At 36.4% G+C, this 72,089-nt stretch overlaps 4 protein-coding genes across 14 annotated transcripts; 1 reads left to right on the plus strand and 3 right to left on the minus strand.

Moving 5' to 3' along the window:
- Positions 1-12,183: 12,183 nt before the first annotated feature.
- LOC110919016 (protein FAR1-RELATED SEQUENCE 5-like) lies at positions 12,184-13,095 on the minus strand. Its single transcript, XM_022163297.1, has 2 exons — positions 12,308-13,095; positions 12,184-12,214 (listed from the first exon to the last, which is right to left on the minus strand). The coding sequence occupies exons 1-2, from the start codon at positions 13,093-13,095 to the stop codon at positions 12,184-12,186; spliced, it is 819 nt and encodes a 272-aa protein (XP_022018989.1).
- Positions 13,096-16,417: 3,322 nt separating this feature from the next.
- On the plus strand, positions 16,418-25,506 carry LOC110917698 (bidirectional sugar transporter SWEET5). The gene is made up of 6 exons (XM_022162157.2): positions 16,418-16,457; positions 16,597-16,633; positions 24,559-24,775; positions 24,857-25,018; positions 25,107-25,226; positions 25,300-25,506. Exons 1-6 carry the CDS (start codon positions 16,418-16,420, stop codon positions 25,429-25,431), a joined length of 708 nt encoding a protein of 235 aa, XP_022017849.1. The 3' UTR covers positions 25,432-25,506.
- A 525-nt stretch (positions 25,507-26,031) lies between these two features.
- LOC110918530 (serine/threonine-protein kinase STY13) lies at positions 26,032-29,502 on the minus strand. Its single transcript, XM_022162834.2, has 6 exons — positions 29,071-29,502; positions 28,031-28,152; positions 27,614-27,810; positions 27,231-27,405; positions 26,659-26,793; positions 26,032-26,587 (listed from the first exon to the last, which is right to left on the minus strand). The coding sequence occupies exons 1-6, from the start codon at positions 29,390-29,392 to the stop codon at positions 26,381-26,383; spliced, it is 1,158 nt and encodes a 385-aa protein (XP_022018526.1). The 5' UTR covers positions 29,393-29,502; the 3' UTR covers positions 26,032-26,380.
- A 12,790-nt stretch (positions 29,503-42,292) lies between these two features.
- LOC110918122 lies at positions 42,293-52,743 on the minus strand. 11 transcript variants are annotated; one of them, XR_004884947.1, is made up of 17 exons: positions 52,441-52,734; positions 52,204-52,364; positions 51,794-51,918; positions 51,499-51,586; positions 50,624-50,702; positions 50,448-50,501; positions 49,987-50,333; positions 49,675-49,806; positions 49,218-49,452; positions 44,940-48,603; positions 44,755-44,847; positions 44,596-44,678; positions 44,270-44,492; positions 43,854-44,028; positions 43,435-43,518; positions 43,270-43,359; positions 42,293-42,463 (listed from the first exon to the last, which is right to left on the minus strand). XR_004884947.1 is itself a non-coding variant. In XM_035986084.1 (9 exons), the coding sequence occupies exons 1-7, from the start codon at positions 52,465-52,467 to the stop codon at positions 50,478-50,480; spliced, it is 414 nt and encodes a 137-aa protein (XP_035841977.1). In that variant the 5' UTR covers positions 52,468-52,743; the 3' UTR covers positions 49,674-49,806; positions 49,987-50,333; positions 50,436-50,477. The 11 variants fall into 11 exon arrangements, 1 of the variants encoding a protein (XP_035841977.1); XR_004884941.1 differs by lacking the exon at positions 50,624-50,702 and having other exon boundaries at positions 44,940-47,093; positions 47,700-48,603; positions 50,436-50,501; positions 52,441-52,730; XR_004884946.1 differs by lacking the exon at positions 50,624-50,702 and having other exon boundaries at positions 50,436-50,501; positions 51,794-51,899; positions 52,441-52,733.
- Between the last annotated feature and the right edge of the window lie 19,346 nt (positions 52,744-72,089).

Genomic DNA, 72,089 nt, shown 5'->3' on the forward strand with positions numbered 1-72,089 from the left:
CAATATTATAAAATAAAATAATAATAAATGAAGAGTAGATAAAACAAAGAAAAAACTGATAGCTTAATAACAAAGAAATTGATTAGACAAAAAGCCTTAAAAAGCCTTTTGGATTCCTGATAAAATACTGTATGATTGAACAATCAATTAAAATAAAAAAATAAAATATAATCATTTTTGTTATTAACACACTTGATTCAAATTCCTCTACCAATCCATTATATAAGAACAAAAACCCTAAACTATTTTCACATTCCTCATCATACACCAAATACACCAATACCCACACAACAAAACACAAACACAAACCCTAAAATGGCTAATCAACAACTATCAGTTTGGTGGGTTAAAAGAGAGAATTTCGTTCTTCAATTTGTGACAACCCTCATAAATCCAGGTATCCGTACAAATTAATTAATATTTAATTAGTGCTCAATTACTGTGCTTGATTACAATTATGATAGAACTGCTTTCTGTTTTCTGATACATACATACTCATGCATCACACTTTATTACTGTCACTCCATTCATTACACACAAACAATAGTGACAAACTTGATGCACAAAGCGCAGTTAGTACAGTGAGCGGATAACCATAAAGACATGCTGACAATGCCAGCACTAAACAGACATTGTTTTGAGGCCAGTATGAGCCAGGAATAGAATACTACACTAGTAGGGAGTGTAGGGAGGTGAGGACCATAAAACTGCGTCACTAGGTGATAGTTATAGTGCCCGGAAGTGCCTAAAACATACTTAATGTGCAGAATTCTACACTAAACACCAAAAATTCAGCATTTAACAATGCTAGTAAAGTGCAAAAAATTGGCAAGATAGTCCTAGACACTTTCCAAAGTGTTGGGAATTTAATGTGTTACTAAAAACAATTAAAAGACACTTTAAAGCTTTATTTAGCACTTTAACGGATCAACATCCAACCGAACAACCGGACTTTACCCGGAACATAAAAATATTACCAAACACATTGTTCTTACTTTTCTGAGCTAGTTAGGGTCCCCGAACACCCTAATACACTTTATATTATATAACACACTTATACACTAACTATATCCTTTAAACTCTATCTAGTTCCTAACTAAACATGTAACCAAAGATTACAACCCAACCCCCCCCCCCTTACCCCCCCCCCACTCGACGGTCATGGTGTGGGGACACCCCCCACCATTCTTTTGATTATTTAATTGATATTGTTGGTCATTTAGAGACATAGTACATGGTGGATCATGAGAATACTTGGTTTATAAATAAACCCACAAGAACTTGATCATTTCATTTCAAAACTCAACAAACAACAACCACTCTCCTTCCTCCTTCCCCCATTCAAGGCCGCCAACACCACCCATCACTACCACCACCTTCAAGCCATTTCCAAACCATCTACATACATACAAAGGTGCAAGGAGTCCTACAACTTAGTTTGGTGCACTCGGCAGCTCAAGGACCACTCAAGTTTTCTTTTATCCACCACTTATATGCTTTGTTTCTTCCCTAGCCTTGTGCTAGTAGTAAGTGCTCTAAAACTTCATCTTGTTTTTGTTTTTAGTGGTTAATAGATGATTGAATGGTGAAATGTTAAGAAACACTAAAGAACATAAACTAATCTTGAAACACAAAGGGATAAAGAGTGGATAAAGAATAGATGTATGGTTAAATCATGTTGATCTTGTGTGGTTATGATTTTTGGATGTTGTTTGTTAGTAGAAGTAAGGTGGTTCATCATCTAGGCCTGCTAGATCATGTTTAAGAACATGAACTAGTAAGATGTAAATGTTAGAGATATGAAGGATGATGAAACCATCCATACATGAACTTTGAACTTGAATAAATATAATTTTTCTTGAAAAATAAGGTTATAAAACTTGTAGATCTAAAGATCTACAAGTGGTTTTTCGAAAGAACCAAGTGAAAGATACTAGTCTTGTTAAAACCCGAATCTTGTATGAACTAAATACATTTTTAGTAACTAAACAAGTGTATAAACACTTGTGTAACAAGAAAATTCCACAAAGAAATATTTTTGGAAATCATGACGAGAAGTTGTGAAAATGCATATTCTCTAAAAATAAAGTTTTTAAGAAACTAATCTTATTTTTAAAGATAACAAGACCTACTAAGCGTGTTAGTAACTTACTGCATATTTTTACAAACTTTCAAGTTCATGAGTTTATGATTTAGGCTTATTTTTGTCAAGATTGGTGATTAAAGATTATTTATTGTCGATTGTTAAATTGTTTGATTGTTTTTACAAAAAAAAATGATATGCTACAAGCATGGACACCTCCATTTACAGAGGAAACTCTGGCGAAATTTTTCTAGAATTACCACACTTAGAAATATTTTTATAACAAATGGTTACAAATATATTTTTAACATTATTTTTCTAAAATAAACTTCGCCATGATTTATTACAAAAATACCAAGTACCGGAGGTGGATTTTCGCAAATAAAATTTGTTAAATATATATTTAGAATATATATTATATACTAAAACGCTTGTGTGATTGTTTGTTTATTGTGTGCACTAGATATATTATTTTAGGGTAAAAAATAATATAACTTGAAAATACTGTGAAATTACGACTCCAAAATAATACCAACGCTCTCACAAAATAAATATTTAAGTTACACAAGTATTGTTACAACGCGAAAACGCAAAAGCGCAACTTAGGTAGTATTTCTGAAAAATACTCTTATACGTATATTTTGGTAGAATATTATTTTGGAGAAACTTATGAAGTAAAATATAATATTTTTGGGAAAAATATATATATTTTGGAATTTAAAACATTTTAGACAAGTGATTAAATTATATTTTTCAAGTGAGACTTAAAAATATATTTTCGGAATTATAAAGCATACATGTATTATTACCCCCATCCTTGGGAAGGAAATATACTTATAAAATAATTAAGAAGTATAAATACGAAATAGTTGTCTAACTATTTCCCAAGAACGTTAAACCCTAAGCAAGCCACGACCATCCGTCTAATAGGCATTAGTACGTGTAGGTCGTCACGCAGCAGATTGAGTTGGAGTTTGGCGTTTCTGGATACGCACTTCTGTGAGTTCATGTCCCCCTTTTCTCTTTACTGTTTTCAGTTTTATACTTCGGGGGTGAAATACATGCGATAATTATTAAAACATATACTTATATGGTATGGTTAGCGTAGGGAGGGTTTATACTACTAGATCATGTGAGGGGTGGGTACAACACTTGAGGACATTAATCCTCGTTGTAGGACCGAGGGACACAAGAGTGATAGATCTATTTGGGTGTAGCGAGCCCACACCCGTGAGGCCGGGGAGGCCCATAGAGGTGACTGTGTCTTACAGCCGAAGCCCGGTAACAAATTTGCTAGGTTTGAGTTTCCCTGCACTTTCTCACACATACCAATGGCTTTGCAACCCTTTGGTGATCTCTTTTTCCTTATTGCTACATACCAGGGACTTTTATACATACTTTAAAGGTTTATTCATACTCACTTTTACATGAACTCGCTCAACTTTTTGTTGATTTTTCAAGTTACATGTATTTCAGGGAATTAGTGGATCTGGCACGGTATGCATCACGTCAAGCTGCGTAGGATTAATGATGTCATCCGAGTTTAGGAAGTGTGACCATTGCCTGGACGGGTTACAAGTCTTAAACTGTGTTTTTTAATTCATGTCTTTCGTTATGTCATTGAACATGTTTTCTTTATGTCATGGTTGTATTCAGTTTTAGGTGTCGACTTTTAAAAACAATGTTGTTGTGTTTTACTTTTGAAAACTTGATGAATGGATGAACATCATGGTTTTATTTTCATATAGCATTGTTATGATAATTGCTATGGTATTAAGAAGTCACACCAAATAAACCCACGCTTCCGCAAAAGCCAGGGTGTGACAGCTTGGTATCAGAGCAACGATCATAGCGAACTAGGATTCTTTCTCGAGTCTAGACTATGATCACTAGGGCTCTCATGAAAACATTTTTACATTGCATACACTAAAACGTCTAGATCCCGGACACAAAACATTTTTGTGAACAAAAAGTACGAGCACTTTTTCAAAATTTATGGTTCAGTCTTAGAGACTGAGGGAGTTCAGCCCTAGAGGCTGGGAAGGCTCAGCCTTAGAGGCTGGGAAGGTTCAGTCATAAAGACTGAGGGGCCAATCTTAGAGATTGGGGAGGTTTAGTCTTAGAGACTGGGAGGTTGGTCTTAGAGGCCAGGGAGTTAGTCTGAGAGGCTAGGAGGTTCAGTCTGAGAAGCTGGGAGGGTAGTCTAGAGAGACTAGGAGAATTATTCGTTTTCTTTATGGTGACTTATATGTTTATTTGATTTTATGTTGATATTTGTGCATATGTGTGGTTGTGTTACAGACATCATGCTATCATCCTCAGACACAGGAGTATCAGACACACAAGACCCCATGGCGATCGTGTCAGATGACGAGATTCCGTCAGAGTGAGAGGTCTACACATCAGACACCACCAGCACTGACGACGATGATTTCCAGCCGTTCGCGCTGCCTGACGTCGGAGTTGAGCCTGCTGATGGCCTTCCCGCCAGGCATTTACCACTTGCGGTGATCCCTGCTCCCATACCGCTTGCTGCTTTTCCAGTAGTAGATATGCCCCTCGATGTCGTTTCTGACGACATCGATTTGTTCAAGGAGGATCCGCCTGAGGCTGACCATGAGGGCGGGGCCCCTATTGATGCTGATGCTATTCTTCCAATTGCTGAGGCCCCTGTAGAGGAGCTTCCTGTTGGTTCACCTGTCCCAGATTCATTTGAGTCTGTGGCGTCTGCATCTTTGCACGACCTGGGAGTGCAGCATCACTCTCCTGACGCCGACCCTGACATGGCGTTATCAGCTGCACCTGCTCCCGCACACGAGTTCGAGTTTGACCACGAGGTCGATGATGATTTGGATCCAGTCTTTCCCCCTGATTTCGATCCTGACCAGGAGATCGAGTTTATTCACTTGGATCAGCCCTTAGAGGCGCCCGTAGCTCCTATTGACCCTTTGTTCGGCATCCCAGCTGATTTTGATATGGATCTTGTTGACCTGGAGCCTGCCATGGCCCCAGAGCCTGTAGTTGCTCCTGATCCTGCACTAGAGCATGACCCTGTTCATGATGATGCACCAGCTTTTGTACCACCCATGTTGTCATCACCTTTTCCATTCACATCTCAGTTTCCTCATGTTGCACCACCTACTGCACCATCTTTCATGCCATCGAGTGAGCCATTTTTATGGACTACGCCCCCTATCATGCCATTGTCGGATCTGTATCACCCGTACCATGTTGGGTACTCTACGGTGGACATATTTACATCCTTGATGATACAGCAGGAGGCATTGACACGTCGTATACAGGAGTTGGAGAGAGCTCCACGACCACCTTGCCATTGTCAGACCCCCTTTGCAGCACCGCACACTCCTCGTCCACTTTCCCCTGATTCAGACGTCCGTTTCTTGACATCCGAGCAGCAGATAGCATATTTGTTGCGCGTCTGTCGTGCTTTAGAGGAGGACTGGTTACATATGCGTCGCTTGCTTTTCTCTCGTTTTCCTCCTCCTCCTCCGCCATCAGCAGAGGCATTTTGGTTCGACGCAGGTAGACTTTTGGTGAGAAGACCGGGATTGTGCCGACTATACAGCTTTTTGAAGACCGCATTTTGATGTCATGACTTTTGATGTTTAGTTTTGGTTGTTGTAGATGACTAGATAGTTCAGATAAGGGCGATGTGGCCCTTAGTCACTTTTGATGTACGATACAGTTATAAAACTTGTAAACATTGTATTGAGGTCTTGATTTTATGATAGCGCAATCACAGTATTCTCATTATATGTGATGTTGGATTGATTGTTTATATTCTATAACATGTGATGTTATGTGCTTGATGAATGTTATTACATACGCATACTATTTACCTACTATGACCTGACCAACGTGAAACATCTTTTAGAAGATGCCTCCAAGACGTGACCCACGCATGCCCACTAATGAGGCAGAACTCCAAGGGATCATTGCTGCAGCTATCGCGCAATACGCTGCTTCTCATGCGGAAACGAGTGGAAATATCTCGCACAATCACGGCAATAACAATCCACCCAATGGGTGCACTTACAAGCAATTTCTTGATTGCAAGCCCGTGAATTTCGACGGCACAGGAGGTGCTGTTGCGTTTGTTAGATGGGCTGAGAAGACTGAATCTGTCCTTAGAATGAGCAAGTGTGCTCCCGAGCAACAAGTGACCTACATCTCAGGGCTGTTTTTGGATGGAGCCCTATCTTGGTGGAATTTGCAAGTGCAAACTCTGGGTGAAGCTGCTGCTTATGCGTTATCATGGAATGAGCTGAAGGAGCTCATGAGAAGGAAGTACTGCTCACGTGCTGAAATTCAGAAGCTAGAGACTGAGTTCTGGCACCTAAAAATGGAAGGTCCCAAGATTTCGGAGTATGTTCAGAGATTTCACAATTTGTCCCATGTAGTGCCGTACATGGTCATACCAGAGTTCAAACGTATTGAGCGCTTTATCTGGGGATTGGCACCTCAGATCATGAGTATGGTTACCACGTCCAAGCCTGCGACAATCACAGAAGCCATTGATCTCAGTGTGGCTCTTACCGAGGAAGCTATTCGATTGAACAAGATTTCAGTTACTGAGCAGAAGAAGAAAGAGACTCATATGGAGTCGTCTGGTGAAAATAAAAGGAAATTTTCGAACTTCAAGCAAGGTACAAGAAATGTGAACAAGAAGGGTGAATCAAGCACACCGGCCAGAGCTGCAACCGGTGTTGAGAACAAAGGAAAGGGTTACATGGGTACTCTGCCCAAGTGTAATACGTGCCAGCGCCATCATACTGGCCAATGCAGATTGAGGAAGTGTGAATCATGTGGAAGGAACGGCCACACGAAGGATACGTGTTGGGCCGGAACTGGTGCTAGGCGTACTGATAATCGAGGTTATGGGAATGGTAATGGAAACCGCCACCAAGGAGGAAACGACGGAAATGGAAACCGTGGAAACGTTGCGAATCAAGCTGGGAATGGTAATCTCAACCAAAACAACACTCAAGCTGGAAACGGAAATGGAAATGGTCGAGGACCCGGATGTTTTAATTGTGGAGAAGTTGGGCACTTTAAGAAAGAATGCCCAAAGCTGCATCAAGCCCGTGGAAGAGTGTTTAACATTGGAGCAAGGGAAGCGCGCCAGGATCCCAACGTTGTCACTGGTACGTTCCCTATAAATCAACGCTTTGCATCTGTTCTGTTTGATACTGGTGCCGACTATAGCTTTGTATCGTTAGAATTTAAGAATATGCTTGGGTTAACTGCTAGTAAGTTAGATGTTTCGTACTCAATTGAACTGGCTAATGGAAAGCTAGTTGAAGCGAATGAAGTCGTTAGAGGATGTGTAATTGAGCTGGGAGAACGCGAGTTCACTTTGGATCTACTACCAGTCGAGCTGGGAAGCTTCGACGTGGTAGTAGGAATGGATTGGTTGTCAAGCAACAAAGCTGAGATTGTTTGTCACGAAAAGACCTTCGCATCCCAATAGAAGACGGAGAAACGATCGTGGTTCACGGAGAGAAGCGCGATACGCCTCTAAGAATCATCAGCTGTCTGAAAGCTCGAAAGTGTTTACAGAAGGGATGTGTTGCAATCTTAGCACACATCGTGGATAAAGAAGCTGCTGAGCCGAAGATCGAAGATATCCCATGGGTAAAGGAATATCCTGAGGTCTTTCCAGAAGACTTGCCAGGATTACCGCCGTAGAGACAAGTCGAGTTCCACATTGACTTAGTTCCAGGCGTCGCGCCTGTGGCTAAGGCACCCTACCGACTTGCGCCTTCGGAGATGCAGGAGTTGTCGACGCAACTTCAAGAGTTGTTAGACAAGGGATTCATCAGACCAAGCTTCTCACCTTGGGGAGCTCCAGTTTTGTTTGTTAAGAAGAAAGATGGTAGTTTTCGTATGTGTATCGACTACCGAGAACTGAACAAGTTGACAATCAAGAATAGATATCCTCTGCCGAGAATTGATGACCTATTTGATCAACTTCAAGGTTCAAGTTACTACTCAAAGATCGATTTGCGATCAGGTTATCATCAGTTGAGAATTCAAGAGGAAAGTATTCCCAAGACTGCTTTTAGAACTCGATATGGACATTACGAGTTTCTGGTGATGCCGTTTGGGTTGACAAACGCGCCAGCTGTTTTTATGGATTTGACGAACAGGGTTTGTAAACCGTACCTCGACATGTTCGTGATTGTGTTCATCGACGATATCTTGATCTACTCAAAGATGAAGGACGAGCACGAACAGCATTTAAGAGCCATTTTGGAGCTACTTAAAAGGGAAAAGTTGTATGCCAAGTTCTCGAAGTGCGAGTTTTGGTTACGTGAAGTCCAATTCCTTGGACATGTGGTTAATGGAGATGGAATCCACGTGGATCCAACAAAGATCAAAGCGATAAAGAATTGGGAGACTCCAAAGACGCCAACCGAGATTCGACAATTCTTAGGTTTGGCTGGTTATTATCGAAGGTTCATTGAGGATTTCTCAAAAATCGCTCAACCTTTGACTTCCCTTACCCAGAAAGACAAGAAGTTTGATTGGGGAATCAAACAAGAAGAAGCGTTCCAGTTATTGAAGGACAAGCTTTGTAATGCACCGATCTTGTCGCTACCCGAAGGAACGGATGATTTCGTGGTATATTGTGATGCCTCGCGTCAAGGTTTGGGTTGCGTGTTGATGCAGCGACAGAAAGTTATAGCTTACGCGTTACGCCAGTTGAAGGTTCATGAGAAGAACTATACCACGCACGACTTGGAATTAGGCGCGGTGGTATTTGCGTTGAAAATTTGGCGACATTATTTGTATGGTACGCGATGTACAATCTTCACTGATCATAAGAGTCCGCAACACATATTCGACCAAAAGGAGCTCAACATGAGACAAAGGCGCTGGGTGGAAATGTTGAACGACTACGACTGTGAGATCAAGTATCACCCAGGGAAGGCGAATGTGGTCGCCGATGCTCAATGTCGGAAGGAAAGGATCAAGCCCATAAGGGTTAGGGCTTTGGAAATGATTGTCCAGACATATCTCTCATTGCGCATTCGTGCCGCGCAGAAAGAAGCTCTCAAGGAAAGGAATATTGAGGACGAATATCTCCATGGGATGGAGAAGCAGTTGGTACCAAACGAGGAAGGAACTTTATGCTTCATGAAAAGGATTTGGGTTCCTCTGTTTGGTGGTTTGAGAAAGGTCATTTTCGATGAAGCTCACAAATCGCGGTACTTAATTCATTCTGGAACGGATAAGATGTACCAAGACCTTAAGGATTTCTACTGGTGGCCAAGGATGAAAGGCGATGTTGCAGTTTACGTTAGCAAGTGTTTAACTTGCGTCAAAGTGAAAGCCGAATACCAGAAGCCTTCAGGTCTACTGCAGCAACTTGAAATACCCAAATGGAAATGGGAACAGATTTCAATGGATTTCATAACGAAACTGACAAGAACGCCCAAAGGTCACGATACTATTTGGGTAATAGTAGACCGGTTGATGAAATCTGCGCATTTCTTGCCAATCAGAGAAAAAGATAACACGAGCAAATTAGCTGAGATATACATGAGAGAGATCGTTGCACGTCATGGAGTGTCTCTCTCGATCATCTCTGATAGAGACGGAAGGTTTGTTTCAAGGATTTGGCAATCCTTTCAGGAAGCATTTGAATCTCAGTTGAATCTGAGTACAGCTTTTCACCCGCAAACGGATGGACAGAGCGAACGAACAATTCAGACCTTAGAAGATATGCTGAGAGCTTGCGTAATGGATTTAGGTGGAAGTTGGGATACTCACCTACCATTGGTCGAATTTTCATACAACAACAGTTATCACGCAAGTATTCAAGCCGCATCGTTCGAAGCTCTTTATGGACGCAAATGTCGATCACCGATCTGTTGGGCTGACGCAGGTGATAGATAATTAGTTGGTCCGGAAGTGGTCCAGAAAACCACAGACAAGATTGCACAGATCCGAGAACGCATCAAGGCGGCTCGCGATCGACAAAAGTGTTATGCGGATCGAAGAAGGAAACCTCTAGAATTTGAGGTAGGAGATATGGTATTATTGAAGGTTTCACCCTGGAAGGGTGTGAAACGCTTTGGAAAGCGTGGAAAGTTAAATCCCAGATACATTGGCCATTCAGAATCCTACTAAGCGTGTTAGTAACTTACTACATATTTTTACAAACTTTCAAGTTCATGAGTTTATGATTTAGGCTTATTTTTGTCAAGATTGGTGATTAAAGATTATTTATTGTTGATTGTTAAATTGTTTGATTGTTTTTGCAAAAGAAAATGATATGCTACAAGCATGGACACCTCCATTTACAGAGGAAACTCTAGCGAAATTTTTCTAGAATTACCACACTTAGAAATATTTTTATAACAAATGATTACAAATATATTTTTAACATTATTTTTCTAAAATAAACTTCGCCATGATTTATTACAAAAATACCAAGTACCGGAGGTGGATTTTCGTAAATAAAATTTGTTAAATATATATTTAGAATATATATTTTATACTAAAACGCTTGTGTGATTGTTTGTTTATTGTGTGCACTAGATATATTATTTTAGGGTAAAAAATAATATAACTTGAAAATACTGTGAAATTACGACTCCAAAATAATACCAACGCTCTCACAAAATAAATATTTAAGTTACACAAGTATTGTTACAACGCGAAAACGCTAAATCGCAACTTAGGTAGTATTTCTGAAAAATACTCTTATACGTATATTTTGGTAGAATATTATTTTGGAGAAACTTATGAAGTAAAATTTAATATTTTTGGGAAAAATATATATATTTTGGAATTTAAAACATTTTAGACAAGTGATTAAAATATATTTTTCAAGTGAGACTTAAAAATATATTTTCGGAATTATAAAGCATATATGTATTATTACCCCCATCCTTGGGAAGGAAATATACTTATAAAATAATTAAGAAGTGTAAATACGAAATAGTTGTCTAACTATTTCCCAAGAACGTTAAACCCTAAGACAAGGCACGGCCATCCGTCTAATAGGCATTAGTACGTGTAGGTCGTCACGCAGCAGATTGAGTTGGAGTTTGGCGTTTCTGGATACGCACTTCTGTGAGTTCATGTCCCCCTTTTCTCTTCACTGTTTTCAGTTTTATACTTCGGGGGTGAAATACATGCGACAATTATTACAAACATATACTTACATGGTATGGTTAGCGTAGGGAGGGTTTATACTACTAGATCATGTGAGGGGTGGGTACAACACTTGAGGCCATTAATCGTTGTAGGACCGAGGGACACAAGAGTGATAGATCTATTTGGGTGTAGCGAGCCCACACCCATGAGGCCGGGGAGGCCCATAGAGGTGACTGTGTCTTACAGCCGAAGCCCGGTAACAAATTTGCTAGGTTTGAGTTTCCCTGCACTTTCTCACACATACCAGTGGCTTTGCAACCCATTGGTGATCACTTTTTCCTTATTGCTACATACCAGGGACTTTTATACATACTTTAAAGGTTTATTCATACTCACTTTTACATGAACTCGCTCAACTTTTTGTTGATTTTTCAAATTACATGTATTTCAGGGAATTAGTGGATCTGGCACGGTATGCATCACGTCAAGCTGCGTAGGATTAATGATGTCATCCGAGTTTAGGAAGTGTGACCTTTGCCTGGACGGGTCACAAGTCTTAAACTGTGTTTTTAATTCATGTCTTTCATTATGTCGTTGAACATGTTTTCTTTATGTCATGGTTGTATTCGGTTTTAGGTGTCGACTTTTAAAAACAATGTTGTTGTGTTTTACTTTTGAAAACTTGATGAATGGATGAACATCATGGTTTTATTTTCATATAGCATTATTATGATAATTGCTATGGTATTAAGAAGTCACACCAAATAAACCCACGCTTCCGCAAAAGCCAGGGTGTGACACAATTCCTTGATGGAAAAAAAAATAAGATACCATTTCCTTGCTTCTGTTCTTCAAAACTGCAATGATAATGTGTTGAGACGGATGAATGAAATAGGTATACCACCTGCTTGTTACACAAATCAGACATCCGCACTGTTCAGAATTCTACACAAAAGATTTGGAAATCCGAATCAAACTGCAATTGAAGATGCCAAATCATATCTACATAAAAACAAATTAATAAAGCATTAGGAAAAATAGAACAGGATGTATAACGCAATAGAATATATAATGCAATAAATGAAAAAAACTTACTTGTTTGATTTATAAGTAGCATCAAAACCAACTATGTCACCAAACACTGTATAATTTGTTTTTGATTGCTCATCAGCCCAGAAAAGTCCTTTCAATCTTCTATCTTCACCAATAACATAATCACATGTGAAACCAGGACAACATTCTTTCTTCCTAATAAGACGCCTAACTACCATTTCTGCAGCATACTCTCCTATGTAAAGATTCAAATCCCTTCTATAGTTCTTACAATCAACTTTACTAGTACCAATTTCACCAAAACCACCATACATTGTTTTCATAATATTGAATGCTTTAACAGGTCCAATATTGATTGCAGACAATCCAGATATAAAACTCTCTTTAACATAATCAATACTTCTGGCAGCCGGCAAGAAATGAATATCTTCATCTTCAACAAAGATATGATTATATTGTTCTTCAAAGTAGTAGATTTTAAACATATTATTGTTCTCTAATATTAATTTCACATGAGCATTGCATCCAACTCTTTTTAAACCTCTATTACGTCTAACAATCTTTTTACTATTCTCATCAACTGAACCAGAATCTATTTCTTTGCTAACATGAAATCCTTCTTTTGAGCAGACAATATATTTTATTTTGACTAAACCACCAACATTTTTCCAAGAGGTATTTTTTCTTGCAGAAAAACCTGCAGCAAGTGCATATCTCTGATAAAACGCAAAAGCATCATCAAATGATTTAAAATACATTCCAACAGCAGGTGTAATGGATCCACTGACTTTAGTTTGAAAAACTTTCTTCCACTGTTTAAGCATACACATTCCTCCCACTTGGAAATGTGATCTGAAACAATTAACAAATAACTATAAAACGCAATACCTCTTATATAATAATGTTTTTAGTATTAAATCTAAAAATATGTTAATAAAAATTTAAAAATACAAACCTTTAAAGTTTGTATATGAACTAATATTTATAAAACGCAATACGTTCAGTAAAACGCATCCAAATGATGAACAAACAAAACAATGTATGAAACGAACAAAACTCTAAAATTGAAACAACAATGACAGTTATTGCTTTATATTACATCAATTTTAAATTTAAAAGTTTGTATGGATAAAACGCAACTCTTCACTAAAACGCAATAAAATGATGAAGAAACAAAACGAACAAATTATGTTAAATTATACAACAATAACAATTAAACTTATGAAAAATCAAATATTAATAACAGAAAGACGAATTATAAAACGTAAAACAATGAATTTCGGAAAAAATAACAAAAATTTACTCAAAATTAAAGCTAAACTTACCAACAGAGTCTGAAGAAGACATTGAGGTTATCGAAGAAGACGTTGAGGTTATCGAATTGACGAACGAAACAAGATTATTGCTTGAAAAAAGGTGAATTGGCGATCGATTGCGATTTAGGGTTATAGAATCTTCAATTCTGTTATGAAAGTGATGAACTAAGAAGAGAGGTAACAGAATCTATAATCGAATTAGAACGAAGATATGATAATGTAAAAAGACGAAAAAGCCCACGCGTCCAAAATTTTAAAAAAGAAGATGAACGGCTAAGATTGCTTCCTATACTTCCTAGCCAAAATAAACTTCTTATTTGATCTTTTCCCTAATTAACAAACCGTCAACATGTACAAGAGTTGAAAGTTATTCTTTACATTAACGACTAAAGCTGGTTTATTAAAAAAAAGTGTATGTTGATAATACATGATTAAATTTTACATACCGGATCAGGATCTACTAGGAAGATTTTTTTCTGTAGGAATGTTAGGAAGGAGTCATATCCATTAATAAATGGCTAACATTAAATTGGTAGAATTGAACAAAAAAAAAAAGATGCGTGTGAGTTTGTTTAAGGGTATTCTAGTATTTCTCTCTCCCTCAATTTCTCTATGTTTTTAAAATGTTAATAACTTATACATACGACATTATTTTTTTATAAAAATTGCACCATAAATTTCATCTTTAAAATGACTATAATATTGCTATACTTTTGAAAAAGAAAATTCGAAAACCCAGATGCGTAAAACGCAATGGAGACAAAACACAACAAAATGACTTTTCTCTAAAATGCAATGGGCAAAAACACAAAAGAAAGTATTTTTTTATAAAGCGTAATAAACTAAAAACACAAAAGAAAGTGTTATTTCTAAAACGTAATGGCCCAAAAACACAAAAGAAAGTGTTCTTTGTAAAACTCAATGGACAAAAAACACAAAATAAAGTGTTCTTTCTAAAACGCAATGGAATAAAAACATAAAAAATGTGTTTTTCATTGCGTTATAAAACACAGTGGAAATAAAACACAATAAAATGTTCAGCCTATTGTGTTTTTAACATGCCCAATTTATTGTGTTACAAATTGACATAAACATGCAAACTCTGTTTGATAAAGTTGATGATGCTAGCTGCTCCAAACATTTGATGATGCCCAATTTATTTGAAGTGAAAACACAATTGCATTTTAGAAATTTACTAGCAAACCTGCAAACTTTGTTTGATAAAGTTGTGTATAAGATCAATTAAATCCAAGCTAGATGCTCCAAACAGTTGATGATAGACATATATTTAATTGTATAATACATGTGATCAGTTATCACTCGTCACCTTTTAAAATGATTAAGGGGCTATTTGACAACATTTAATTTTTTTTTTTTGAAAGGTAAATTTCATTAGAACCTTTAAATGGTTAAGTGCTAAATTAGTAAGAGGTCTGAACCATTAGATCATATGTAATGGGGCTTTATAAGGGCATGAAAGATTTTGATAATGCCCTTACACCATTACTCATGGGCATTATAGGGGCATGAAGAGTGAGGGGCATTTCTATAATAATGCCCAAAGAGAAGAAAAATAATGGAAAGTAATAAATGAAATGGGCATTAACCATTACACCTTTTTTAAAAGGGCATTATGATGATGATGTGGTGAAAAATACCCCTTAGTGGGCATTAACCATTACCTATGGTCTTAAGGAGCTGCTTGGTAGCCTCTTAATGATCTTAATGACCATTCAGATGTTGCCTTTTAATGGTTTAAAACCTCTGAATGAATAAGAGGTAACCTCAAGTCTGAATGGTTAAGAGGTAACCTTTGAATGGTAAATCATCACAAGTCACATTCTTATACCTTCTCATTGGTAAAATTTTTAATGGTTCCATTAAGAGGTAGCCTCTTAATGACTATTCAGAGGCTACCAAACAACCCCTAAATGCTGAACCAGTAAAAGGTCTGAATCATTAAGAGCCTGTATAATGCTTAGCCGTTCAGAGGCAAATGTCTGACCAATTCAGATTAGAGGTGTTAACCATTCAGACTCTGTATAGATCTTAACCATTCAGAGGCAAATTTCTGAACCATTCAGACATCTGCTCGTAAAACAAACAGTCTTATCTGAACCATTAAGCGCTGAACTAATAAGAGGTCTGAACCATTAAGAGCCTCATTAAGAGGTAAACAAACAACCCCTAAATCTTAGTGGGAAATAGTAATATACCTTGATTAACAAACAATACTAGTGTATTTTCATCATCAAATCTTGATAATACAAATCGGTCCAACATCAGTTGTGTTTTATAACTTCAAATGATACTTAGATAAGTTAACTTGGTGTTTAAATATCATCAATTTTAATTTTAATTTATAGAAAAAATATTTTTGAAAAAGGGTAACTAATTAACGTGTGCCTCAAGTTTGAGAATATATCTATAGAGATTTAAACTACCAAAAAAATATACATAAACACAAAAAATGGACCCTATAATACTTGTGTCAGCAAGTACAAATTTGGTGTTGACCAAAACTAAAAAGAGTTAAAAATGTGAATGGCAATGCATGAATCATTGCAAATATTAATCTGTGAATAATATTCACACATAGAGTGAAAAACTGGACTGTACGGAAAACATGACAGATCAAAAATTAGTATAAATGTACAATCTTAACTCACCCTTGATTCTTCCTTCTCTATTCAACTTGATTTCCCACTAAATTTCATTCCATATATATTATCCACTAAATCATTTCTTGTTTCCACTTTGATCATTTGAAGATGTTTTAGAATTTAGATCTAGTTATTTGTGTTTTCTATCTTGATTGTTGCTTGAAAGACGAAAAATGGATATCGATACTCTGAGAACCCTCGTTGGAATACTCGGTTTGTTCGGACGATTATTTTTGTTTTTTGAAACATTTGATTTTGTTGGTGCATAGTTTTTTACAAGTATGTGGTAAAAAAAATAAACAGATGAATTCATGTAGCTTTTGTCTAACTTGTTCGTGTTTTGTGTATGCAGGAAACATCATTTCGCTTATTCTCTTTCTCTCCCCCTGGTAATTTCTTAATCTCTTTTATTAAAGCTTTACTTTTTTTAACGACTAACTCATACACTCACTAATCCTACTCTTAAATCTACATATTTGTCTACCATGAGATTAGAACTCTCAACAGCTAAACATTTCTTATACACCTTGATACCGCTAGGCTATAAGTGGTTTACTACTAAAGCTTTACTTGTTTTCTATGTTTTATTTTTGTTGTTTTCAAATAAAAACATTGTATTGTTTTCTTTTTAAAACGTCTCTGTAGCTCATGCACTGATAAACTCAAGAACTAGTCAGATAAAAATAGGTCAAATTAAAATATGTCAGGTAAAAACAATTATATTAATCATGGCGTTAGTGAAACATTTTCCAACGCCTACTAATATGCAAAATACAAAATTATAAGGGTGAAGGGAGTGGTGCGGGAAACCATTCGGCAAAGGTGTTTGCCGCGCGGCAACACCGCCGCCGGCCACCTTTGCCGCTTGGCAAACCAAACAACTCGGTATACCTTTGCCGAGTGACCAAAGAAGAGAGAGAGGGGGGCAATAATGATTGGAGCATGTTTTTCCGTGCTACGGCGACTGGTGGCGGTGGTTTCCGGTGGCGGTGGTGGTGTTGCTACGGCGGTGGTGAACAGGAGGTGGTGGAACCGGTGGTGATGAACAGGAGGTGGTGGTGGTGAACAGGAGGTGGGGAACCGGTGGTGGTGAACAGGGGGTGGTGGTGGCGAGTGGTGATGGAGGTGGAACCGGTGGTTGTGGAGGTGATAAGGGTGGGTTGATTTTGAGGGTGGTGGTGGTGGTGGAACCGGTGGTGGTGGTGGTGGTGGTGGTGGTGAAGGGGTGTTTAAAGATAAAACAATAAAAAAAAGAATAAAAAAAGTTTGCCACTTTCAAGTGTCTACACCACTGCCAACACTTTTCACCAAATTTTAAACTCTTCACACTTGCTGACATGGCACAGTCTGATTGGTCCATTTTAAAGTTTGCCACTTTCACCTGTTTAACCACTCGCTTCACCCTAAAAGCTTACTCTTGAAATTATATAAGTTAATGATGTATTATTGTTTAGGAGTATTTAAATAATAAAATAATTGTCGGATGTATTATAAGTAAATATGATACATTAGTCGTATTTTTCGTATTATGAATTTACATCGAGATAGTTGTTAAACGGGCTACAAACTTTTTGTTTTCTTAACGCCTTGCTAAAAACTAGGTCTCCACTAAGAAATTATCAAGTTCTGAATAATGTTTTTTATTTAAAGTAGAGTAAACTGCCATTTTGGTCCCTAGCCAGTTTTGCCACTTTAGTCCAAATCTCAAACTTATTACATCTGGGTCTCTGTGGTTTGCATTTTGTTGCCATTTTAGTCCAAAATCCAAAAACCCTCCATTTTGACTGTTGAAAACTGGTTATTTTGTCCTTTAGTGCAGGGGCATTTTGGTCCATATTAATTTATTATAACATTTCAATAATTAATAACATCATCTTCAAAACATTATCAAACATCATCATCAAAACCAAGAAAATCCAGAAAATCAAGAACATCTTCAAGAAAATAAAGAACCCAGAAAATCATCATCTTCAAGAACATCATCAAAACCCAGACATGGTTCATCTTCAAACATCATTATCAAAACCCAGAAAAATTACAAAAATCAACAAATGATTTCTGAACAATTTGCTTGTTGAATCCATTGCTAATCGAGTCATCATCAAAACCCAGCAAATTTATTACTTTCTCACACATATGAACACTATTAAACAAAACCCAGAAAAATTACAAAAATCAACAAACGATTACAAATCCGATTTCTGAACATCCATTGTATTTGTGAACATCATCAAAACCCAGAGATTCAGATTCAAGTAACCACTAGATTCAAGTAACAAAAACCAATCCAAAAACACAAGATAAATTACCTAATGTAACTTGAATCTGATTCGATTTCTGAACAATAACACTCTTTATCTTCAAACCCAGTACCCTCATCACCATCTCGCCAAGCACCACCACCTGCCACCACCACCACCCCCCTCTCGCCGCCAAGCACCACCACCACCGCCGCCGTTCTTGGCGTTGTCGGAGACGGCACCTTCGTCTGACGCCGCTGTCGTGCCCATCTCTCTCCTCCGATTACTCTCTCTCTCTCCTCTCTCTCCTCCCTGATTTCGTTACCGCCCCCATCTACCACCACCGTCCCCAGAAACCATCATCATCAACCATCAAACACCACCCCACTCCACCACCTCCGGCGACCACCACCTCCATCAGTATACCAAAATCACTGACCAACCTAGAGGATCGCACACACACTCACACTGTCACACACACAGTGCAACAAAGAAACAAAAATGAGCAAGAAAATGGTACTGCTGTCACCACCCACCAACAAAACGACGTCGTCATCATCACCACCACCACCGGCGGCGGCGGTGGCAGAACAACAGTGGCGGAGTTGGGAGCAACTATTTAGGGTTTTGATGTAATTGGGATATGGGGTATTTGATCTGGGTTGGGTTTTAATAAGAGAGAGAGAGAGAGAAAGAGAGAGCTGATTATATATATATATATATATATATATATATATATATATTAATTTTTGAATTAAGAAAATGTTAAATGAAAAATTAAATGACCAAAATGCCCCTGCACTACAGGACAAAATAAGAGGTTGCAACAGTCAAAAAAATAGGGTTTTTGGATTTTGGACTAAAATGGCAACAAAATGCAAACCACAGGGACACAGATGTAATAAGTTTGAGATTTGGACTAAAGTGGCAAAACTGGCCAAACCACAGGGACCAAAATGGCAGTTTACTCTTTAAAGTATAATTTTATGTTTCTTTTATACTTCAAACACAACATTTTATATAAGTTTGAACACATCACTGTGATAAGTTTGTTTTTATCAACATTTCTATATAAAAGTTTAGCATTCATTGGGACGTTATAATAAAACTAAATTAAATAGATTTTAATTATTTAAACTATGACCGATAACACTTATAAATTTTACTTCGTTTGCCAATACTAGTATTACTTCTATATGATAACCAACTTCTTTTGTTACTTTCATTTAAGTTGTTTCAATACCATTTCAACATTTTGTTGTGATAAAAAAAAAATAGTCAATTCTTCATTAGAGCATAAAAGTTAGGGATGTTTGGTATCCTTATAATAATTCTATTAAGATGTTACTTTTGAATCGGTCAGAGAGAGGGGTAGAGTGTGTTTGTTCTCTTAAAAAAGACATTTTTAATAGTTCATAAAGTCTTTTAATGAGTAAGTTTTAAAAACATTTTGATTTGGAGGCTACATCTTAACCAGTTAGACGTCTTAATATAGCTCAGCACAAAGTTACCGAAAGACCCTTATTATTTTATTGTTAGTCAAGATGCACTTAATAATTTTTAAGCTGCAAATAAATTAACTTTATATTTCTGTAACTACATTTGCCCCCTTATATATTAAATAGAAGCCACCAAGTCCAAAAGCCCCTCTTCCTATTTGCTTTTCATCAATTTATAATGCATGTGTGTAAATAACAAGATGATATCAAGTATCTTACACATTTTTCTGATAATATTAAACCAAACAAAAAGGGGCTATATATACAGCCAAAGAAACGAAATAACAACTGACTCCATAATTCCATGACTCAACTACTGCCTACAAACTAGGAAACAGGACGCACTACTCCGTACTAAATAAAAACAATGAACACACGTGCATAGACTTTATCAACCTATGCAGACTTGACCTACTTAAACATGACCTGGACTAAAAAGCCCTTTATTGACCTGACCCAAATAAAAGACCCAACAACAGCCCATAACCAGCTGATCCACTTCATATCCTTCCCTAAACTGAGGATGGACTTTCTTCAGTTTACACCTTCTATGTCACGAACACCCATCAGACTCCTCATGCGCTCAAACACTTCAAGCTTCACAGGTTTTGTCATTACATCAGCTACTTGATCCTTTGTAGAACAATACACCAGCTCCAAATTGCCTCGATTCACCTGATCTCGAAGATAATGAAAGCGTACCTCGATGTGTTTAGTTTGACGATGCATGACTGGATTCTTTGACAGCTTTATCGAAGAACTGTTGTCACATTGTATCTCCACAGCACCAACTGACATACCAAACAACTCTTCCATCAAACCCTTAAGCCAAACGCTGTGACATGCACACTTAGCCGCTGCCACGTACTCCGCTTCAGTAGAAGAAAGAGTAACAATCTCTTGTTTTCGTGAGCTCCAACATATAGCTGCATTGCTAAGAATACAAACATAACCTGAAGTGCACATTCTGTCTTCGGTATCCCTTGCATAATCATTATCTGTAAAGACTTGCAGCTCCTTTGTAATGTTTCTCTCATATAAAAGTCCAAAAGTATATGTCCCTTTCACATACCTCAATATCCGTTTGGCTAGTTGCATGTGTTCTTCCTTTGGTTCTGACATGAATCTTGAAATAAAGCTGACCCCATACATTAAATCAGGTCTTGTCACAGTCAAGTACATAAGACTGCCTACAAGTCTTTTATATTCTGTGTCATTCACTTTGGCTCCTTTCCCAGCTTTTGTCACCATCACACCTGGTACAATTGGATTGTTTACAGCATTACATTCCCAATCTTTCCAAAATCTCTTTAGCATACTTCTTCTGACACATCCCTATTCCTCCTTTATATTGTGTGATTTCCACTCCCAAAAAATATTTCATCCTTCCCAAGTCAGTCATTTCAAACTCCTGCATCATTGACTTCTTAAAACCTTCGCATAACATCTGATCATTCCCCATATATATTAGATCATCTACATAAAGACTCACTATCACTATCTTGTTCCACACCTTCTTGATAAATAGAGTATGATCAAAGTTGCTTCTTTTAAATCCCTCTTTCAGAAAGTAGCTCTCTATTCTCTTGAACCAAGCTCTTGGAGCTTGTTTTAAGCCATAAAGAGCTCGTTTTAACTTATACACCTATTCTTTATCTCCCTTCTTTTCGAAACCTTGTAGTTGAGTAACAAATACATTTTCCTTAAGCTCACCATGAAGAAATGCACTTTTGACATCAAGTTGGTAGACTACCCAACTTTTTTGTGCTGCCAATGCCAACAAAGTACGTATAGTGCAACTGGAGCGAACACCTCTTCATAATCGACCCCTTTTCTCTGCGCATAACCCTTTACCACTAGCCTTGCTTTATACTTATCTACCTGTCCTCTTTCATTCAATTTAGTTTTGTATACCCATTTAACCCCAATCGGCTTTACTCCATTCGGTGCTTTAACCAATTCCCAGGTCTGATTTCGTTCTATGGAGTCTATCTCACACTCCATTGCCTTCTTCCACTTGTCTTCCTTAATCGCCTCTTCAAAACTGGTAGGATCTCCAAATGAACTAAACATCACAAATTCAGTTCCTTCTTCGTCTGATAATCCTTCCCCAGTCTGGTAATCATCCATCCAAACTGGAGCAGACCTAGTTCTTCGAGATATCGTCCCTACTTCCAAGTGAGAGAGCCCTTCTTCATTCCCTTCTCCATTCGCTTGAGGGGTTTGTTGTTGATGCATACCGTCACCACCTTGATCTTGGTTAACAACTTCTTCTCGTGGTTGGTCAACTATTGTGTCACTTTCTTGCATTGCTTCACTATCAGGAATTAACAACTCTGTTGAGCCAAAATCAGTCTTCTTCCATTCCCATTTTTCACTTTCCAGAAACGTAACATCTTTACTAATAATAACCTTCCATTTGACAGGATCATACATGCGGTATGCCTTTGATTCATTACTTGTTCCCACAAAAATGCACTTGTGACTTTGATGATCTAACTTGGACGTGGGTTGAGCTGGAATGTGGACATACCCAATGCATCCAAAGACCTTGAAATAGTCTACACTGGGTTTACGTTCAGACTAGACCTCCTCTGGTACCTTGTCCGCTAGTGTTGTTGTCACACAACGATTCAAAATGTGGCATGCCCATGAAGTTGCTTCGGCCCAGAACCACTTGCGCATGTTCTTTTCAATTAAAAGACATCTAGCCATATTCATTAGAGTTTTGTTACGCCTTTCTGCCACACCATTTTGTTGTGGAGTGTAGGCGGTGGTTAGTTGTCTTTTGATACCATTCCCTTCACAAAAGTTGTAAAATTCTTTAGAGGTGAACTCTCCACCCCTGTCACTTCTTAGGCCTTTGATGGTGACTCCACCTTCATTTTCAACCACGTTTGAAAGTATCCAAGGCCTCACTCTTGTGTAATAAGAAAAATACCCATCCCTTTCTAGAAAAATCATCAATTATGACCATTACATACCTTTTTCCACTTTGAGAGGCTGGTTCAATAGGGCCACATAAGTCTGTATGCAACAACTCCAACTTCTTTGTTGCTCTCCATATGCTTTGCTTTGGAATGGCCTCCCTTTGTTGTTTTCCCATGTTACAAACTTCATATTCCTTGCTTTGTTCTGCTACCGAAGGAAGTCCCTTCACCATCCTTCTGAATTGCATTGTCCGAATAGACTTGTTACTTACATGACCGAACCTCCTATGCCAGATCTGCCCATTTCTCTCCTCAGTCACCTTTAGACAATTGCTATCAGCAGCAGGCCTAGCAATTGCTTTTACCAAAAAAATTCTATTTCTGGTCATTTTAGAGGTGATTATTGTGCCTCTTTGAGGGTGAAAAATCTTACATTCACCTTTCTTGATGAAAACAGTCAAATCCTTCTCCTGTAATTGCCCCAAACTCAGCAGGCTTGAGGTGAGATCAGGAACAAAATACACCCGGGTCACAACCTGAATGGTGCCTTCCACTTCCAGTACATCTCCTATTCCCTTAACATGCAACCTCGTGTCATTACCCAACTTGACAGTATGTGTGAAGCTTTCATCTAGATTGACAAACCATTCCTTGGACCCAGTCATGTGATTCGAGCAGGCTGAGTCCAGAAACCAGTACCCACTCTTAGGCTCCTTGGACACATCAACATGAGCCATGAGAAGAAGATCTTCCCCCTCGTCAAATTCAGCATAGTTAACGGTTTTATCTCCGTGAGAGCATTCATACGCAAAATGCCCCAATTTGTGGCATCGATAACACTCCATAGTGGACTTGTCAAACTCACCTCGACCTCGTCCACGACCTCTTCCTCGTCCTCGTGGAGATCTGCCTCGATCACGTCCTCTTCCACCTAATGATTCATACTCAGCCTTCAACACTTGGTCTTCAGAACCTGCTTGTCTATGGTCTGATAGAGATAATTTTTGGCCTTCAAATCTTTGAGCTTCATCCTTTCTAGGTTTGTTCTCTGTGTGGGCGTTAGTTGCTCTCCGGCTTGAGGCTCCTGAAACCCTAGCTCAATCACATCCCAGAATTCTTTGGACCGTAGGAGCGTCTCCATCACCATACACCAATGACCGTAGTCGCCATCGAATCTTGGAACACTAGGCACTTGGAAAGTAGCATGTTCATCTCCCATGATGCTATTTTCTTTCTCTCACAATACTCTCCCAGATTTGTGCTCTGATACCACTTGTAAATAACAAGATGATATCAAGTATCTCACACAATTTTCTGATAATATTAAACCAAACGAAAAGGGGCTATATATACCCTTACAGCCAAAGAAACGAAATAACAACTGACTCCATGACTCAACTACTGCCTACAAACTAGGAAACAGGACGCACTACCGTACTAAATAAAAACAATAAACACACGTGCATAGACTTTATCAACCTATGCAGACTTGACCTACTTAAACATGACCTGGACTAAAAAGCCCTTTATTGAACTGACCCAAATAAAAGACCCAACAACAGCCCATAACCAGCTGATCCACTTCAATGTGAACAAAGTTTTAATTACTATAAATTTGGTGTGATTTGAAATCAAAATATTACAGGCCAACATTTTCTAAGATTATGAAAGCAAAATCAGTTCAAGCTTTCAAGCCCGATCCATACGTCGCCACGATTCTAAATTGCGCAGTGTGGATGTTCTACGGTCTTCCTATCGTCCATCCAGACAGTCTTTTGGTCGTCACGATCAATGGTGCTGGACTCGTCATTGAAATCGTCTTCATCACAATCTTCTTCACATATTCTACTTGGGGTGGTCGAGTACGCTCACGATCATCCACTACATATCTTATACGCTTACTTTTAATCACTTATATCTAAACTAAACTTATAAAAATGCAGAAAAAGATCCTAATCATTCTCTTTATTGAAGCCATTTTCGTAGCTCTCCTAGTTGTAGTCACATTAATGTGCTTTGACACCTACAAGGATAGATCTATGGTCGTTGGGATGGTCGCCATCTTCTTTAACATACTCATGTATGCAGCTCCGTTGACTGTCATGGTAAGCGCAACTGTTGACCCGACCCAAAATTGTATGTCAAGGAATCATGCTAGATAGATAAATGTTTTTTTTTTACTCTTTGAAACAGAGAATGGTGATCAAGACAAGAAGTGTCAAATACATGCCATTTAGTTTGTCACTTGCCAGCTTTGTCAACAGCATTGTATGGTGTGTTTACGCTCTCATGCCGTTAGATCCCTACATCTTGGTAACTTAATCTTTTTGTGTCGATTTTTATTTACACTAAACTTGTTTTATGACATTTTTCATGTTTTAAATAGGTTCCAAATGGTCTAGGATCATTATCAGCAATAGTTCAACTCATATTGTATGCAAACTACTACTGGACCACGAGGTGGGATGATGACGATGAAAATTTTGAGGTTCAAATGTCGTCAACGTCCAAGGCTTAAGCATCGATCCAGGGCGTATTTTTTTCGGTGATAACCGTAGGTGTTTACTGATTTATGAATCTAAATATGTTGTTTATGTGCCCCTACATAGAGTTGAAGGGGTTCTTTAAAAACTATTGAGAGGTCATGTTTTAAAAGGGCAAAAGAGGTTGAGTAAATCGGAAATAAAACAACACATTTTTTCTATCAAGGGTTTATATAGTTTGTGTAATTCATCATGTGTTATTATCTTGGGTCATGTTTCAAAAGGGTAAAAGAGGTTGATTATATCGGAAATAAAAGAACTTGTAATTTGTAAATAACACATGTACTAGTGCATTGATTACTTAATGAGACAATGGACTAGGCGGTTATGTATGAGGCCGTTTGGCAAGATTAAGTGTTGAACTAGTAAGAAGTCTAACCATTAAGTATTGAACCAGTAAGAGGTCTAAACCATTAAGAGCCAGTATAATACTTAACCGTTCAGGCAAATGTCAACCATTCAGACTCAGTATAATATGTTTAACCATTCAGAGGCATATGTCCGAATCATTTAGACATCTGCTCACAAAACAAACAGTCTGAACCATTAAGTGTTGAACTAATAAATAAGAGGTCTGAACCATTAAGAGCCTTGTTAAGAGCTAAATAAACAACCCCTTAATAAGACGTACAAGTGATCTATACAGTTCAGTTTTCAACATAATGCTGGATTCAGAAAATAACACCCCTCTAAGTATATATTACCAATAGGTTTTAATACTGAATCAAATATAAATACCAGCAAACAAAAACATAAAGCTTTACACAATACAAATACCCATGATATAACACAATTCCCATTTTAAGGAATCTGATAAATTTCTTACTTGATTTTTCCAAAGTAGCAAAACCGGGTCGAATTCGAATTTTCAACATTCAAATAGCAATGTACAATCTTCTCAACATAAGGTGGATTAGGCGTCTTTCATGGCCCGCGATACTTCCGGAAGCAAAGACAACCCTGAGCTTGGTCACCCGGGATCATACCTCCGCCTTTTGTTGTATCGATCGCCTCCAACATTCTGACAACCTCGTCCATTTCGGGTCGTTTGTCGGGATTCGCATCCCAACATTGTTTCATCACATTAGCAAGAGAACTCGGGCAACATCTAGGTATGTCGGGCCTTAGATTCTGCAGGTGCATTTACCATTCTTAGACCAACATCTTTATAAGACCCAAAAATGTCAGTTAAGTGATTGTACCTGACGAACGACAGCGGATGTTACTTCTGAGAAACTAAGGTCGGGGTATGGCATATCACAACAATAGATTTCCCACAAACAAATGCCGAAACTGTACACATCACACTTTCTATTATACGGGTTCCCATTCAGTACCTGTAAATTGTTTAACAAACCATCAAAAACATTATATTAATAGTTAAAAACAAGAAGAGCGAAATTTAACTGGTAGACTGGTTAACGAAAAATTCAAAAAAAAAAAAAGACAAAAAAAAAACCGGTTAAATAACTGAAAATAACCGGTTATTAACCGAACCAGTTAAAGTGATTAACCGGACCAGTTAAAGCAATAACAGGTTAAAGCATTAACCGGACAAAGTAAAAAAGCGAAATTAACCGCCATAACCGGTTAACCGTACCGATTATGGAAATTAACTGGTTTGTGCACCTCTAGTGCTCATTATATATAGAAAGAACGTTTCTGAGTCAAGCCTATCCTAGATCAACCTTTTTGACACATATTTGAACTGACCCGTTTCCAGGCCCACCCAGCTTGCCAAGGGTTTGAATTCATGGAAGATGGGAGAGCATACCTCAGGAGCCATATAGCCAAGGGTCCCAGTTTCACCAGTCATGTCATTCGGGTTAGATGCTTCAACACGAGCCACCCCAAAATCAGCAATTTTAACGGTTCTAGTTTTGTCCAACAGCATATTTTCGGTCTTCACATCTCTGTGCACAATCTTTTGGGAATGCAGGTAGCTTAACCTAGTCAAAGTCAACAAACACGGTCAAATAACCTAATTTCTAACTTCGTTTAAATTGAATTCTTCCAATATTAGTCAAATCTTATGCACCTACATTAATAATACTACAAACCGGAAGTCCGTATTAAAATTTGCAAGCAAACAACTCACAAATCTTGATTTTGAAAGCTAAAAGTACAATTAGGAAATAAAGATTTAGGATGGCATACCCTCTTGCAAGATCAAGTGCAATCTGGACCACTACTTTAAACGGCAGCTTTTTCCTCCGGTTTTTTATTAGGTAAGACTTCAAAGCACCTCCGGCAAGATATTCTACCACAACACAACATATGTTGCTTGGCAGTCCAATTTGACCAGTTTCGGTTTGTACTTGGAGCTCTGAAGAACCCATTGTTGCACCGATAAACTGCATTACATAATCATTGCAACACTCAGCATCAAATCGTCCACAACTATGTTATCGTCTTATCGACAACATAGAAGTTTGACTCCTGGTTTGACCAGAACTTCCCCTTTACGGTGGTGGCACATTAGCTCGATTTATGCAAATTCGAGTCTAAAAGCTACCCGATAAAGTGTGAATGATTATGTTGAAGATGAAAGTTTGTAAATGGTGAAATTATAACCTTTGTGACATTAGGATGATCAAGCTTATGCCACACCACCACTTCTTGCGTAAACGCCGCCCTCAATGACTGTATTTCCGCCTCTGACCGGTGGCCCTCTTCACCCCAGTCCAGCAGTTTAACTAATGACATTAAACAATAATCACACAAACAAATTTGTAACAACAACTATAAACTAATATCACACAAAGCAGAGTCAAATTCCTAACTTCATCAAATTCATAATAAAATAAGATCAGTCATAGTTACTACAATTAGGGCTGCAAACGAAAACGAACCAAATTTCGGCGAACAGTTCGTGAACCATTCGGCGGGAAGTTCGTTTGTGTTTGTTCGTTTATTAAAAAAACGAACACGAACAAGAAATTTCGTTTGTTTACTTAAATGAACAAACATGAACAGAGGCCGCATCTGTTCATTTATGTTAGTGAATGTTCAGTAACGTGTTTTTTTGTGTTCGATAGTTCATTAGTGTTTTTAGTTTATATATTTTATTTAAATACTTCAAATTTCCGAAATAAAATATTTGATAAGTGTCAGTGTATTATATATTATGTTCATGAACGCTTCATGAACGTCAGTTTATGCTCATTTGTGTTCATCAACATTCGTTTTTGTTCATTGCCTAAAATTAACAAACAAACACAAACGAACACGAACAAGTTCATTTCCTTAACAAATGAACACAAACACAAAATCTCGTTCGGTAAGTGTTCATGAAACAGTTCGTGAACACGTATATTTCTTAACAAACAAACAACTTGTTCGTATTCGTTTAGTTCGTTTCCAGCCCTAACTACAATCCAAAAAAAAAGTCAAATTAGGTCACGGATTTCACGTTGACCAAATTTCACTTTTCAATTTACATATTCACACAGATTCTACAACTACTTGCTAACGAAATTAAAGTCTAAATAATCAAAATTAATGTGAAAAAAACTGCAAATGTGCAACCCTAAGAGTCTAGTTTAAAGTCAAACTAAAAGTCAATATCAAATAATTAACAAAAAAACTAATAAATTGAGAAACCGGAGGCTGACCAGCGACATCAACGCCGTCGTAGATGCCACGGTGTACGGTGCCGAAAGTGCCACGTGCAAGAACACTTTTGATGATGAGGTTAGACGGATCGATCTCCCAATCCTGCCGCTTAATCGGCAGGGGTTTAGACGACGGTCTGGCGGCGGTAGCGGTGGTGGTGGTGGTGGTGACGTCAGTTTCCGGCAGCTTCTTTTTGTTGTTCTCCATAGTCCATACTCGATTAAGATGACGCTCAAGTTGTTCATCTAGAGCTTTGAGATCGATTTGATCTGCTCTTACAAATCCATCATTGTTGTTGTTATTATTGTTGTGATCACTCATGTTCTTGAATTGGTGATGACGGTGTTTACAAATTGTTGAAAAATGGTTGTGAAATTGGGGTTTTGTTGGTGATTTTGATTTTGTGTTGAGAGGACTCCATCCACAATTATTCTTTTTTTTAGGATATATGTATATATAATATACAGGTATACGTATAGATGTACGTATAGGTAGAATTCAATACTTGAAACTTGAAATGCTCATATTCACATGTGGCAAAATCTAAAGGGTCCCTATGTATTTTCTAATATGGGTTGAATTGTTTGGGTGAAATTAGTTTTTTATTAAGGTTATTATTAGTGTTACTATTATTGTTATTATAACTTTATAAAATACTGATATTTTGAATGGTTTGATGTCGTCTAGCATTTTCAAATTAGTACCGGCTATAATAACGTATATAAACATCCAAATCAAATTTTATGTCGTTTCCAGTGGCGGATCTAGAAAATAACTATAGGGGCAACGTTTAATTTTTTTTTACGTAATTCATACGATGGTTCGGTACGAGTCGAAATGGTTCGTGCCGAAATGGTACGAGTCGAAATCGTTTGTGTGTCGAAATGGTTAAGGTAAAAAAAACGGTTCGGGTTGAAACAGGACGGGTCGTAACGGTATGGGTCAAAACGATGTGCGTCGAAACATTTCAGGTCGAAAATAGTACGTGTCAAAATGGTGCACGTCGAATCCTAAAAGGTTAATCCTAATCCTAATCAATTCCAATTGCACATAATACCAATTGCACATAATAAGAGTTGCACATAACTAAATAAGCCCTAAATCCTAATAAAATCAATTTCACATGACTAAATAAGCCCTAAATCCTAATCAATTCCAATTTCCACATAATACCAACTAGTATTAATTCCCTGTGTTGCGACAGGGGCGTAAACAATGCCCAGTAGCACCACTGCTAATGACCAACAACACCAGAAAAACTCGTAAAAACAAAATAAATAAAAAGGAAAAAATAACACCGAATGAAAAGTAGACGTAAATTCTTGACCCACGCATGCCCGTTGCGGCGTGTTAATGTGAATAAATTAGACTGAAATATAAAACATATAAAAGAATAACTAAGTCGATCTAGGACCCTGCGTGTTACGACGAATATGTCAAACAGGGAAAAATAGAAGCATTGCGACGGGCCTGTTAAACGAGAAAAATAGGTGAAAAAAACGTTGAACCCGACATGCACGTTGCGGCGTGTTTACTGGCAAAATTTAGACAGAAACGTAAAATGAAAAATTTGCAAAAGATGAAAAGCATGTGGGATCAAAGTTGAAAATAAAAAAAAATGTTGGGGTTAAATTGAAAAAATAAAAAGTTTTGGGTTAAAAGTAAAAAAAATCAACGGGGTTAAAAGACTCACAAAGGAACATATATTTGGGTTTTGGGCTTAATCGTTAGACCGCGGGGTGTGGGCTTGGGTTGGAGGCGTGGGTAGCCAAGCAACACCAGCTTTTTTTTACCCGGGTTGGCGTTGGGCATGGCGTTGCCCCTTTGGCGTGGGCCCGGGGGGAGGGTGAGTTGGCTGGCTTTGGTTGGCTGGTCCAATATAGCTGGCTTTTGTTGGCTATTTTAATTAAAAGAAAAATCCACATGGATGGCCACGCCACACCATGCCCCCTCCACACCCCAGTTTTTTTGGGGTGGCCTGGTGAAGTCCACTTCCGCCACGTGTCGTGCAAAGCCCATCCCCCTCAATCCTCCCCACACCCAGCGGTCTTAGATGAGTTTTAGATATTGGGTATTATTTGGTATTAGATGTGGGCTTGTAATAATATTAAAGAGCAGTAACGTAAATTTTTTTAAGTGGTAACAAAATCAAAAAAATGTCAAAAAGAAACTTTTTACACTACCGACGAACGGTTAAGAGGTAGCGGAGGCTACCCCTTAATATAAGCTATGTCCGCCACTGGTCGTTTCACTATGTTAACTAAATATGCACGCAAAATAGGGGTGGTCTGACGTATGAGGAGGAAGGCATTAGTATGATGGTGGGTGGTGGTCTTACGACGTCAATGTTGTGTTTGGGATTTGGAGTTAACATGTTGTAGTATTTATTAGACCATATGTCTACTCTTGTTTTTTAAGTAATATTGTTAAAATTCAATTAAACCTAAAAGATATGAGAAATACATTCATAATAACTAGAAGTTACCTATTCATAAATCATAATAATAACTAATGAGTTGATGTCATGAATAAGGGACAAAAGTCTCTTTGGATTAGATCCAGGTTTAAAACCTGGGCAAGGTGTAATTTGGAGAGAAAAGATTGTATTTAATAAGTTGTTAAAAAAATATCATGAATAAATATATTAAAATGATTTAACTGAATGAATAATCTTCGTTTATGTCCATTGAGAAAAGTTAATATACTTAAGCATAATTGAATATGATTTTTTCTATATTTAGTTTAGAATTATTATAAACATGATTAAATATAAGCTAAAATAGTAAAATTATGCAAGTATCATTAACAGGTGATTAGTATATTTCACGATGCAAAAAACATTTTATCGACCAACTAAAATAAAACATCCTTGAAGAAGAAGTCATGAGCAACTAGTTTATGAATTCCGTATCGTACACATGTAAACATTGGTATATTTTTCCCTTTGTGGTCAAAGAGATTCTTCTTAAGTTCTTTTCATGTCGCTACATTTTCCTCAACCGATTCTTTGTTTGCGTGTGGTGAGTGAGATTCGAGATTCAACTTAAGTAGTACTTGTGTGCATATCTTTATAAACAAAACGTCTTATTATATGACAAATATAGTTGCCAAAATATAAATAAAAACATTATATCCTTTAATAATTACCAACAAATATACATATAAAATTGTTGGAATGGTTAAAATGGTATAACTTACTTAGTCTTCTTTTCTTTTCATAGGAGACTTCACACCTTGAAAATTTGTTGTTGGCTTAAGTTATTGTTCCCCTTTTTTACATATGGTTACATGTTCTATTACCCTCTCTAAATGAGTTTTAATGTCTTTTGTTGTTATGACAACTATGAATAGAACACGTGTCCTTAAATAGAAAAGAAATTGCAATAAAGCATTGAAACGCAAATATACAATCGGTGAAATGACAAAATGTTAATTATAAATGACAACGTGTAGAAAAAGTAGACATTGTAATCTAACGTAAAGTTTCAGTCTAGCAGCAAACACGCCAAACAAACTTGTTCCCATAACGCCCAATGCGGCTCACAAACACCTCTTTCACACTTAACATTAGTTCTTGTAGTAAACATGAATATAAATGATTAAATCATAAATATTGACCGGTTTAAAATCCATTTGAATTCGAAGACAAAACTCATTTGTATACTTCCTACACTATGCCGCCTTTTTAACTATATGATAAGATTTTTGCCATTTGTGTGTGAAATGTCGAAATGGGCCATGTGGGCACATGGGATTGCCTCTTGCCTGAAACCTAACGTGTGTTCCTGACCCACCTTGCTTCCAATCATCTTATCTTATTTAAATTATTTTTTCTCTAGTTTTCAAATAAAATAAAACTTTAAATATTCCCCTTTATGTTATCACTAATCATTTTAAATATTCTCCTTTATTTTTTATTAATAAGCTGTTACTAGAGTATATAATGTATTATTGGAGCACACATCATAATAACATATGCTTTTTTCCTAATTCCGATATTAAAACCTTATAAATCTGCTCATGGCATATTGAGAGTGAGATAAAACTTAGGGACTATTAGTCCCTGAGTTCGATTCCTATAACGGAGTTTTTCCCAGATTTATTGAGTTTCCTCATGAATTGGTTGGTGTATAGGCATTATTGCCTAGTGAGCTGGATATGATCGGGTGGTTTCGCTGGTGACACGATGATACTCCAGTGGTCCGTCAGTGATCCAAACCTTATAAATCTCTTATCAAACAAGTAACTATTTTTCACATAAGGTTGTGTTACGTGGTGTGACGTCCATGCCCAAATCAGTTTACAGGGTTGTCGATGAGCGCGCCAAATGGGCGTTAAGGGTTTGGGCGTGAGAGGGATAACGGGCATAAAAAACTTTGACATAGATATGTGTGTTGATTTTTTTCAGCCGGTGAAAACTCTTCAAATGAAGGGGACGTTAGCGCACTACTAATAGTCTAATAATGTTTGAAACAATTAACAAACAAAAAAAGGGGGAGACAAGTTTACAAAAACAATAATGCTTAATATTCTACATAAAGATTTCAATTGATGCCTCCAAATATCCGGATATGGTTTTCAAATTTAAAACTTCCGAAAACGTCAATTAAAAGAATAATAATAGGGCAATTCATATCCATCATAAGTTTACTGATTCTAAGAGTATAATTATGATTTATACGACTAAAAAGCTTAGCTATTTCAATTTGAAGATACAAAATGGATAAATATTCAAATGTCATTATCTAGTGAAGTAGGTGTTTGGGTCAATATGTGACTTGGGTTCCTCTATGTGGTTAAGGTTCTTATGGTAGAGACCAGATCGGAAAAGGGTAAAGGCAAAAGATCAAATACAAAGTATTTTATCGTACAAAACGTAAGAATGGAGTGGAAAAGTAAAAAAAACGTGGTGGCATTTTCGTATTTATTTTACTCATATGGTAATTATCAAAATTACTCTACAAATAATCTTATAAGGTAATTTTATAGAGTATCATAATTATTCTACAAACAATTTTGTAAGGTAATTTTGATCTTGTATGGTAATTTTGATCTTTTTGTAGGGTAATTACGAGTAAAATAATTACGAAAATGTCACCGCGTGTTTCTATTTTTTCATACCATCTGTACGTTTTATATGATAAGATACTTTGTATGGGATCTTTCCTCAAAAGGTAAAATATAATTATTTTCATCAAGATAAAATGAAAATTATATAAATAAAAAAGAATAATAAAAAGCGATTGATGTCGTGATTAGTGAACAGGATCGATGATTCTTCCTCGGCCTTTCATTCAATATAAATAACGTCTGATCTCCTCTACTTTGGGAGAATTACAACTGATTTGCGCAATACAAGGAATAAATATCTTTACCATTATTACAAGATTATATATATACTATTACACCCTCACAGTCGAAGCGGGAGGAGACTAGATGTTGAGATTGGACCGAAAATTTTCAAATAAAACCCACGGAAGACCTTTGGTGAAGATATCGACTATTTGATAGCACCAGGGTACATGTAGGACCAGAACTTAACCTCGTTGAACTTGCTCACGAACAAAGTGGATGTCGAGCTCAATGTGTTTTGTCCGTTGATGTTGCACCGGGTTACCCGACAAATAAATGGCAAAAACGATGTCACAATAAACGAGCGTAGCTTGCGTTAGTGGACGATGAAGTTCTAAAAGTAGATTGCGTAGCCAACATATCTTGGCCACTACGTTGGCTACCCCCGGTATTCAGCTTTGGCACTTGAGCAGGAAATGGTGGGTTGTCGTTTTGACAACCACGAGATAAGATTATCGCCATAATACACACAATAGTCACTAGTGGAACGTCGCATGTCCAAACAACCCTCCCAATCGGCATCCATGTAGGCAAAAAGAGTGTGCGTGTTGGTAGATCTAAGTGTCAGATCAAAGGAGATTGTTCCTTTAATGTAAAGAATAATCCGTTTTAGAGCAAGCCAATGAGTCATTTTGGGAGCATGCATGTGCATGCAAACCTGCTGAACCGCGTAGCTAATGTTGCGACAAGTGAATGTTAAGTACTGAAGAGCACCCGCCCGACTTCGATAGAGGGATGGATTTTCAAAGTCATATCCGGAAAGAGCACTTAATTTTGCATTAGTCTCCACTAGAGTAGAAACTGGGTTGCATTGAGTCATATGTGTCGGCTCAATGATTGTATTTTTCTTGCTATTTTATAAAGACGTTTTTTTTATGTAATGGCATTGTATATTATTTTGTGACCTTACCTAGGTTATTCCAACGTCGAGTTAATAGACATTTGAACACCGAATTTTTTTTACAAATTTAAACATATACATAGGTTCACCTCTATTTTTAGTGGTTTATAAACACCCCTAATCAATCTATCATGTAACATGATAAATGGATGCAAATCCTTGTTTCACATTCCCCTAAGAAAATTGAGGGATGTTGATTTCTGGTGAATATATAAACAACATTATTGATAATTAAAAAACAGTGATCATATAATTACATATAATCTGTGATTACCAGTATTTAACAATAGATAGCGTCCGCAAGTAAAGTTTGGTACAGGTGACGACGGTGATAAACATTTAAACAGTTTGGTACAGGTGACGACGGTGATAAACATTTAAACATAAATAATCTAATGTACCTCGCGTGGGTTTATCATTTCTTTTGGTGGAGAAAACATACATTAATTATTCAAAATTAATCCAATCTTACAAATTATTAATGTTGGGTAGTGGATTATAAATTATGATAATCTATACTATATAATAAAAGGAACCAATAAGTGACACATGTCATTCATTGAAGACGTCTACATTTGTAATTTCCTGTATTTTCGTACTTATCTTATATCAATTAATTAAATAATAAATAATCAATTAATATTAAATCTTATCTTACTTTGAATGTCGGATAGAATCATTCTATTTTTTCTAATAATATATTATCTTCAAACTTAAGTTATAAATTAAAGATATTTTTTAAGTAATGCTTTCTTTCCCTTCGTATTTTATTTTTCTTATTTATTCATAATATTGAATTGATTCTAACAACAAAAACTTAAGATGTTGCACATATTATATATTTTTTTATAAACGTTGAACATCATATATTCGCCCCGCTTGCGGTATGCACATATAATATATATATGTGGACGCTCGGAGGACAAAGGTGAAATTGCACTAATTTTAACGTTATTTTACTAAGTTCGTGAAAATAACGTTAAAAGCGGCGGACGGTTAATAATGCATCATCATCATGTGGTGGCGTTGATAACAGAAAGACAAAAAGGAACATGCACTAATCGGTCTTTGTCCCGATTGCTGAGTGTTATGTGCTTTATGTCCAAGGCTTGATGCAAAACTACTATCGAGTCGGGGGTCTCACTAAAAGCAGCCTCTACATCTTACCCTACTCAGACCTTACCTAAGCTTTGCTATTGGTGTGATTTACTGAGTATGATGATGATGATGATTTAGTACATATAATTAGATTTATTCAACCCGTATAATACATGAGGTTTATAAGGATATATTTTTTTATTATTTAGTTTATAAAATTACATTTATCCAACCCGAGTAATATACAAGGTTATAAAATTACATTTATTTAACCTGTGTAATACACAGTGTTTTTAAAGATATAACTTTTTTATTATTTAGTATATATAATTAGATTTATTCAACCCGTACAAATCACAAGTTTTTATTATTTGGTATATAAAATTTCATTTATTCAGTACAATACATGGGATTCTTAGAGATATAATTTTAATATATAAAATTACATTTGTTCAACCCTTGTAATAAACGAGATTTTTAAAGAATAATTTTTTTAATTTAGTATATAAAATTACATTTATTCAACCCGTGTAATACACGGGGTTATAACCTAGTTAATTATATGACATAGGTATTACTCATCTACATGAATTCATAAATACTAGGAGAGTAATATTTTTCATTTTTTTATTCGTATAATATTTATTCTAGCATCATTGTGGTCAGCGGCGGAACTAGCCCAAAAATTTAGGGGTATCCCAATTTTTTTATTTTTTAGACCAGGGGTATCCTTTGTATAACGGAGACGAAGTTACGGGGTATTTTTACACTACGGAAACGGAGTTAAGGGGTATTTTTACACTACGGAGACGAGGTTGAGGGGTATCCCGTGCTACCGCTACTAACATTGTAAATCCGCCACTGATTGTGGTGGATATACATCATAAGCGAAGTCATCGGTTAGTCCATTTATTGTAGTGTGCATGGTTTGGTGGGTTCACTTATTATCCTTAACCGAAGCCGAAACTGAAGTCATTGGTTAGTCTATTTTATTAACCAGTCGGTTTTCGGTTAATCAGTTTAGTTTATTCAGTTAGAATAACGGTTTTTGGTTCGATTCGTTTAATTTCGGTTAATAGCTAAAACCAAACTTTGGCTAAAACTTTTACTTATAAATACATGAAATTGAGGTATAAATACATAAACCGGAGGTATAAATATGAAATATATGAACTGGATATATAAACGCTAGAAATATATGAAAATATAATTGTTTCGGTCGGTTCGGTTAATTTTGGTTAAGCAATGATACAAAAAAATTGATAAACGGTTTTGGTTAATCGGTTTTCAGTTAATTTAGTTTTTGGTTGATTTCGGTTTGGTTTCGTCTGAAAGGGCGCCCGCGTGGTGCGGCGGGAAACGCAGACATTGCTAAGGTGTGCATTGTTCGGTTGGTTCGCTTATTATCCTTAGCTGAAACCGAAGTCATCGATTAGTCAATTTTAATAACCAATCGGTTTTTGATTAATCGATTTGGTTTAGTCAGTTAGATTAATTTTGTTAGGGTTATAGTTGATTTCAAATTAATTACCTTTGATAGTTCTCAATTAGGTTTAGGAAACTTACCTTTCCAATTTCTACACATGGTATGAACATACTTCAAGGTGGGAGATAAATTTTTGTGTATAAAAAGGGCTATTTCCCCAAGAAAAAGTTTGCCTTCAGTTTTTGTCTTTGTTATGTTGATAACACTCTCGCGGTGGTCATCCTTGAAGAAATCTACAAAATAACTAAGGAGCAAACATGAAAATTGAAAATAAAAGTAGAAGGAAAAAGAAAATGGATAGAAAATTAGTTTCGTCAAAATAATAACTTGTATCTTTCTATGGAAGAAACCGTATTCTCCAGCAACGGCGCCAAAAGACTTGATATTATGTGAATTATATTTATTAATTTAATAATATTGAGCACACTTAAATGCTCTAACTTAATAACTTAGGAACACGATTATCTAGCTTTAATTTATAAAAAAAGATTTTCATTTAAACTAAATGCGCACAACGGGCAGATAACCCATCGCGTCTAGTATAGCTTTTGATAAGAACCAAATATCGTCCAAGGAACATGCTTCCCCTACTCAACCATTTATTTTTATTATGGTCATCCTTATTTGTAGTTAGTTTAGTATACTAAAATAGTAATAAAGGACTCTTGGATAACTCTTTCTTAGTTAGTATAGTTTATTTCATTAAACGAGGAAAACGTCTAAGTCTTCGATTTTTTCTTTTAATTAAATTCGAAGTGAGTTCTTGCACTCGGGTTCTAAAACGCAATATAATCAAGATTTTGCTCTGCATGTTCTAAAACGCAATGGGGTTTAACATAGTCATGTTTATGTTTTAACATGGTCATGTCTTTGTTCCAAACATGATCATGCTTCTATTTTAGTATGATCATGTTCTTCGCACAGGTTATAAAACGCACTGCATGTTCTAAAACGCAATGAGTTTTAACATGGTCGTGTTTATGTCTTAAAATGGTCATGCCTTTGTTCCAACATGATCATGCTTCTGTTTTAGCATGATCATGTTCTTTGCACTCCGGGTTCTCTAAAAAAGTACACTCCATGTCTAAAACACAATGGGTTTCACATGGTCATCTTTCTATTTTAAAATGGTCATGCCTCTATTTTAACATTCAAAAGAACAAAAATGAAAAGAACTTTAAATAAAACATAATGAGGTAAAAAATACAATTAAGGTTTGATAACCTAAAACACAATGTAAAAAAAAACACAACTTACAAAAGAACTTTGATTAATGATGGTGAGGGTGGGGTGACGGTTGTGGTGGCGATGGGCGATGGAGTGGCGTCGGTGGTCTGTGGTGGTGTGGGGTGAAACGAATCGTGAAATACAAAGACGTATTTGGGTTTTGTTTTAGAACTGAGTTTTTCTTACCAAGGGTTTCATAAGACTTATTTATATTTGACTAAAATGCTCCTCCCTATGTTTTTTTATCTTTTTGATGTGTCACTTTATTATTGCTTGATACCTTTCTCATCCAAAACAAACTTCCTAAGTTCCTATTTAATCCCCACCCTTTATATTAAAACTACATTTCACAAGAAACTTGTAAATACAAACTGTGAAGATAATGCGAAGTAAACTAAAAAAATTAAATAAGGACACTCGTTACTTTACAATGATTAACTAGAATTATCACCCGCCGCAATGCGGCGGGGATTCTTTAGTTATATATCGTATTAGATGAAATGCAAATGTTTCTTACATGACCACGAGCCTGTGTGTAAAACATAGAAAAGAATAACTAAGTCGATTTCTGACCCGCGCGTTGCGACAAGCCTATCAAACGGGAAAAATAGACGCGTTGCGATAGGCCTGTCAAACGAGAAAAGTAGATGGAAAAAACATTGAACCCCACACGCACATTGCGACATGTTAATTCGGAAAATTTAGAACGAAACGTTAAACATAAAATTTACGAAAGATGAAAAGTCTAAGGGATCAAAATTGAAAGTAAAAAACTATTGGGGTTAAATTGTAAAAGATGAAAAACTTTGTGTTAAAATCAAAAAAAATCAAAGGGGTTAATTGCAAAAGATGGAAACTTTAGAATTAAAAGTGAAATATCAAATTAATCAAAGGGTTAAATTACTTAAGATTGAAACTTTAAACCTAATTTGCCAAATATGTAAACTTTAGAGTTAGAAATGAAAATTTCAAAATTATTTTTAAAAAACTCCCAAAGCAACATGTACAACACATATATGCATAACTAACTTGCTAATTTATAGTATTTAAATTTAAATTAGATTAAATTTGCATATGCAATGAACAATAAACTTTTATAAATATTATTTTTCAAAATTTTAATTTCACCTCTTATATTTTAAATAATATACATTTTTAACTTATTTAGTTTTCATTTAATTTGATAACTTACGAATTAACTTCTTCAAAAAAAAAAAAAAAACTTGAAATTGGTGTTTAGTTTTTCTTCTTGACATTTCGGTGTCAATTACAACCATATTTTTTTGGTTTTCTCTTTCGGTTGGAGTTATATTCAAATTTCGTGTTTAATTTTGTTTTATTCTCGACACTCCGGTATAAATACAACTCTTATTTCTATTTTCTATTTTGGTTGGAGTTGTACTCAAATTTGGTGTCTAATTTTTTTCTCGACATTCCAGTATATGTACGATTTTTATTGTTTTGGTTGGAGTCGTATCCAAATTTTGGTATTGTAAAGTATACAGAATATCGTTACCGTATCATTTATTGTACCGGTACCATGATGAGCCGAACCAATAGCAAAATCGAATTAAAAACATTACTGGTCTCCTAGAGTCCTGGTTCCCTTTTACTTTCTCGTTTTCCATTTCGTGTATTGATGATTCAGCCCAAGAGAGCCCCAGTTAAGCCTAATAAAAACCTTGGCCCAGATCTGATAAAACATTTTTCACTGTCAATGCCACATTTATATTCTCATATTCTAGCCATCAGATAATGAGACAGTGAGACTTAATTCTTAGGCCATGGGGTATGGGGCTTGGGTTGGGGGAAAACGCCCAAGCCACCAACCCGGGTGGGCTTGGGTTGGGGCGTGGCCCTTGGGGCTTGGCTTTCAAGCCGGGCGTGGGGCGGGGGAGCAAGCTGACATGGCGGGCTGTGAATGGTTATAATATATATATATATATATATATATATATATATATATATATATATATATATATATATATATATATATATTAAAAAAAAAGCTGAACCCAAGCCCCAACCCAAGCCCCACCATACCCCCTTCAAAGTGGGTTGAAGACTTGAGTTTTGAATTTCCACGTGTCAACCAAGGCCCCAACCCAAGCCCCACTATTGGTCTTAAGTAACTAGGATGGTAAGGTGTATCAGAGGGATACGGAGTTTTATATAATTTCGTGATTTTACACTAGTAGAATAATTAAGTAATTTGTAGGTTACAATAATTACTCTACTACTGTAAAATCATGAATTTTTTTCTTACATTTTGCAATTAAACATAATTCTTCAGTAGTAGGTAAAAAATTTTCAAAAAATAATAAATTCCCTCCTTTACTTCTTACGTTAAGGGTATTTTGTATGTTAAAACTTATTTGTATTTGATTTTTACACTTAATAAAAAACTACGCTAAAGTAATATTTTTTTTATAAAATAGTGACATAATATAAGACATGGAAATTGTAACGACTAACAACCACTTAAGCTTATAGTGTAAAAACTAGCCTAAGGACCCGTGTGTTACACGGGTTGATTAAAGATAATACCGCTTCATCATCCCTGTTTACATAAAATGTTATGAATATATACACGTCTTGAAACGGATCATGTAAAATTTTTTTATTAACCATCAATATGAAGATATCACAGTTCGTTGAAAATCTCTTTATACACCACATTAGTTGTTTTATCTATAGGTTTTCCGTTGTTGTCAAGTATGAGTATTTTGACCCCATTTCTTGTTTTCACCCTTGATAAGGCAACATACAATTGACCATGAGAGAAGACCGGTTGTTTGAGGTACAAACCAACTCTTGAAAGAGACTGAACTTGACTTTTGTTGATCGTCATTGCAAAACATACGGCCAGTGGAAACTGCCTCCTATGAAAAACAAAAGGAATCTTTTTTATCAGAAGGGATCAAGTTTAATCGAGGTATATATGTGCAAAATGAATCTTTTTATCAGAAGGGATCAAGTTTTATCAGAAGGAATCTTGTTATAATTAAATACACGTTAAACCACAAACGAATTTCTAAGATTACCACGACAAATTGAAATACATGAATATGCAACGATCACAATTCTTTGAAAATCTCCTTAAAAACACATTAGTTGTTTTATATGTAGTGTTAACGTCCTACGTTAAATACTACTATATACACCACAAGTCGTTAAAAGACTTCTTTATACACTTATTTAGAACCAACCTTTTAAAATTCTACATGTTGAAACGGGTCAGGTCAAAACCAATACAATTCACTTGCATATTAGTTTTAGTAAAGCTTTCCAGTGTAGCGCCCCGTTAGTTTGACCACTCAAGCTCAAGCTAAAAAAAATGGGCAAAAAAATGATAAGTGTTCAGAAAATTACAAAGTGTATCAATTGTCTTTTAAAGAAATGATATTAAGCATACATCGCTTAAGAATCTTTTCGTCATTTCTAAAGAGACGATAATATCTTTTCTTTGCAAGGTGTCTTTGTTGGGTTTTTTAAACCATATTCAGAAACCAAGGAGACTAAACTTTAAGGCAGGGCAAGATGTGTGCGGCCGGTAATGGGTCAAAGCCAGACCATGTTGAAATTGACCATCATTTAGTATGGGCCGAAATGGGTTAAGTTGAAATGGCCCGAAATAATTTTTTTACCAAACTGAAAACAATGTTATTACACTAACCATATAAATCTATAAATAAAAACGATTTAGAAGATTATATGCTTTAAAAATAGACTTCAGACAACTTTCAAGTATGAACCCATTTGACTCGTACAACATATTTGCCTTTTAGGTGCATGATGGTACTGAAATCCTTCCTATAACAAATACAAAAAGCCAAAATCTTTCGTTATTTCACTTCAACAACTACTAAAACCTATTTATGACCCGATAAGTTACAAAACTATTAAATCCTAAAAAAGAAGTCTACTAAAAGAATCTTTGATTAAAAAAAAAATCTACTAAAAGAATCTTGATTAAAACAACTGGAGTTCTTAGTGGCCCTTCTAAGCACTCGTCATTTCCAAATATCTTCTAAGTCTAACCTGATTCGGGAAGAAATGGAATCGTGATTGTAATTAAAAAGAATATAAAATGGGAAAAAGGGTACATTTTATTCGTGTTCCTGATTTACATACCTCATGGAATATTGTAGTGATATGATTTTCCCAATCATTGAGAGTTGCATATTCACCTGGAAGTGGAGCAAGTTTTCATGCTGGGAATTCCTGTAAGTTATGACAGTTAATCTCACAGATAACTTGATTACATAATAAAATTTACTATTAAGGGTAGGGTCAGACCCTCAGCACAACTGATATACTTTTTTTTTCGGATAGACGAAATCCATATATACATCAAGAGCATATTCAACATGTTGCTCAAATCTGTTGCAATCAACACAGAGGGAGTATTAATATAAAGTATAAAGTTAACTAGATATGTAAATAAAATATTTAGGAGGTAGCATAGAATAACATCCTCATGCTGAGATAACCATCTTGGATTCCTTATGTAAGTGGTGAATTATCAAATAATGTTGTAGCTATCTTAATCATTGTACCAAGAATGAGATCCACTTTTCTTGACAAATAATATGAATTTTTGAATAAAAAATTTTTAGGAGATCTTATTCATTGAACAAAATTCATCCGTAAAATGCTTGTAATCACCTTAAGACGATAAAAAATTACAATGGTATCCGATTAAGAACACAGCTTACTTCCCTTAATTATAATGGCCCTTATTAACATGAATGAATCCACCTTCTACATTCAAATTAGCACTCTTGAAGTTATGTGTTGCGATAGCAACCTCGGTAAATGTAAAACAATGTGCCACATCAGCTCTCGGACTACTAAACACTTTCCCACTAACGAAATCCATCACATTCCGATCTATACACATTTAAAGAGATTACAACCAAACAACATTATTAAAACACACTATAAGAGTTAAAAGATTTTCAACCCTACAATGTCTACACCAATATCATTTACTCAACATCTCTATAACTAAAAGTTACCCAAAAATCCTAATTACAACAGCTAAAACAACCATAGAAATCCAACTTCATTGTTAAATCAAAGGATTGTAAAATTAAATTAGCAAAGATTGTGTAAAGAAGAGTAAACATACCTGGATAAGAGTACGCCCGATTCCAATTTAGGGTTTATGAAAGGCAACGGAGATAGGCCGCGCTCGGGTTATGAAGCCCAAGCCACTTGTGATATGAATATTAATCTAGAATTCTATGCAGAGACGGATAAGTGGTTGCAACGATCGTCGAGGAACAACCACCATATGAGAAACAACGATCAAGGTAAATTGCCAAGGAGAGGTTGCTAATTTTGAGAATTACCTGAAATATTTCCACATCAAAAGTATCAGTATCATTAAAGTGCAAGCAACTACAATGATTCTAGAAAGAAAACTATGTAGGAATATAAGATAACAACACTCACATAATATCGAATGCACTACCATCATTAGTGCACACTCCATCCTCAAACAGAGTAAATATAAGCATGCAAAAGCCATCCAATCACTATCCTCAACATTCAGATCATACAAAAAAATCAACAACATATATAACATACTAATACACATATATTAGGGTTTACCTCAAAGAACTTTAGGAGGATCAAACTGGTCGAACACAAAACCTGAACAATCACGGCTGGCCCATCGTAGCAGTACTCCTCCATGTCTCCTCGCTGTCATACACAAGCATTAAAAACATGTATCAGCTATTTAGTTGGAATAAACCATCTTGTTGTCTAGAAATTCAGGTTTTAAATACAAAAACCTAGTTGTAGCCGCTGTCATTTCATCCTACCGGCCACCATATTCGTTCACCAAATATCTCGTTTGAACCATTGAATCCAAGCAGGTTTTGTTGTCGTAAAGTCGACAACCAAAAAAAAAGCAAGAAAAGCAACAAAATCTCAGTTACAACCAAAACTTATAACAGGATTGACGATAATAAAAAAACACAATGGTACAGTTACATTCCTGTCTCATGCATCTCAACCATTTGCTATAATGTGTATACAGTTACAATCCATGATCCAAACAGTACAGTTAATCCGAGGCCCGTACAATTCAAGAATTTCAAATGTTTCATACTTTATACATCTAGCTCAGCTTCCAAAGGGAATTCATTAAATGGAGAACAACTGACAATCCAAGATGGGCAAGGGCATGGTGGAGACAAAGAACTGCATTTGACCCTTTAAGAAAAGTATTTAATAAAAAACATGTATTATATTAGTTGATGTTAATTTACAATTACAAAAATTAATAGGAGCCCAGTCCGTTGGTGCAACACGGTCCGACACATCAAACAGAGCAGGTGCAACTTCTCTTTGATTTAACAAACACCTAAAATTTGATATCCCTAACATGAGTGAAGATTTTTCAATTTTCACCTCATATAACATTGCTAACTAAATCATTGAAACAAAGCATGCACCGTTAAGCCCATTAATAAAAAAAAGGGGTCAAATTTTGCCTTTCTTTTTGCAACTGCATTTGCAATTCATCCGTAAAAATATAAGGCTCTCTATAAGCAACAAATATAAATAAGAACAAAATCTAATTGCCAACCCCTTTTATTTTTAAGCATTTCTAATGGAACCATACATGATTTATCATTGATCCTCAGCATTAAGGAGTATAGTAAGCCTAAAGTGTCAAAATGGGTCAAAAAGGTATAAAAAATAACTTAAAATGTAAAGGGTCAAAAATAGCAAAAAGTGGTTTGAATGTAACCTCCTAAATGATTTTATTTTAAAAGTTCTAATAAGTATTGAACTAATATAGTTTTAGTATACCGTATACAATGGATTAACTATTTGTTAAAAATATTGAAAAATGTGGAGAAGTTACCACATAGATGTGTAAAAGCTGTAACGCGATTATTTGGTAAGTAATTAGTTTTGACCCTGAAATTTATATGATAACTATCATTTGTTTTTTTAATTTACAGGATTTGACTTGGTCAAACCCCAGCTCTTTTAAAACACTTTTGACCTATGAGATCAAATGGGTTCAGTTATAGGCTATAGCATTTATATGAATTCAACATCTAGTTTTATAATGAATATTAAATATAAAAATAATTTATATAAGTGATGTATTTGCAATTAACTCTAACAGAATATGAAAACTTAGTAGGTTTGACTTCCAAAGTCAAACACAAAAGTAGCATCGTTTCTATAAATAAGTTTGATTCCAAAATTATTAGATTACTGGCTATTAAAACTTGACTTGACTTTTCATTGCATACATACCATTATTCTTGTGTATAATGCAAAAGATACCGAAAAAAAGAATCGCAAAAAATAGTGATTTGGAAAGAATATGTCAAGATTGATGGTTTTCAATCAAAATTTGCTCAAGAAAACATACTTCCAACATAAATTTTTAAGAGCCTACGCTATACGGCTATACCCTGTAACGGGTACTTGTATGATTTCAAAGTATTAACGTATATACTAAAACCTACATTCCCTAGAATCATATTAGAACATCTTAAATTAACAACAAAAAAACAAAGATATGAAGAGATGTGGATTGTGTACCAGTTTGATTGGATCTGATATGATCTCTTTCATTTGCATCAACACATGCTATTAACATGCATATTATATTCACAAATTATAACATACACACATGTATTAATATCTCCCTTGATGATATATTACATTTAACTAAAAAATCATGGCTGAATAATATAGCACAACATAACTGTTATCTTAACTGGTAAACAACTACCTTATACCGAAGGCAATGAGAAGGAGTGGTGGAACTTTGATTGATGAGATCGACGGCTGGACCAAAAGCTTTTGACCATCCCATATTTATACCAAGGTTGTGGAGTGATAGAATTATGACTAAGTACCTTAGAAGAGCTCTCTATCCATTAACTTATTGCTTCCGTCATAGTTGAATCCTGCATCTTTTTAGTTCATTGCATACAAAACACCCAAGATCAATCAGATATGAGGAGAGCAATTTGAAAAGTAGGGGAACTTAACCTGACTTTTCTAAGCTGCAACTGCATTAAATACCTTATACCCTATTGACCCGGCACACCTTATTTGGGGTTGGTAACCGGTTTGACTATAGACTTTGTTTTGGAAAAAAATTCCCTATGGCACTATTTCATTTGACCCGTCAACTACAATTCTTAACTGGAACAGGCAAACTTTTCACTGAACAACACAACGGGCAAGCAAAAAATGGATGTAATAATGAAAATGATTAATTAGAGTCGTATTTTGTTGAGAAGGGTCAACTGAAAAATATTTTTTATTTTAAAAAAGCAAAAACGTGAAATAAGCAAAAACAACTGAATAACATATTTTATTTTATCCAAATTTGCTTACGTGCTAAATACACTGTACATAGACATTTGGTCATATCACAACCATTAAACCCTTAAATGAAAAACAATATCATGCAAGAACATGCAACCCCAAGTAACTAAAGTACAATCTCATCATTTTATTGGCATTGGGATGAAGTTTGTAATGCCACGTGCTCACTACTAACGGAAACTTACTTGAATTATCAACTTCATGCCCTGTTACCTGTCGGGAGAAAAAAAAGTGAAAAATTAACGATAACTAAGAAAATAAAATGAGTCAGTTCTTGGAGACGAAACTGAAATAGAAATGCATTTGTTAAAATATTATACAAAACATTACTACACGCCCCTACCCAGAATATATAACCCGCTTTCGGGATCAAATCGCATATAGATGCTTGTAGTTCATACCCATAGACATAGATAACATGGTTTAGCTATTAATTAAATTTTGAGAATAAAACATATCAAATTCGGTACCAATAGAATGTTTACCGGAAAAGTACGGGTACCGATGGCGAAAGTACCGAATATATATGTCCCCACTTCGCTAACAGAAGAGTAAAAAAAGCAATTTATCAATCTAACAAAAAGCAGCATCTAGGAATCTTACATGTTTCTGGTCGCATTTTGAGAACCTAGCACATACTTAGATGACCTAAAAAACCGTTTCAATATATATGCCCACGAGTGACCTTAGTGTAAAAAAGAGAATACTTACAGAAACCTCATAAATAACAAACAATATATGTAACCTTCTAAGTAGAAGTGCATTCCCTTGTAAAAAAAAACAGTCGATCCAATCATCGCAGACATGTTTGAAACTCAATACTGCCCCGTGCACGATACAAAACGTCACGCATATGAAAAATGATATCATCTACAATCAAGGAATTCTAACGCTTTAGCTGAAGGTGTTAAACCGTGTTGAGAAAGGTACTCGAGATTACAGAACTTGCTTAAATGCCTCATCCCACTATCACACAAAATTGTTACAATAGTATGACCCGGGCCCAATAATCTTGCTAGTCTCATTGTTCCAACATAGTTCATTACTGAAGAACTTCCAATAAAAAGCCCATCATTCTTCAACAGGAATCTGATCAATGAAAGGAAGCATTAGATTTGGAAATAAGAATTAAAATGATTTATTATTATTTTTTTAAATAAAAACAATTTAGGAGGCAGTAAGTTTATATTAGTGTGATTACCCCTCAAAATGTAACTCAGTTCAACTATACTCAATGTTTGATAATTGGCCCGTCTAACACATCCGACCCGATTTTAATTTTAGTCAATGTTTGAGATTTGGCTTTTTTGACCCGTTGGAGACAACTATAACCCAAACTGACCTGTTTATGGATAAAAGCACCACCTCTAGTGGCAAGATTGGTGGGTCGTGTGACGATCGATATAGGTTAGATAGATCATTTCAGTATGGGTAAAAATTGCCCAAGACGGGTTGACCCGGAAACTTATTTTTGCTCTTTCTTAAAAATAAATAAATTTTCAACCTATTTAACTGGATCCCATTTTATAACTTCTTTAGCCGTTTTAAGATGAATATAACCTAATCGGCCCATTTAAGTAAACGGGTCGAAACTGTCACCTCTACTACAAACGAATACAGGTATAAAGTATAGATATTAAATGCTACATGACATGATTACCCAAGAATATAAATTTTCTTGGAGATACGGATCGATTGCGTACCTAGACATTTCAACAGCTTCAATACAGTACCTTTAAAAGCTCCACCAAGTTGAGCGATTTTAAAATTTTTTGTTAATCTATTAATCCCAATTCCTTCGGTTATAGTATCAAATGGATACTTTAATCTCTTTCTTTCAGCCTCTTCTTTTGTGTACATCACTCCGCTTGTAACCTTGTTAAACAAACAGTGAACAGGTGGGTCCGCAAGAAAACACTTTATCCCCGGGTCTTTTTCCTTTTAGAAGAATAAAAAAGTAACATTAGTAGTTATTACAAAATCAGAGGGGTAGTAATTTCAACCTGTTTATGGAAGTGGGTTGTGCTTTATCTTAATCGCATTTATGATAACCGTAGCACAAGAAATATTTGAGATCCATCATGCTTCTTTTGAACAGTACATATATATCAATACCTTTAAAAAGGAACAAACATAAAAATACAAAAAAAATAACAGTACCTGCATTTCAATCATTACACGGTGAGGATTCTTTAATATATATTTCTCTATCAATGGAGCAAATACTGCTTTTGATCCTTCCTTTTCAATTCTAGCTTTCAATGCTGCTAGAGGCTCCTGGTATAAATCATCCTAGACAGAAATATATCAATTGATCTTTAGTTTAGGTTCACGGTTGTATTATGTTGGTTGCTTGTATTTATCTAAAAACCAAAAATAGATCATAAACTTGATACAATTATAAATCTTAACGAAGCAAGTCACAAATGTGAAGTCCAAAACATAAAAAGGATAAATAAAATCGGGTATTACCATTCATAGCAGTCAGTTTTATTTCGAACCGAAGCATGTACATCGTCTTTGTCAAGTCTGACTCTTTTAGTCAGCCAAAGTTCTCTTATTTTCATATTACTTGGCAATGTATGGTTCAATATCTCTCGTAATTGAGTAACTCGCCTCTATTTCTTTGTTCGCCTAGATAAGCAATGATCCAATCTTAGCAGCCTCTGATTGTGGCAGTAGTTCATCACCCATCAATTTTTATGTATTGTGTCTACACAGTAGAATGCAGAGCTTGGATTATGAAGAACGCTAATTGCTTCTGCAGCATAAAGGACAGATTATGCCATGTGCATTGGAATATATTCTCGCAACATATCCTGAAACGCATAAGTTAAAAAAAATAAAAAAAAGGTAAACTCTATATGTACATAGATGAAATCCCAAATGCCAATCACTAAAAAAAGCCATCACTAACTGACATGCAAGTTAACCTCTCGGCCATGTTTGTGAGGGATGTTGAATCACGCTTTGAGTCTCCTTATTGCCTAAGAACATTAAAACAAAAACAATCCTCATTTGATAGTTGTCAACAGTATTGTACATTTGTACCTGGCCATAATAAAATAGATTACTGGTGGCGTAAGAAAAATGAAAAAATAAGTCATACTCGCATATAAAAAACTCTCCATATTGGTCGTGAAGAATTCCATACACCATCCATAAAGGAAGCTAATTCTGTACATGACCTGGTGACCGCACCAAAGAAGTCTATGTGTTTAATATAGTTCATGAAGGTAGCAGGTAAACCGTTATATTTCTCTAAAATTTAGAGAAGTATAGAACCAAATTGATAGTGTCCGAAACCCTAATTAATAAAGTATGTTTTTATGTCAACCAACCTAATCTGGTATGTTTTAACTGATATTAAAAAGAATTACATGTTTCAACCTAAACCAAATTGGATTTGTTTTCCAACCTGCTTGACCTACCTATTTTTGCAACCTTTACTGATATCCAAAGATAATGCCTTTATGTTCGTAATAGGTGTAGTGAGATCATACCAGGGGCTAAGTAACCTAAAGCCCCAGCTAATAAAGTGGATACAATGGGTCTTATCTTGCTCCATGAGTGTCAGCTAACCCAAAATTAGAAACACAAGCCTCTATATTAAGATCTGATAATATATTGCTCAGCCTGATGTCTCTATGAACTATATGAGGAATGCAGTCTATTGATGATAAGATGCTCCCCTTGCAGCACCTAATGCAATTTTGTATCTTACATCCTAATCAAGAACCTTGTTCACTGTTCTTCCTGCGTCATAACTAATGTAAACAACTTAACTATTTAAATCTAATGATGTACAATGTAGTTCATAATTCATAACCAATTTCATATAATTTCAGATTTAGATAAGGAAAATCATTACGAAGGCCATTATCCTTTAGTTTCAACTAATAAGAACCTAATCAAGATAAAAAAAATAAAAATAAAAAAACAAAAAATGGAACAGTTATAAAATACACATGAGATACAAAGAACCTTGTTGTTTGGCACTTAATCGCAAATTGTTTAGCCCGCCTTGCTGACCAGGTAGCCTCCAGCCTCCTCGAAAGCCTCCATACGCATCCTGAGTCACAAAACCAAATAGGGTTTAAAGTTAAACCTACCAGTATGATACATAAAGCCAGCATCAAGGTGAAAATAAAACATATCACTGAAACAAAAATTTACCACCTGCACATATTAAATACTAACAAAAAAAAGGCTAGACTTTTATATAAAGCAGCAAGGACCTTAATTAGTTACTCGACTTTAGCTATAGATTGTGAAGAACCTGTAAGCTCAAATGCTCTGGTAAGTGAATGCGGATTGGATCTTTGCTCCAGATTGTAGGGTTGTAAACCGTCATTAGTGAAAATAATGACCCGGACTTTTGTGCGCTTTGAAAAAGATAGAAGACTGGTTATACACAAAGCCAACTATTAGCCCAATACATAAAATAATTGCCGTTTCTATCAGTTTGCCATCACTTTTCGTCAGAGTATCTATTTACAAAGTTGTAACACCAGCCAATTCATAAACCAAGCAAGCAGGCCTTCATATTTATTCATATTTGTACAAAGTTTCAAAGTGACATCTTTATTGAATCTAGGAATTGAAATCACACACAAATTACATAAACCATGCATATAAAACCCCTAATATATTAAAGCATTTTCGCAAAGAATTGTAAATAGATTTTACCTTCAAATGGGAGAAACGATGGCCCTCAAATCCACATGCACACAAATTGAAGAGATTCAACAGCAGAAAGTGTTATGAAACCCCTAATTTCCGCAAAAATAATCTCCGAAATTATAAATTTGTCAGCATTTTTGAAGAAACTGTAGTTGCTTGATGAAACCCTAACAGATCGGAAACCGAAAGCGATGAAATGAAACCCTAACAGATCGTAAAAAAAGTTGGATGAACCAAACTTACTTGAACCCGATCATATTTCATTATCATACTTATTTGAATCCGATCATATTTCGTTACTTGAACACGAACATCCCCGTCTTCAATCAACCTTAGATGAAAAACCTAGGATTTGAAAATTTCTGAGATGCTTTGAGAGAACCAGAGAGAAAAAGAGGAAAAACGCTTGAGAGGAAAATGGGTGGTGATTGCAGGAAAAGGTGAATTAGGGTTTTTGATTGAAGAGAAAAAGAAGGAACACGCGTGTAATAGAAGAAAAGAAAATCCTGTCCAAGAGGAATTCTCTAGCCAAAGAGAGTGTCCACATCACCCAATTGATTGGCTAAGAATAAACCTTGTGGCTTAAGAGAATTCATTTAGTATAATAGATAGATTGCTCAATATCATGAACAAAAGAATTTGGGCCTAATGATTATCTGGACCCATTAGAAATCATCTTCAACTATTCATCAACCATTTATAACCCTCCCCCCCCCCTTTATTTGGGATAACTTGAAGGTAACACGTCTTTCTTATACTGTTAATGATGAACAATTATACTTTTTTTTTTTGTGTAACCCATCTGGTCTAAAGGCGTTATGTTTTATCATCTCGGAAAACCACTTCAACATCACACCCTTCGTTCCATCACCTTTGATAAAATTTGAAATTTATGTATGTAGAATTTCAAAAATTGTTTGATCGGTGCTTAAAACTTAAAGCTTGTGGGATGTTTACTATCTCGAGCACAGTTTAAAAAGTGACAAAAAAAAACTAGAGGATAAAAGCGAGTATTTAAACTTACACCCACTTAAACCCAAGAAAGGCGTGTTACCATCAACCAATTAATTTTTCTCTCTGTCATTTTTATCGTGTTAACTTTATTTTTTACAAAAGCTAGAAACTACTATTCAATTAGATAAAGCATTATTACTATATGAAATTAACAAAAGGAAATTGTTTAATATAAGACTTCAAGTTTCTAGTTATCAGTCGATCACTTTTGAATATATTTTTTTTAACAACGTATACTTAGGATATCGCTAATCGGGTTAGTAGTTAGTATCACCAAGTTAATACTAAAATCACCCCTTGCCTGGATTTGAAATTACAAAAATACAGGATGACAACTAGAATCTCAAAAATTATTAATGAGGTGGTTTTAAATAAAATAAAAGCAGAAACCCAAATCTAAAGTCTTATTTGCATATTGGTCTTGTTTGGTTGTGTTCTGTAAGCTACTCCACTAGCTTTTCTGTCGAATGATATAATTTTAATAAAATGCAATTGTATTGTTATTGTACCATATCGTACGTCACGTGGTTGCATGTGATTGTAATTATGGTTTTGATGGTTACTCCTTTGATCCCATGACTCAGGCCCCTTCCCCAGTTCTCCCTGTCTAATATTAATAAATTAAAAAAATCGAAACATTTATTTTCTGTCACAAGTTCTACATAAGAATATCACAAAAAAAATATATTTTTATTTTTGGTTATATACGTAAATAAATTTTACATATATTATATATGTTTCACTTTAGACCACATGGTGTGATGGGTCTTGAAGACGGGGCATTATGTGTTACATGGACCGAATCTCATAGCATAGCGTGATGGTTAAACCGGCGGTATGGCACGCGGCGTTGATGCAAGGCATTTTCCGACATGTGGCACAACCTTTTTGATTATTTTTTATAATTCAAATTTTATAAAATCTATTTAAATTTTATAAAAACATTACTAGAAACTAAACTAATAACATTAATATGTAAACATTACTAGTGGCTTAAGGCTTCAACCCACGACTCACAAAGTGCGATGTCTTCTTCTTGCGTCCACGGGATGGCTGCCATGTCTTCTTCTTGTGTCGGTTTTGGGTGTGGAAGTGTAGGGTTTTATAAAAAGTTTGGGTGTGGGGTGAAGATGTGGTGTGTGGTATTTATATATAGAAGTAAATATTGAATTTTAGAAAGTAATTAATTTTTAAAAAGTAATCGTTGGGGTTAAAACGGCTCGTCTCTACGTCGAAACAACACATGCCACGTCAATGCGGAGAAATGTACAACACCGGTGGAAATCTCGTCGCCCGTGAACAACGTGATTAACAACGCGGGACACGGGGTGTAAAAGTGGGCATGGACTGGCAACAACGCCAGATTTTAACGCCCATACCGTATAGTCTAAAGCTAACTCACTAGTAAAAAAATGTGCATGTGAAAATATAGTGGTTTAAAAATTACACTAAAAATAGATATTCAGGAGCAAGTTTACATGCAAGTAAAGTTTGGACAATTTTATATATTTCTATAATTTTATATGTAAAAAATGTGAGATATAAACATTGAAATATAAATATAAATAAATAAATTTAAAAATAATCACGTTGTTTAGCATTTATTTACTTAGATTAATAAGAAAACTACGGAGAGACAAATATTAAACATAACAAAAAATAAATAAATAAATAAATCACATGTCAACCGTCATAACCAACATTTAAAATACTAAGTTATTAAGTTTAGAGTACACTATCATAAATTCATATTTAAAGCAATGTATATAAATATGTATACGATTCTTACAATGCTCAAAATAAAGCTTACGTACGATCCTCAAAATTAAATTTGTCAACAGCCGTGCATTCGACACACACAAGAACTACCCAAATCTTGTTGTATTAACCCAAATGTTTTAGAGCTAAGAACAACTAGATGTTCTTTATATCATGATGATGTAAGGATGATACAAAATACAATACAAATGAAATTAATGAATTACTATTACATGAGCATATTAAAACCCTAACAACACTCCAGAATATATTGGGGAAGATGAAGACGAGAACAACACCACGACCACTATCACCACCAGTTTATTTTAAAAGTCTACATACGTTAAAAAAACAATCTTCTTCTTGCAGACCACAGAGGTTTGGTCCAACTTTTCATCTATAGATGTCTGCAGACATGGTCCGAAGACTGCAGAAATTTTAGTTTTTAAAAAACAAACAGTACCTTAGCTTCTTTTAACAAAATTCATTTTGCATTAAATATTTCCTTTTAAATTATCATGCAAAGCTCTAAGGGTGAAGGGAGTGGTTACCTACTTGGAATAGGTAAACTCCCCATTCACCCAATCAAATAGTGTCACGTCAATTTACCTATTTTGTTTACCTAATGCTCAAAAACGTTGGCGGGTGGTTTACCTATCTTGGATTAGGTAAACTATTATTTTTATTTAAAAAAAACATAATAAATGAAAATATGAGGCAAAAGCTGACAAAGTGCCTTCCCCTCATCGGTAAACCTTCACCGCTTACCCTACCTCACCGATCGGTAAACACCATCGGCGGCGGTGTTACCGATCGGTAAGCACGTTTGCCGATGGAGTTTACCTCCCACTCCGCTCACCCTAAAGCTCCCCATGACATATCAGAACTAGTTTAAGTAATGTCTTGTAGTCTGTTATTGTAAATATCAGAATTAGTCTAAGTAATGTATTGTGGTTGTTATTATAAAAAATAAAAAATTAAATGACTTTACATATAAATTTTTAAGAAAAAAATCACATGCTATATTATTTTTTCCTAAAATAAAATATGTCTAGTGGTACATTGATTAAGTGCTGCGAACTTTGGTATCGGTTTGTGTTTTAGGCTGGAATATAGTATGAATCTTTTAAGGGCTAGACATTAACGTTGACAAACCTAAAAATGGTCCCATTTTTTTAGCAATAAATACGGCAAATTCAGTAAAAGAAAGACTACTATTTTTTTTTTTTTTTTTTGTAAGGCTAAGATATTATATATAGAAAACAGAGCTTACAAACCTCTAGCAAGATGTTATCAGCAAGGGTCATGCTAATTCTACACGCAGAAAATTATTTTCACACCTCTAAGCGCCGCGCTATGGTCATAGCGGGGCGCTTAGGTCGAAAAGGTGATTTGATAGGTTGACTGACATAAGTTGCAGAGACATAAAGGTGATACGAGGTTGCAGGTGTCTCGTGAACCCTAAGCGCCACGCTATGGCCAAAGCGCGACGCTTCGACCCCAAATTTTCACTTTATAAACCTGCTTAGACTCAACATTCACCATTCGGTGATTTTGTTGTTTGTCGATTTTCTTTGCTCTATTAGTTACATGTCTTGAAAAAACGATGTCGTGGTTAAGCAACTATCTTTTCGGTCAATATTCTGACGAGTCAGTTGTTCCTGATTCTTACGAGGGGACCGCTATTTCTGACTCGTATGAGAAACCGGTCTTGTCCAACTTGAGGGAGGCAGAGGTTGTATCTGGCATTCGTTATCGTGATAACACGGTGAAGCTGGATTTGAATACCCCTGTGGAGGACCCTTACGCACAACAAGGTTATTCGAATTTCGGTTACGGTGGCGAGTACAGCTTTGTACAGCAGGAGTGTTATCCAAACGACAGTTACGGTTGTCAACAGAGCTTACAAGGTTATTCGAATTTCGGTTACGGTGACGAGCAAAGCTTTGTACAGCAGGAGTGTTATCCAAACCACAGTTACGGTTATGAACAAAGCTTTGAACATCAAGTCTATTCGAACCTCGGTGACGATGGTGAGCCGGAGGATGTGTCTGTTGACGAGGAAGGCTGTTACCCGGTTACATTTTCGTTTGATACAACGCAGACCTTTTTGTCACGTAAAGAGTTGGTGCGTTGGGTACAAGACACGACAAAAGACAATGGTTACCTCATTGTGATTAAGAGGTCGAATAAAAGAGGAGAGTATTACAAGATTTGGTTTCAATGTACTTTTGGTGGGGAGCATAAGAGTATAGCTACACAGAGGAAAACGGGTAGCAAGAAAATAGGCTGCCCGTTCGAGATGATCGGGTTTTCGGAATCATCCGGAAGTGTTTGGAGGATCGAGGTGACGAAGGCGAAGCATAACCACACTCCTATTGAAAACTTAGAGGGTCACGCGTATGCGAGAAGGCTTTCTTCGGAGGATAAAAAACTGGTTAAGGAGCTGGCAGAGCAAGATATTGCCAACCAAAGTATCTGGCGAACGCTGACAAGAAACAATCCGGCTAGAAAGCTTATTCCGAAAGATATACACAACGCTGTTCAGAAGATCAACGCCGAAAAAAATGTCGGTAAGTCTCCTATGCAAAAACTTGAAAACATTCTTCTCGAAAAAGATTACACTTATTACATGCGCACGAATGAGATATCGAACGAAGTTGAAGATGTCTTCTTTGTTCACAAAAAATCATTCACTATGTGGTGTGCCTTCCCGCATGTGCTAATGATTGACGCCACCTACAAAACGAACATGTACAACCTGCCATTTGTTCAGGTCGTAGGCATGACGTCGACAAACAAATCGTTTACGGCTGCTTGTGCGGTAATTTCCGCTGAGAAGTCAGAGAACTACCTATGGGTGTTGCAGAGGATCAAGTCTATGCTGGTAGGATGTATGGAACCACGCGTGATTTTAACAGACAGAGATTTTGCTCTAATGAACGCGTGTGAACAAGTTTTTCCAAAAGCGCATAAGTATCTTTGTCGGTTCTATATTCAACAAAATATTAATAAGAACAGCAAGAAGAAATTCTCTGACAAGGAGTGGAAAGAATTCGTACGTACATTTTGGACATTGTGCGAGTCTACGACCGAGGATATTCCAAGTCATCGCAACACACTGGATAAACTTGTACTGTATGTTGATCATGTTGTTGATAGACAATACGCCGAGATTAGAAGTAGCTTTGAAACAAGCCTCCGAAAAGTGATGACGCACCACAAGAATCAGCCCATGCTTGCATATATTCTCAGAAAGGTTTCAATATATGCGATTGAGCTTTTGAGTATGGAACTAAAACGTAAGGAAGGCGGGTTGAGAGCCTACGGTGCAAGCTGTGGTTGCCAACTTTTTACCAGCTGTGGTTTGCCATGTGCCTGTCGTTTGGAAAAGTTGGAAAATAACGGTAATTAATATCTTTGACCTTTCTCGTTATGATTTTGCCACCTAATTTGTTTTCATCCACAGGTCAGCAACTCCCGATCACACACATAGACGTGTTCTGGAAGAAGCTTGACTTCAAGCCTGCAAGGAATAACATAGAGGATATCGATGTAGACGCGGAATTTGAAAAATTGAAACAACAGATCGATCCAACACCCCCTCAAGTGAAAAGGAGCTTCTTTGAAAAGTTTCAGCAAATCCTCAATCCAGGGAACAATAACAAAAAACCTCCTGCTGTTCTGAAGAAAACTCGTGGTCGCCCAACATTGAAAACGCAGGAAGAAAGAAAGGTTGAAGCCGCTAGAAAAAGCTCGTACATTCCGTCAGAAGAAACTTGGGTCGAGGCCTCAGACGATCTTCCCCGTCACAGCTCGTACATATCACCCGAAGATTCTAGAAGACAAAAGAATACCAAACCGCTCAACCTACACCCTGATTTCCCGATGATCAAGCTCGGTCCTAAGACGGATATAGCGATCCGCAACTACGCATCTCAGATTCCCAAAGTGATCCATCCATACATCGTTAGAATAAAGGACGTGAAACCAGATGGTCATTGTGGGTTTCGATCGGTGGCTGTTGGGTTAGGAGTGAAACAAATTTCATATTTGATGATCCGGAAACAACTTATAATGGAGTTACGTATGAACGAATCGCTTTGGAGGCAGGTTTTCGATCCGAAAAACATAGGACATTATGATGCGCTGGTTAGACGGATCGATTTCAAGGGGGTGGGACGAGCAGATATCGAAAATTACATGACGATGCCTGAGACGGGGTTTCGACATTCGTGGGAGCGATACAATTTTCCCTCTGCTGGGCGGGCCAGACGAAGCTGAGCAACCTAACCTGGTGGTTGCGGTTGTGTTCGTCGACCATGGGCATTTCATACATGTAGAGCTTGGAGGTTGTTATCCAATGCCTCCCCCAAACCTACTCTGGACAGCAAACAGAACAGAGCGCGCAGCAGCCTGGCATACATTATACAGGGATTAGATCAACGCGTACGAAATGCTTACGTATCGTGCCCCTGACCTTAATGTAACCCCATATGTTCACGATGTATGTTAAATGTGTTTAATAATAATCACGTTTGTGTTTGTTCAATATATGTGTTACATCACGTTAAAAACCGAATGTCACCAACACGACCCAATCAGATTCAATACGCACTTGTACGACCCAAAATGACAATATACATCATAATACTACAATTAAGTAAAACATACGTCATGTTCATGTACAGTAGGCGGCTGATACACATAACACTTCTCACAGGAGTACTTGTGCTTTCAAACCAAAATGATACGATATAACGGAATAAGACATCACACGTAACCGATTTGATCCGGAAACTGCAGTATAGTCCATATATATTTAAAAATGATATATAATGGAAAAAACGTAAAGTTTAGACTATTATCGACACGTTTGTGAATTAAAAACAATTTTAAAAAATTTAAAAAAGGCCCAAAGCGCCCCGCTTAGGCCATAACGCAGCGCTTTGGCCCCGAAGTGCCCCGCTTAGGCCATAGCGCAGCGCTTTGGCCCCTCGTTAAACCTGAAGCGGGGCAGCCTTCTCCCCCATTTCATCAACAAACAAAAAACACACACAAAGGTGCAATTTCACACACTAGGGCGAAGATCTTGTTTTTTCAGATTTCAAACGCTATTAGGTACGATCGAACTTCATTTATTGTTTTGGTTCAACCTATATGTTTGATTTTGATTTGATTTGGGCGGTATTGATCGAGTTGTTGGGACTGTTCTTCATAACGAAGAACCAAAGCGCCGCGCCGAGGCCAAAGCGGGGCGCTTTGGTTCATGTTTATTTTTTTTATATTATTTGTTTATTTAATATTATTTGTTTATTATTATTATTTGTTTATTATTATTATTTGTTTATTTAATATTATTATTTGTTTATTATTTTATATTTAATATTATTTGTTTATTATTATTCTTTGTTTATTTAATACTATTATTTGTTTATTATTATTATTTGTTTATTTAATATTATTATTTGTTTATTATTTTATATTTAATATTATTTGTTTATTATTTAAATTGTTTAATAATATTATTTGTTTGTTATTTATATTTAATATTATTTGTTTATTATTTAAATTGTTTAATAATATTATTTGTTTATTATTTTATATTTAATATTATTTTTTATTATCTTTTATTTAAATTGTTTAATAATATTATTTGTTTATTATTTTATATTTAATATTATTTGTTTATTATTTAAATTGTTTAATAATATTATTTGTTTATTGTTTTATATTTAATATTATTTGTTTATTATTTTATATTTAATATTATTTGTTTTATATTTAAATTGTTTAATAATATTATTTGTTTATTATTTAAATTTATTATCTTTTCAACGTACAGGGATGGATTCCTCCGATGACGAGATTGAGCATATGGAGGCTGAGGGAGAGGTGGGAGAGGAGGGAGAGCCGGCATGTCCGTACCTGCATTTTCCGCAGGGGTCATGGGCGAGGGGGAGATGCGCTAGGTTGCGCACCATAGAGATTGGGGGGCATGTAGGGATAGACTGGGACCTGCTGGAGACTGTGGGAGAGGCCGCGCGGGCGCGTGATATAGTTGAACTAGATACTCCTTGGTTGCGCCTATTTCAGATAGCGATGGAGGACTCGTACCCTGAGCTTACGGCCGAGTTTCTTTTTACGTTTACATACGCGCCGCATCCGGCGGATTACGTGGAGGACCCGGATTTTCCAGTCCACGAGGTTACATTCCGTCTCGCCGGTCAGCAGTTTCAGATGAGTGAGCGGGAGTTTGCTGTCCATACAGGTTTATACACAGAGCCCGAGCTTGATACTGATTTATATACGCAGGCGGTTACGGTGATGGACAGGCAGACGCTTATCAGTTTCTGGAGGGCCATTTCCAGGGTCCCTTTGGGAAATCCTGACAAAAGGCCACCACCATTACAGACCCCTTGTACCGATACCTGCACCATGTTATCGCGTCATCTATCGTGCCGCGGGGTACCAGCAGGGAGAAGGTCAACCTTAGTGACCTTTTCTTTCTATACTGCCTACTTCGCCGCCAGCCCTGCGATCTAGCAGCCTGCCTGGCAGATTACTTTGCCACAGCATACCACCGGCAGCTCCGCGGGTAGCTGCACACTGGCTCATACATCACCGCCATTGCACGCTCGCTAGGGCTCGTGCCCGAGCATGATCCGGAGCTGTCCGATTCGATCCCGTCAACCAGGTTGGGCCGCGCGTCAGTATCTAGCATGCAGATCACCCGTACCTTTGATGTTGGTCTGAGGTTCAAGGGTCGTGACGGGCTGATTTGGCAGCCGGAGGTGTTGCCGGAGGTCATCCCGGTTGTTATTGAGGTGAGGCCTGGAGTGTTAGCCCCTCCTCATGTTCAGGAGGCCGCTCGGCAGGCTCAGCTACAGGCTCTGGGCCTCGATCAGCCTCAGGACGAGCCTCTGGCTCAGCCTCAGGCTCAGGCTCAGCCTGTATTCGAGGATCCGGCTCAGGAGGAGCAGGTCGAGGAGATCCCGGTACCACGAGTTTAGCCAGCTCCTGAGCCGCCACAGTACCCGCAACACGTTTACGCTGACCTGCCTCCGGCAGCGCGTGAGGTGGCTCGGGACTTCGACCGGCGCCTCAGACGTTAGGGCGCACGCATTGACTGGATCGTCGAGACGCTCGTTTCTCTACGAGAGCTCGCTGGGTTGCCTCCACTTCCCCTCCCACCGTCCCCACCGCACGAGGATTAGTACCTTAGTTTGTTTGTTTAGTGTTTTGTTATGTATTATGTACTCAGTTATACCTTTTTGTTTTGTATTGTATGTACAAACTGATATACATATATATATATTGCAGTTAATCTTCTATTTACATCACATTGGTTTTGGATTGTTTACGTTTAATTCTTATGGCTTTCTGTACATTTTATTTAACGTGTTCGTTTAATTTAACAAAATAAACAACATTAAGAACTTATATTATATACGTTCTATAAAAATAATGACGTAATGACGTAATTATAAAACAACTATGAATTATATGTAATAAAACTCAAATAAAAATTTTTCCTCCAAAAATCCCTACCGAACTAATCCAACCAAAAATCCCTACCAAACTAACCCACATCAACCCACATCCCACCTGTTTCAAAAAAAAAAAAAAAACATCCAAAGCGTCGCGCTATGGCCAAAGCGGGGCGCGTTGGTCTTGGCCAACAGACAAGGACTGACAGAAGTCAGTCCTTGTCTGTTGACTAAGACCAAAGCGCCCCGCTTTGGCCATAGCGCGGCGCTTTGGATGTGCAAAAAGACAAATGGCGTGTGCGAATAGACCAGGCCATCAGCAAAGATATAGACACCAAACAAATAAGTCACAACCTTGATTAGGGAAAAAGTAAAATTGTACCATTGAGGCCACTTTAGATAATCCAATCATGACCGATACTTTATCTTTTTTTAACGGCTAACAGAATCAATTCCAAGCACTCTCAGGGCACCCACTGAACCAAACAGAGTACTCCGATAGTAACCCCAGTCCACCACCAATTCCGGGAAATCGAGCGGCTCAGATCTGTTCGAATTTAAGGAAACGAGCATATAATTTTGCTCGAACTTGCTTGGTTTACAACGAAGTAACTCAGTTTTGCTTATTTTTCCACAGTTTTAATATTAAATTAAATTTTGATACAAAGCCTTCAAATTTAAATGTCACCATTGTTTCATTCAAAACTGTTCACTCAAAATGTTGCTCATTTTCACTCGATAATCATTGGCTTCTTCATCAAAAAAATCAAGCACTTATTAGCTTCTTCATCAACAAAATACCCTATTTAGATTGACATATATAACCTGTTAACCCAACCAATTAAACACAACCAACTACAATCGAATGGTGATGATCGTGAGTAGTGCGACTGCAGTTAAAGAGTGAAGTGTGATTGCGTAAAGCACTGAACCCTGAAGCGTGAAAACGTGAGATAATTTGAGCGGGGCGGCTCAGTTTGATTTGAGTCATTTAAGATGTGAAGTCGAAACAAAAAAAATGTTTAGTGACTTAGATTTGGTGTTGGGCTATTACTAATTTGGGCTAAATCCACTTACAATTCTACTATTCAGTAGTGTAGTGTAAAAATAATTATATATTTAGACATATAAAATTATATATAGAGAGAGAAAGCAGTTATCGTACAATAGTTTCTTAATGTGTGATTCGTACGTGATCATTTGAACCACACATCTGATCCAATCTATGGCTCAATTTAACGTGGTGGCATAATACATAATTAACTTTGAATTCAATTACAAAATTGAGTGGGAAGGGTATAATTGTCTATTACAATTCAACCTTCAAGAATTGATTAACATTTGGAAACGATATATAAGCCCTAAATTTCGCTGATTTGCTTCGAATTCGAATCACATACTAAATTGTTTTGATCGATTAGATGCATAATCTCTAATTGATTAACCGAATGATTCACAAGAATGATCTAAATAATCTGCTTATGATTGCAATTGAAAAGATCCATAGAGTAATAATTTATGAGTTATAGTGTATCAGATGTTGAAGACGATAGAGGTTGTTTTAAAAACACATGTTATCATTTCAGAATCACATGTTCTGGATAACTACACATAACTAAAGAAACACATGTTATGCTTTCACAAACGCATGTTATTGCACTTTATCTGATTTGACTAATTTACCTTTCCCTCTGAAAATATGGAATTCCACGCGGCGCAATTTGGTGGATGCGTACCTTCGCACGTTAAGAGCCTTTTATATTTAAATCTTTCCCTCTCCCTCTCTCTCTCTCTCTCTATATATATATATAGGTAGAGGATCCTGTAAAAAGTGTGAGAAGTGTGAGAAGTGTATTATAACACTATATATAATACTATATAACACCATATAAACACCGTATAACAATATGTAACACCATATAATACCATATAACACTATGTAACACTATATATCATTATATAACAAATATAATACTATAGGTTGTCTGATAGCATGTCTATAATAGATGTATAGTGTTAAATTTGTTATATAATGATATATAGTGTTACATAGTGTTATATGGTGTTACATATTGTTATACGGTGTTTATATGTTGTTATATACTATTATATATAGTATTATAATACACTTCTCACACTTTAGGCCCTTTTTACACTATCCTTACCCTATATATATATATATGTATATAATGAATTTAAAGTTTTCGAGCTGAACAGAGCCGAGTGGACCTTTGCCCGTGCACGACTCGTTTACAAACCGAACCGAGCCAATCGACTCGTTTACAGTCGAGCGAACATTTTTTGAGCATTTTTCGAGCGAGCGGTGAGCACTTTGCCCAACCCTAGGCAATAACAATAAAAATAAGAGTTAAATGCTATTTTAGTCCATGTGGTTTGGGCCATTTTGCCGGTTTAGTCCAAAAGTTTCATTTTTAGCATGTGGGTCCAAAAAGGTTTCATCGTTGCCATTTTAGTCCACTGGATTAACTTCATCCATTTTTTCTGTTAACGAGAAGAGTAATTCGATCATTTTATATGTAATTCTGTGAACTACATGGGCAATTCGGCCATATAAAATGACCGAATTGCCTTTCTCGTTAACAGAATTAATGGAGAAGTTAACCCAGTAGACTAAAATGGCAACGGTGAAACATTTTTGGACCCACAGGTGAAAAATGTGTGACAACCCTCATAAATCCAGGTATCCATACGAATTAATTAATATTTAATTAGTGCTTAATTATTGTGCTTGATTACAATTATGCATAAATTGCTTTCTGTTTTCTGATACATACATACTCATGCATCATACTTTATTACTGTCACTCCACCTATTATACACAAACAATAGTGACAAACTTGATGCACAAAAGCACAGTTAGCACAGTGAGCGGATAACCCAGTAAACATGCTGACATTGCCAACACTTGACAGACATTGTTTTGTGGCCAGTATGAGCCGGGAATAGATTACTACACTAGTAGGGAGTGTAGGGAGGTGAGGACCATAGAACTGTGCCACTAGGTGATAGTTATAGTGCCCGGAAGTGCCTAAAACACACTTTAACTTCAAAATTCTGCACTACATACAAAAATTCAGCTTTTAACAAAGCTAGTAAAGTGCAAAAACTAGTCAAAATAATTCCAGACACTTTCCAAAGTGTTGGGAATTTAATGTGCACTAAAAATAACATAAAAGACACTTTATAGCTTTACTTAACACTTTAACGGATCAACGTCCAACCGAACAAGCGGACTTTACCCGGAACATAAAAATATTGCCAAACACATTGTTTTTTACTTTTCTGAGCTAGTTAGGGTCCCCGAACACCCTAACACGCCTTATATTATAACACACACACTAATACACTAAACAAGCACTTCAATTCTAACTAAATCCTAACTATATCATCACCACCCAACCCCATACCCCCTCCTCATGTCGACGGACCTCAAGGGTGTGTCACCCTTGTTTCTTTGATTATTTTAATTGAACATGTTGTTGGGTTTAGAAACATTATGTATGATGGATAATAAGAAAACATGGTTTATAAATGCAACAATAAGCTAACATCTTCATTTCATAAACTCACCATCAACACAAAACTCTCTCCTTCCCTCCCTCATTACCTACGGCCGAACACCACCACCCCCATATCTCCACCATCAAGTTCCATTCTAGCTATTTCTCACATACTCAAAGGTGCAAGGGATCATACAAGTAGGCTTGGTGCACTCGGAAGTTCAAGAACCACTCTCGTTTCCTTTTATCCACCACTTTTATGCCTTGTTTCTTCCCTAGCCGTGTGCTAGTTGTAAGTGCTTCTAATCTTCATCTTGATCTTGTTCTTACTGGTTAATAGTTGATTGAATGATTAAAACTTAATAAACTCTAAAGAACTTACATTAATCTTGAACATAAAGAAATAAAAGGTGGATAAAGAGAAGTTATGTGTGTAAATCTTGTAGATCTTGTGTAGTTGTGATTATTTGATGCTGTTTGTTAGTAGAAACAAGATGGATCATCATCTAGACATACTAGTTCATGTTTAAGAACATAAACTAGTAGGATGTAAAAGTTAGAAAGTTGAAAGATGATGGATCCATCCATTCATAAGCCTTGAACTTGAATAAACATAAGTTTTCTTGTAAAATGAAGTTGTAAACTTGTGGATCTAAAGATCTACAAGTGGTTTTTCGGAAGAACCAAGCGGAAGATACTAGTTTTGTTAAAACCCGGATATTTTATGAACTAAAAGCATACTTGGTAAATAAACAAGTGTACGAACACTTGTGTAACAAGGAAATTTAACAAAGAAGTATTTTTGTAAATTATGACAAGAAGTTGTGAAACTTCAAGTTCTTTAAAAATAAAGTTTTCAAGAAACTAACCTTATTTTTAAAGATAACAAGACTTACTAAATGTGTTAGTGACGTACTACATATTTTTAAAAACTTTCAAGTTTATGAGTTTATGATTTAGTCTTATTTTGTCAAGATTAAAGGTTGTATGTTGTTGATTGATGATTGATGATTGATGATTGATTTTTCAAAAGAAAATGATATACTAAAAGCATGGACACCTCCATTTACAGAGGAAACTCTGGCGAAATTTTTCTAGAAATATAACACTTAGAAATATTTTTCTAACAAATATTTACAAATATATTTTTAACTTGTTTTCAAAAAAATAAACTTCGCCATGACTTTTATTACAAAAATTACCAAGTATCGGAGGTGGATTTTCGTAAATAAAACTTGATAAATATATATTTAGAATATATAATTTATAGTAAAACACTTGTGTGATCAGGTGATTATTTTGTGAACTAAATATATATTATTTTTAGGGTAAAAATAATATAACATGAAAACACCGTGAAATTACGACTCCAAAATAATACCAACGCGCTCACAAAGTAAATATTTAAGTTATACAAGTATCGTAATACAACGCGAACTTTATAAATGTAACTTATGTATATTTCGGAAAAATACTCTTATTAGTACATTTTTGGTGAAATATTATTTTGGAAAAATTTGTGAAATAAAATACAATATTTTGGGATTAAAAACATTTTAGACAAAGTAAGTAAAATATATTTTTCAAGTGAGACTTAAAAATATATTTTCGGAATTATAAAACACACATGTACTATTACCCCCGTCCTTGGGAAGGAATATACTTATAAAATAATTTAGAAGTGTGAATACGAAATAGTTACCTAACTATTTCTCCAAAAACGTTAAACCTTAAGCCAAGGCACGGCCGTTCGTCTAATAGGAATTAGTACGTGTAGGTCGTCACGCAGCAGGTTGATTTGGGATCGACTATTTCTCGAGACGCACTTCTGAGAGTTCATGTCCCCCTTTTCTCTTTACTGTTTTCAGTTTTATACTTCGAGGGTGAAATACATGCGACAATTATTACAAACATTTATTTCATGGTATGGTTAGCATAGGGAGGGTTTATACTACTAGATCATGTGAGGGGTGGGTACAACACTCGAGGCCATTAATCCTCTTTGTTAGGACTGAGGGATACAAGAGTGATAGATCTATTTGGGTGTAGCGAGCCCACACCCGTGAGGCCGGGGAGGCCCATAGAGGTGACTTTGTCTTATAGCCGAAGCCCGGTACAAATTTGCTAGGTTTGAGTTTCCCTGCACTTTCTCACACATACCAGTGGCTTTGCAACCCGTTGGTGATCTCTTTTTCCTTATTGCTACCTATCAGGGACTTTTATACATACTTCAAAGGTTTATTCATACTCACTTTTACATGAACTCGCTCAACTTTTTGTTGATTTTTCAAACTGCATGTATTTCAGGAAATTAAGGGATCTGGCAAGGTATGCTATGTCGTCAAGCTGCGTAGGAGAAATGATGTCATCCGAGTTTAGGGATTGTGAGTTTTGCCTGGACGAGTCACAAGTCTTAAACTGTGTTTTTAATTCATGTCTTATGGTTGTGTCGTATGAACAATATTTTTATTATGTCATGTTGTAATCCGTTGCATGTGTCGACTTTTGAAAACAATGTTGTCGTGTTTTATGTAACACCCCGTGTTACCGAATGTCAAAGTCAAAGTCCAAGTCAAGTTTGACTTCTTTGACTGTAATTAGCCTATTATATGTTTTATTATTTGTATTACGTGGAGTAAGTGTTATCAATCAAAGTAATCGAACGAATCGAATGTTTCATCGACGCGAAACGCTTTACGACTGTGAATAGTAGGAAGTAACAATGCGATAAAGTCAATCAATCAATAATTAAGCTAATCGAATCATCAATCGAACTCGAAACTCGAATTATGCGAATTTGGTGTTATATTACGTGTGTGTGTGTGCCTTACGTGTTACCTGTGCGTGTTTACTTTATGTTATGTGTGGTGATCAATCGAATCGAAACTCAAAACTCAATTGAACTCAATCGAAATCGAATCATGATGAATGGTAGCGAAAGGATAGTGTGAAATATAGATGCTTGTATGTAGATATAGTGGTTGGGACTAAATGTAATTTGAATAGGAAACTCTATCGTACTCGTATCGTCTTCAATCGAAATCGAAATACCAGAAATCATCGCACCGAACACTCAAAGCAGGCTGTGGATCGATCAGGCTCCTAGCCAATCGAACAGCCCAGCCGATCGGATGGACTGTCCGATCGAGCAGGCTGTCCGATCGGGATGCCTGGTCGATCGGCCAGCTCTTTCCCCTTTTGGAAGCCTATAAATAGGCCTGTCATTATCATTCTTTCCACTTTTGGAAACCCTCTGACTGACCAGCTCGTGTTCTTCACTATTTCTCAGATTTCTCTCAATCCCGGTAAGATTTCATCCTAAATCTTGTACGTTTTTGATCTATGCACACTTCTTCACCTTTCTATCTTTGAAATCTTGAATTCTAACCGTGAAATCATCAAGATCTAAGTGTTCTAGGATGATATCATCATGGTGTTCTTCAAGAACTTCATGTTTGGGCCTCAATCCACCAAGAATCATTTGGATCTAGCCGATTTCCACAGAAACAAACTAAGATCTATCACAGATCTGAACATTTACATGGTGTGAAGGATTGAAAGAAGGATTTCCAACTTTCTTTCAACTCTTTTACACTCAATGCCTTCAAAACCGGTAGAAACGGAGCTTGGGCCAACTCACTAATCATTCTAATGGTGTGTGGTTCAAGATTCGGATTCTATCTACGAGGTTCACCGATTTCGGGTTAAACGTTAAACTACTGTTCCGAAACGTTCACCGGCCGGACATTGGGTGATTCCTGTTCGAGCAGGGGAAACAAGTAAGCACGAAGGTGCCATGGTTCAGCTCGTTGTCAAAATACCTCGATATAACGTCAAACAATCAGAACAGCCTAGTGTTAGACGAACAGGCCGACCAGGTCAGAATGCTGACCGATCGAACAGGCTGTTCGAACGAACAACCCAACCGATCGGACATGTCAGCCGATCGACCAGGCCAGCCGATCGGCTAGCACAGGGCCCCACACCTTGACAATTTCATGAAGTCTAGTATTGAACGAAGTGTTGTTCGATCGAACTATGATGCGTGTGTAGTGTATATATAATTTAGATATATAATTAAGCCCTTTTTACACCTTTAGCCAAGTTTTAAATTTATAAAAACACGATATTCACTAACACTAAACACACATATGGGCAAGTGCACCCATCGTGGACGTAGTATAGTGTTGGTAAGATACCGAGGTCGTCCAAGGACACAAGAGCTTTTAATACCGGTTTATCCTCAACGTCTAATCAAATCAAAAAGTGAGAAAAATGTTTTTAAACTAAGAAAATAAAAACTAACTAAATGCTGAAAAATAAAATAAAAATAAAAACAGATAGACAAGATGAATCACTTGGATCCGACTCGTGTATTAGTATAACCTTTGATTATTTTCGCACTTTTGCACTTGTTTAAGAGATTATCTTAGTTATTGTAGTAGGCCCCTCTTTTGAAGGCGACGTTACCCTCAACCCAGTAGTTTGAGTCAGCAAGGATACAATCCTAAAGGGTCGGATTATTGGAAGATAATGAATTAAGTTATTAATGCAAATTATGGTAGGCCCCGCTTTTGGCGGTAACGTTACCCTCGACTAAGTAGTCTGAGTCAGCAGGGATACAGTCCTAAATAGCCGGGTTATAGTATTAATAGTAGTTAACTTATGAGGGGGTCAAAGAGTTTGGATCCCCGCCATCCAATATCTATGGGCATTGAAGGAGATCCTACTAAATTTGACCCAGGTCCCAAGCAGGACCTCTAAACGCTGAACAAGGGCAAGACCCTTACCAAACCGTTCCCTTAACTCCCGACCAGGTAGCCAACATACCTCCATATAGACCGTGGAGATATGAATGGTGAAAATCTTTTATTTTATATAGACAGTAAAATAATGCCAAGACACCACGGACAAACGATAAGGAAAGATCACCTTCAACATAAGCAACTAGTTATTAAAGTCATTAACACAAAACCAAATAAAAAGTGCAAAAGATTAAAAATAAAAAGTATTATACTAAACACTTGTCTTCACCTAGTGATGTAAGAGACTTAGGCAAACATGGCCTTGATTGTCAAGAACTCTTACGGTCAATCTTGGATCCCGAGACGACTCACACACACTCTACGATGGACAATGGATGATGGTGTTATGGTGGTGGTGGGTGGTGGGTGGTGGATGAAGTGTGAGAGAGGTGGTGTGCCAAGGGATGAGATGGAATGAAACCAAGCACCCCTATTTATAGGCTGAACAGAAGGCTGGGCACGGCCCCGTGTCCGCTGGACACGCCCCCGTGCCCGTCTGACAGTCTCTCTCCTCATTAATTGTAATTCGCAATTACAATTAATGCGCCTGCTGTACTTTCACCACGCCCCCGTGCTCACTGGACACGGCCCCGTGGTGGGCAATGGAAGCTTCTACAAGTTTTTCTTTTATGCTGCTTCTTGGGCACGGCCCCGTGCTGGCTGAGCACGGGGCGTGTTCAGGCTTCTGTTTTCTCTTCTTTGCTTTGGAGGATGCCGTTGAGGGTCCGGGCAGTCTTCTTTTATCCCTTTCCTTGTATTTATGCTAGAATTAGTTGTCTTTTTGCTTCTTTTGTGAATTTGAGCTCATTTCATCCTGAAAATACGAAAGGAAGACAAAAACACTCTTTTTCCAATATTAGTACTTAAAAAGGGTTAGTTTTATGCCTTAATTGATGTGATTTATATGTTGCATTTTACACACATCAAATACCCCCACACTTGAATTTTTGCTTGTCCTCAAGCAAAACTCTTTAAATGTGGCTTACACTCCAAATGGAATAGGTAGAAGAGAATGTTTTTGGTTTGTCATAGAGTGTCGGGAATCCAAGATCTTTTTAGGTTTTATTTTTATTTATTCACAATTTTATTCGTTATGATTTATTGAGAACGTTTCATAGGATAAATTACTTATTCGGGCATAACATGCCTTTTTTAAAATTCTATTTATATACAAGTTCACATACCTCACGGGATAAATCACTCAACACTCGGCCGTAGATGTTATTTTTAGTGAATCACTCGAGAGCGGCATGGAACTCACGCCTTCCATAGGCTTGCCAAGCAATCAATCCTCCTCCTTTTT

Source organism: Helianthus annuus, chromosome 16, assembly GCF_002127325.2.
Source record: "Helianthus annuus cultivar XRQ/B chromosome 16, HanXRQr2.0-SUNRISE, whole genome shotgun sequence".
Lineage (NCBI taxonomy): Eukaryota > Viridiplantae > Streptophyta > Magnoliopsida > Asterales > Asteraceae > Helianthus > Helianthus annuus.

What these genes read in the sequence shown, in the direction of transcription:
- LOC110919016 (XM_022163297.1), bottom strand. Translation starts at nt 13,095, where the DNA reads ATGTGTATGCTTAAACAGTGGAAGAAAGTTTTTCAAACTAAAGTCAGT. An exon ending in GCTACTTATAAATCAAACAA is followed by an intron (nt 12,215 to 12,307) that starts GTAAGTTTTTTT and finishes GTTTTTATGTAG; the next exon opens with ATATGATTTGGCATCTTCAA.
- LOC110918122 (XM_035986084.1), bottom strand. Translation starts at nt 52,467, where the DNA reads ATGATAATGAAATATGATCGGGTTCAA. An exon ending in TGAAATATGATCGGGTTCAA is followed by an intron (nt 52,365 to 52,440) that starts GTAAGTTTGGTT and finishes CCGATCTGTTAG; the next exon opens with GGTTTCATCAAGCAACTACA. An exon ending in TACAGTTTCTTCAAAAATGC is followed by an intron (nt 52,258 to 52,328) that starts TGACAAATTTAT and finishes CTGCTGTTGAAT; the next exon opens with CTCTTCAATTTGTGTGCATG.
- LOC110918530 (XM_022162834.2), bottom strand. Translation starts at nt 29,392, where the DNA reads ATGAGTGATCACAACAATAATAACAACAACAATGATGGATTTGTAAGA. An exon ending in CGACGGCGTTGATGTCGCTG is followed by an intron (nt 28,153 to 29,070) that starts GTCAGCCTCCGG and finishes TAATGTCATTAG; the next exon opens with TTAAACTGCTGGACTGGGGT. An exon ending in ATCATCCTAATGTCACAAAG is followed by an intron (nt 27,811 to 28,030) that starts GTTATAATTTCA and finishes TATGTAATGCAG; the next exon opens with TTTATCGGTGCAACAATGGG.
- LOC110917698 (XM_022162157.2), top strand. Translation starts at nt 16,418, where the DNA reads ATGGATATCGATACTCTGAGAACCCTCGTTGGAATACTCG. An exon ending in AACCCTCGTTGGAATACTCG is followed by an intron (nt 16,458 to 16,596) that starts GTTTGTTCGGAC and finishes TTGTGTATGCAG; the next exon opens with GAAACATCATTTCGCTTATT. An exon ending in CAGCTCCGTTGACTGTCATG is followed by an intron (nt 25,019 to 25,106) that starts GTAAGCGCAACT and finishes TCTTTGAAACAG; the next exon opens with AGAATGGTGATCAAGACAAG.